Source organism: Copadichromis virginalis, linkage group LG3 (assembly GCF_057382275.1).
Source record: "Copadichromis virginalis isolate Kocher_CV1m ecotype Utaka linkage group LG3, C_Virginalis_male_GT1.1, whole genome shotgun sequence".
NCBI classification, from domain to species: domain Eukaryota; kingdom Metazoa; phylum Chordata; class Actinopteri; order Cichliformes; family Cichlidae; genus Copadichromis; species Copadichromis virginalis.
Window position 1 is genome coordinate 416,394 of NC_140620.1, and position 72,089 is coordinate 488,482.

A 72,089-nucleotide genomic window follows, 5' to 3' on the forward strand; every position below is an offset into this window, starting at 1 on the left:
CAGAGAAAGAGAGGCAGGGACAACAACGTCACATTAGAAAGGTATAGTAATCATCCACAACTATTTTCGGTTGCAGATGATAAAGGATTCAGAAAGTTTATTCATGCAGGTCCATATGACAGAGAATGTGCACCTTCTTTTTGTTTTCATATTATAATTTATATTTAATTGTGTTTTGTTTTGCAGTGTTTTGTGTTGTTTCACTTTAAATTTGTAAAAGGAAAAAGCTGAAAATTTAAATAGTTAAAAGTTGAAATGTGAATAGTTGATTTTTGTATTATATGATTTATTTATTACATTTTATGTGGAGTGAATAAATAAAAGTATATTTACAGTGGTCCCTAGAGACAAAGCACATACAAACTTCAAATCACGTACAAACTCCAAAACACGTAAAAACTCAGAAGCACATAAAAGCTCAAAACACTTACAAAAGACAACAGAAGTGCTCCAGGATGCTGGGCGCAGTGTTGATCTTTTGTTATCTTGTGGCTACACAAGCCAGCAAGTACCAACGACCGGATTTGGTGTGTGGTAATAACAGGTAAATGAACTTTTTTTTTAAATTATTTGAATATATTTGAGTGCCTGTGTATAAATACACAAACAATACACACATGCTTTCAATTGTGTAATTTAAGTGATCTAGTAGCTCTGCTTTGGAAGTTCAGTTCATGCTAGAAATGTGTTTTGGAGTTTGTATGTGTTTTGTCTCTAGGGGCCACCGCATATATTTATATATAAACATATACAAATAAAACCACTTTTTTTTTACGTTAGTAATTCCTTTTGTGCATAGTTTTATATTATTGTGAATAATAAATAAATTAAAGCAACAAAACAACCTGAAGAGCCGGTTCGGAGCCGAAAGAGCCGGCTCTTTTTAGTGAGCCGAGCCGAAAGAGCCGGATCTCTAAAAAGAGCCGGAAATCCCATCACTACTACAAACTTAGGTACCAGTGTGGTTAAGATGATTTCTCAACATTGATTTTGAATTAATAAAGAAATCTTATTGAAGTTCTAAGAGATGTGTCTAATGAACAGGTGACTGGTTTGGTTGGTTATGGAGAAAACAACAAAACTTATTTTTTATTGTTAAACATCTATTTAGAGTAAATTTGTTTTGTTTTAGATAAATAAATGTTGAAATATCTTTTGAATTAGTTAAATGTCAGAATAAAAAGAGGGAGCTGTCTAGTGTAATCACTTTCATCAAATGTAGGAGCACATATACACTAAGTTTATTGTTAATTAATAAGAAACTGCAGACGATTCCATTCTGAGCTGAGGAAGCTTCTGATTGGTTAGTAGAGTCCATGTGAGTAAACTGGTGGCACAGCTGTGGATGCATATAAGGCAAAACACAGAGCCTGTTTCTGTGACATGGGAACATCAGGAGAGAGGAGCAGAGAGGGAGGAGCAGAGAGGGAGGAGCAGAGAGAGAAGAGCAGAGAGAGAAGAGCAGAGAGAGAGGAGCAGAGAGAGAGGAGGGGAGCAGAGAGGGAGGAACAGAGAGGGAGAGAGAGGGAGGAGCAGAGAGAGAGAGGGGGGGAGGAGCAGAGAGAGAGGAGGGGAGCAGAGAGGGAGGAGCAGAGAGAGAGGAGGGGAGCAGAGAGGGAGGAGCAGAGAGAGAGGAGGGGAGCAGAGAGAGAGGAGCAGAGAGAGAGGAGGGGAGCAGAGAGGGAGGAACAGAGAGGGAGAGAGAGGGAGGAACAGAGAGGGAGAGAGAGGGAGGAGCAGAGAGAGAGGAGGGGAGCAGAGAGGGAGGAGCAGAGAGAGAGGAGGGGAGCAGAGAGGGAGGAGCAGAGAGGGAGAGAGAGGAACAGAGAGGGAGGAGCAGAGAGGGAGAGAGAGGAACAGAGAGGAGCAGAGAGGGAGGAGCAGAGAGGGAGAGGAGCAGAGAGAGAGGAGCAGAGAGGGGAGGGGAGCAGAGAGAGAGGAGCAGAGAGGGGGAGAGAGGAGCAGAGAGGAGCAGAGAGGGGAGGGGAGCAGAGAGAGAGGAGCAGAGAGGGAGAGGAGCAGAGAGGGAGAGGAGCAGAGAGAGAGGAGCTGAGAGGGAGAAGCAGAGAGGGAGAGAGAGGAGCAGAGGGGGAGGAGCAGAGGGGGAGAGAGAGGAGCAGAGGGGGGAGAGAGAGGAGCAGAGAGAGAGGAGCTGAGAGGGAGAAGCAGAGAGGGAGAGAGAGGAGCAGAGGGGGAGAGGAGCAGAGAGAGAGGAGCAGAGAGGGGAGGGGAGCAGAGAGAGAGGAGCAGAGAGGGGGAGAGAGGAGCAGAGAGGAGCAGAGAGAGAGGAGCAGAGAGGGAGAGGAGCAGAGAGAGAGGAGCTGAGAGGGAGAAGCAGAGAGGGAGAGAGAGGAGCAGAGGGGGAGGAGCAGAGGGGGAGAGAGAGGAGCAGAGGGGGAGAGAGAGGAGCAGAGGGGGAGAGAGGAGTAGAAAGGGGGAGAGAGGAGTAGAAAGGGGGAGAGAGGAACAGAGAGGGGGAGAGAGGAGCAGAAAGGGGGAGAGAGGAACAGAGAGGGGGAGAGAGGAGCAGAGAGGCGGAGAGAGGAACAGAGAGGCGGAGAGAGGAACAGAGAGGGGGAGAGAGATTGAGGACAGAACAGAGATGAACAAGAGCAGGTGAGACACACATGTTCGTCACATGGTTGTTTACCAAAACTCATCAGAACATGTATCCAGTACCTAGTGTTTCTTTTTAGGTTTGTTACTTTTCAAATTCTATATTTATTAAGTTCTGCAGGCTTATGAAGGCTAAATAATAATTATTATTAGAGCCGAAACCTGGAGAGGTTCAGGGAGAGGAACAATGGGTACGGCTAATTCTCGAGCTAGCGATTCATCCAAAAAACTCTGCTCAGCTCCAGAGTCAATCAGTGCGCTACACGGGTGAGTAAGGGAATGAAAATGAAAAATCAGCTTAGCCGGACAACTGAGATGGGGAACAGAGTTAGCCGTAGCACCCGCCAGTATCCCCACAGCTACTGGCGGGCGGAGTCTTTTACTCGCTTCGGACAGGTATCAGCCCAGTGTCCCCTTTTCCCACACACGAAGCACTCACCCGTGCGCTGTCTTCTCCTCCGATGGGAAGCACCGAATCGAGCCCGGCCCAACTGCATCGGCTGTTCCTCATCCTCGACAGGGTCTTCTTCTTCCTCTCGCCAGTGAGAAGGAAGCAACCCGGTAGGCGCATCGGCGCCCCCTGCCGGCCGTCGTCCTTCACCTGCCCGTCTCCCAAACTCTCTCATATGATTATCCAGTTGAATGCACATATTAATCAAAGCGCTAAGGGGCTCACGTTTGAGTTCTTCGTTTAGGCAGTTCAGGAAGGCTCCGCGGAGAGCGTTCTCCGCCCAGCCCGTCTCCTCGGCTAGGATCCAAAAGTCAATGGAGAAATCCGCGACACTCCTACGTCCCTGCTTTAGGGTAAACAAACGATTAGCAGCGCCATCTGCATCCGTGCCTTTATCAAACACACAGCGGAATTTAGTCAGAAAATCCGAGTAGGAGATATTCGGTTGAATATTTAAAACGGCTTGTGCCCATTGCAGCGCCCGGCCAGTCATCAATTCCACCATAAGCGTGATCTTCGCACAATCTGAGCCGTAAGCCTGTGTCTGTTGTCTGAAAATCAATGAACATTGCATCAGAAAGCCTCGGCTCTTTGTTATATCTCCATCAAACTTCTCCGGAACCGGTAATGTATGTTCTCGCCTAGGTGGAGGTGGTGGAGGCGAAGGAGGTAATGGGCAAGCTGCAGCCACACTTACTGATGGAGTGGGTTGTGGAACTGTAGCTGAGGTGCCAGGCGCGGTGAGTAACACACCTTGAATGTTTGCAAGCACCTGTCGCATCGCTGTTTGTTCCGTCATGATGTGTTTCATCATGCTCTCATGGCGGCCCAAAACTTCGCCCTGAACAGAGAGCTCTCGCTGAACTGGGTTTGAGTCCACCGAGTCCATGGCTGGCTGGAGTATTCTGTCACGGTGGTTAGAGAGTAGACTCAGGCGCGGAGCTCAGAAATAATGACAGTGCATTTATTTACAGTGCAGCAAGGTGACAACAGTTCAAATGTGCAACAATGGTGATAGTGCGTCCCTCCTTCCGTGTAAGCCCGTGCGTAGTAATGAGTGCCCGTCTCTCCTCCAGGTGCTTCCCTTGTGTCCGTGAATCCTCCGTCAATCCCTGGGTGAACACACACACACGACAGCAGAATGAGTATGACGATCAGACAGCACTACAATAACGTTTAGCGACTCAACGACACTACCAGGCTTAGTGCAATACTCAAGCGCTGTCTGTCGCTCAGCCACACCATTAAGTAGCCCTGCTGAAGATGGAAGTTGATTGGCAGCAGCTGGTGGATTGACTGTAGGTGTGGTGTGCTCCAGGCGACAGCACCTCCGGGTCGAAGGTAGCCCGTTGCTAGGCTACCCCCCAACACATCACAGCGGAGCCGGAGGGGAAGACAGAGCGACAGGAGAGACACACACACACGCACACAGATATACACACACCGGCAGGTCGACCGGTCAGGGCGCCGTCAGATCCTGACAGCGACCTTAGTGTGTTAATACATTTTATTTGAAAGGTGCTTTCACATAAAATGTATTATTATTATTATTATTATTACAATCAGCTACAGAGCGACATTTTGTAAGAACTTTTTTCAAGACATTGAATCTTGAAACAAGAGAAAACTAGAGAATTTTAACTTGTTCCATTGGCAGATTTTTTTCACTTATTTCAAGCTAAAATATTTATTAGAATTCAAATTTAGACAGAAACAAAGTGAATAATATTATTTTATTATCACGTTGATGCAGCACATGGTTCAGTTAGCTTTGTATAAACACGTGTTAGAAATGTTCTTCAATCAGCTCTTTTTACTCTCATTTCACAGTACTTTTTACTTTTACTTGAGTAAAGAAGTTGAAACAGTACTTGGAGTATTTTTAACAGTAGTACTTCTACTTCAGTACACACTGTGTGTACTTTTACCACCTGTGTCTGAGACCTCCTTCAGGGTCCACCTGAAGCTCTCAGTCTGCTGTGGAAAAAGGAAATCCAGGTGAGTTTCTCCTGATCACCTGAGGCCATCATTACTGTGTGAACCCACACACCACTCCTCACTCCTCCCACCCGCTGCACACAGTCACTGAGTACAGACCGGCTGATTCCTGTAAAGGGAGAGGCAGCAAAACCAGACAAACAGCTGCAGGAAGAGGCAGAGCAACACCTGAAAAGCAAGAAGTTCAACATCATTTTGCAGAAGGGAAAGTGTGAGAGAGCAGCAGCAGAGCTGCAGTCGAGTCCTGTTTGTCTCTAAAAGAAGATTCACTGGAGTCCATCAGGTTCCTCTCAGCAACAGTGGTGAGTGCAGCTGATCACACTTCCTGCTTCTACACAAATCTTCACTCTGTTCACTTCATCAGGACTCATCACAGTCACACTGGATCCATAGAAATCTGCTCATGTAACCACAGATCCTCTGTAGGAGCATCGAGCTGCTGCTTCAGTCTCACTGTGGCTCTGCTCAGGACTGTGGACTCAGGCTGTGCTCTGGACTTCAGACTGACTCCACACTTCCTGGTTATTCATCACTTCCTGTTCCTCTTAGATTGATTCTGGATCTGATTGATCATAAGGATTACAGACGTGAAAACACCTATTTATTAGTTTATTGATATAAAGCCTTTGATACTGTAAACCAGCAGATTTTGGTCAGTACTTCAAAAAGTCATTCACACATTTTACAAAGATTATCTGACTTAGTGTATCCTGTAAGAGTCACAGATGATCCTCAATCATTCAGAAAACAGTCGATGCTGCACTTTATAACTTTGTGTGGAAACATGAATCTCATTATTTAGACAGATGTGTTTGAATCATCCTGATAATCAGGCTTTAAACATGTCAGAGTTCCACACATCAGCTGTGATATTCAAGCTGACCTGGATCAAACATGTCATCAGACACAAACATAGATGATGCTGTTTAATCCCAAAGCTTATTTAAACAAACTGGAGGACAGAATTCCTCCTTAAATGGGATTTTGATCAAATCCACTGATCTCGTTTTCACACACAGGCTTTATCATGGTGGCTTCTTCTCTACTAACATCAATCTTTGATTTGGACAAACAAATTGTCACGTATAACTTTTAGTGAGATATCAGTTTGTAACATCTTGTTGTACATTTTCTGTCACATCGCCATTAATCACACAAAGTCTTCATGTTCCAACAGGTCGGAGTCATCATCATCATTTGTCACGGCTATGTATGCACCAACAGTGGACAATATTATGCCGTTAATCATGAGTTTTAGACATGGCAGTATACATGTTACAAAGACACAAAATAAAAGTAAAAATATCCCAACTCCAATGAGTGGTCTTTTTAGCACCTGTAGCCAGGAGCCAGTGTAAAGCCAAGAAAACCTGTTGCTTAGTTTGTGGCTGTGGTGCATTTTGTATAGCTTCTTTTCTTTTGTTTAGGAGTTTTCTTCCTTCGCCTGAGAGGGTGTGGCCTAAGTATGTTACTTCAGGTCTCCATAATTGGAGTTTATTCAGAGACACTTTGTGGCCTTGCTCAGCCAGGTGACGTAACACAGCCATAGTGTTCTGTTTACACCCTTCCTCTGTGTGGCCAGTCACTAAAATATCATCTACGTAAAGTAGAAACTGTCCTTCTGCTGGCAGGAGGCAGGACATCATTGATTTCTTTAAAGCTTCAGCATAGGGAGTGGGGCTGTTTTGAAATCCCTGAGGTAACCTAGTATAGGTGTATCTCTGTCCCTCAAATGTGAAGCCAAACAGATATTGTGAGTTAGGATGTAAAGGCACTGAGAAAAAGGCGTTTGATAAATCTATCACTGAGAACCATTGTTCTTTTGGAGTGACTTGATTCAGTATAGTGTGGGGATTTGCTACTACTTGTGGTATCATTTCCATAATTTCATTTATTGCTCGCAGATCATGTACCAAACGATACTTTCCAGTATTAGCTTTCTTGACTGGGAAGATTGGAGTATTACAGGTAGCAGAATTAGTTTTTATTAGAATTCCTGCTTTTTCCATATCTTTTATCACTGGCTTAATCCCTTCTATTGCTTCTTTAGATAAGGGGTATTGTGGTTTAATGGGCCTGTGGGATGAAACAGTCTGTACTATTACCGAGTCTGCGTTTTTTATTAATCCCACATCTGTTGGACCATCCGACCACAGTGTAGAAGGTAAACTTTTAAGTGCTGGCTCTTCTTCCAGTGAGAGAATTTCTCATTCTTGTGTGCTGTCGTGCAAATGAGTATTGGGTGTAGTTCTTATCACCCAGCCCAGTGCATACAGTGAGGCAAAAAAGTATTTAGTCAGCCACCGATTGTGCAAGTTCCCCCACTTAAAATGATGACAGAGGTCAGTAATTTGCACCAGAGGTACACTTAAACTGTGAGAGACAGAATGTGAAAAAAAATCCATGAATCCACATGGTAGGATTTGTAAAGAATTGATTGGTAAATCAGGGTGGAAAATAAGTATTTGGTCAATAACAAAAATACAACTCAATACTTTGTAACATAACCTTTGTTGGCAATAACAGAGGTCAAACGTTTACTATAGGTCTTTACCAGGTTTGCACACACAGTAGCTGGTATTTTGGCCCATTCCTCCATGCAGATCTTCTCGAGAGCAGTGATGTTTTGGGGCTGTCGCCGAGCAACACGGACTTTCAACTCCCGCCACAGATTTTCTATGGGGTTGAGGTCTGGAGACTGGCTAGGCCACTCCAGGACTTTCAAATGCTTCTTACGGAGCCACTCCTTTGTTGCCCGGGCGGTGTGTTTTGGATCATTGTCATGTTGGAAGACCCAGCCTCGTTTCATCTTCAAAGTTCTCACTGATGGAAGGAGGTTTTGGCTCAAAATCTCACGATACATGGCCCCATTCATTCTGTCCTTAACACGGATCAGTCGTCCTGTCCCCTTGGCAGAAAAACAGCCCCATAGCATGATGTTTCCACCCCCATGCTTCACAGTAGGTATGGTGTTCTTGGGATGCAACTCAGTATTCTTCTTCCTCCAAACACGACGAGTTGAGTTTATACCAAAAAGTTCTACTTTGGTTTCATCTGACCACATGACATTCTCCCAATCCTCTGCTGTATCATCCATGTGCTCTCTGGCAAACTTCAGACGGGCCTGGACATGCACTGGCTTCAGCAGCGGAACACGTCTGGCACTGCGGGATTTGATTCCCTGCCGTTGTAGTGTGTTACTGATGGTGACCTTTGTTACTTTGGTCCCAGCTCTCTGCAGGTCATTCACCAGGTCCCCCCGTGTGGTTCTGGGATCTTTGCTCACCGTTCTCATGATCATTTTGACCCCACGGGATGAGATCTTGCGTGGAACCCCACATCGCATTATATCTGGGACTCTCCACTATTTGACCTTAGAACTGAAGAAGCTTCTCGGATGAGAGGTGAAACGTCTTCAAGTAACTTAAAGAAGTCCAGACGCTTTTCTTTGCAAGCTCCTTTGACTACGATGACCTGGATGACTGAGAACCTTCACAGACATAAAATGGAAGTAGTTCAGTTGTGCTGTAAAATCAACTTACTTTCAGACACATACACACACATAGACATTTGCGCGCTTTTACAATTTGTTACGAAGTAATTATGGCTACCTCTAAAACCTAAGTTTAATTTGATTCCTTTCGTTGAATCCTAACCTATTTTATTTTGTTACTTTAAACCTTCGTGGCGGTTTTATATACCAAAATAGTGTTTTTCACCCTCGGACATCTCACTGGTGGTTCGGATCGTCAGACTGAAACTGCCGTGGACCAGGCTACTGGCCCAGACCCGAATTCACGTCCTGGGGCTCTCTCCTAGTCTAAGAGGGCTGTCGACAGACTTCAGTGCTGGCTTCCCACGGCGTCAGGAATCAGTGCTGGATCCTGGAACAGAGTCACAGATAACAGTTCTGATATTTTCTGATCCGGCTCGAAGGACCAAAATAATGTCAAGAGATGTATTCTAAAACACTTCTTCAGCAGATAATCAGAGAGGAGAAACACACAGATTTTCTTGCTAGCAAGGGCAGTCACGAGAGTGCTCGCACGAGAGTGAGGGCTCAGAGACTCGCAGCTCTGAGACTGCCCTGGTCTTTATTTTATACATCAGTGGGTGTTTGTTCCCAGCGAGTGAATATCACTTTCTCACTTTACTATAGTAAAGAGCACTCCTGTCACCAGTTTACATGCATGTGGAATGTTAAAAAAGTGGGGCCATTGTAATGGGAGACGTTAAACAGATAGTGAAACTCCTTCGGCTTATCAGGGATGTAAATCCTTAGGTGACGGCCAAGCAGAAAACAAGGTCATAATTCTCTCTGTGAGGGAGGAGGTATAGCCCCCCACTTCAAATCAAGCTCACTGGGTGTGTTGCAGGTTATCGTTAAATTTTCCACAACAGTGTGTTGCTGGGTCTCCACCAGTTACTCTGAGAACTGAAGAAGCTTCTCAGATGAAACGTCTTCAAGAACCTTAAAGAAGTCCAGATGCTTTTCTCTCCAAGCTCCTCAGACTACTGACGCTTGTTTCTCTCTTTGTAAAAATGAAATTTAAAGTGAATTTTGAATCAAATGTTTCTTTTCTTTCTCCCTCAGAGTGCAGACATGTCTGCTGCCAGCAATCTGCGATCTGAAGATCAGTTTCTGTGCTCCATCTGTCTGGATGTGTTCACTGATCCAGTCTCTACACCATGTGGACACAACTTCTGCAAAACCTGCATCAGTCAGCACTGGGACATGAATGTCATCTGTCAGTGTCCCATGTGTAACGAGACGTTCTACTCTCGACCTCAGCTGAGGGTCAACACCTTCATCTCTGAGATGGTTGCTCAGTTCAGACGTGAAGCTCAGCAGAAAGCCAGCAGCAGCAGCTCAGAGCAACAAGCTGCCAAACCAGGAGAAGTTCCCTGTGACGTCTGCACTGGAACCAGACTGAAGGCCCTGAAGTCCTGCCTGGTGTGTCAGACCTCTTACTGTCAGACTCACCTGGAGCCTCATCTGACAGTGAAACGTCTGAAAAGACATCAGCTGATTGATGCTGTGGAGAGCCTGGAAGGCAGGATGTGCACGAAGCACGATAACCTTCTGCAGCTGTTCTGTAAGACCGACCAGACATGTGTCTGCGTGCTCTGCTCTGTTTTAGACCACAAGAACCACGAGTTTGTTCCTCTGAGAGAAGAATATGAAGGAAAGAAGGCAGAGCTGGAGAAGACAGAGGCTGAGATTCAGCAGATGATCCAGAAGAGACGACTGAAGATTCAGGAGATCACAGAGTCGGTGAAGATGAGTAAAGATGCTGCAGACAGACAGATAGCAGAAGGTGTTCAGGTCCTCACGGCTCTGATGGAGTCTGTTGAGAGACGCCTGAAGGAGCTCATGAAGGAGATCGAAGACAAACAGGAAGCTACAGAGAAACAGGCTGAAGGTCTCATCAAAGATCTGGAACAGGAAATCTCTGAGCTGATGGAGAGAAGCTCTGAGGTGGAGCAGCTCTCACGCTCTGAAGACCACCTCCACCTCCTCCAAAGCTTCTCCTCCCTGAAAGCTGCTCCACCCAGCAAGGACTGGACAGAGGTCAGAGTTCATCCACCATCATATGAGGGGACTGTGGGGAGAGCTGTGGCTCAGCTGGAGGAGACAGTCTGGAAACCCATGAAGAAGAAGCTGTTTGAGGCTGAGCTGCAGAGGGTCCAGCAGGATGAGGTGGATGTGACTCTGGATCCTGATACAGCTCATCCTGACCTCATCCTGTCTGATGATGGAAAACAAGTTTATGATACTGATGTGGAGAAGAATCTTCCAGACAACCCAGAGAGATTTTCTCAATGTCCTGGTGTTTTAGGAGAGCAGAGTTTCTCTTCAGGCAGATTTTACTTTGAGGTTCAGGTTAAAGGAAAGACTGAGTGGGAATTAGGAGTGGCCACAGAGTCGATCAACAGGAAGGGACGAATCAGAGCGAGTCCTCAGGATGGTTTCTGGACTGTAGGGCTGGTAAATGGAAATGAGTACATAGCTGGTGCTTCCCCTCTAGTCCCCCTCTGTCTCCATCCTGGTCCTGAGAAGGTGGGGGTGTTTGTGGATTATGAGGAGGGTCTGGTCTCCTTTTATGATGTAGGTGCTGCAGCTCTGATCTACTCCTTTACTGGCTGCTCCTTCACTCACAAACTCCACCCATTCTTCTGTCCCTGTACCAATGATGGAGGTAAAAACTCTGCACCTCTGATCATCTGTCCTGTCAATCAAACTGATCAACGACCGATTTAATTGGATGAATGATTGATTTTTCTTGAAGGGAACAAATGAACATGTTGAGTGTAAATCCTCTACAGTCTCCATGTTTCTATAGAATCTGATCATCAGGACTCTGATTCACACTTTGATTCTCATGGAGTTTGATTTGAACAGAAGAAAAGTTGAATCAGGAAATGTTCCCACTGATGGAGACTCGAGCTGAAGAGCAAATATCAGAGAACAAATGTCCAAAAGCTTCATTTCCAATAAAGTTTGTTCAATGCTTTGAGTGAATCCAGACTCATGTGTGGCTGTTATACGGAGCATCAGAGTCCAGCTGAGTTATGTTGGATACAAACTGCTTATTTTGGCTCTGTGAGGAGTTTTGTTCACTGAAAACTGATGAGACGGATAATATTCAAAGAACTCTGTAGAGATTCATGCATCCATGTTCTCCACCTGCAGGTGTGGAGGAGAAAGGTGGAGCACAGACTGCTGCATCCTTCCAGTCACATCATTGGCTCCCTGTTAAATATCGCCTAGATTTTAAAATTCTTTTGTTCACTTTTAAACTTCTGAATAATTTAGCGCCCACCTATCTCTCTGAACTACTCCACTTATATAATCCCAACAGAGTACTTAGATCATCCAATCACAGGCTCCTAGCACAACCTAGGTCTCGAATGAAGTCGAGAGGAGACCAGGCCTTGGCAACCGTGGCACCCAGACTCTGGAATAACCTCCCTGTACATATTCGTACTGCCGAGTCTATCCAGTCTTTTAGATCACGTCTCTAGGGGTACCTAGACCCGGTTTGTAGAGTACGCTTGGGGAGTGTGATCGCGTATACAGCGTCTCTTTATATTTGTCTCCACGTCGGTTGAGTGTGAAGTGCACATGAGAGCATGAGGGTGGGAATGGATGTTTGTGTCTGTGTGTGCCTGTATGTTTGTATCTATATGTCAGGTTGGGTATCAGACGCCACCTCTCTGGGGACATCTCGGGCCTTCTAAGGTTTGGAGGCCTATCTCCACCCACCACCACTTCCCCTGCCGGTGGCGGACTCCCTCAGGTGTCGGTGCGTTGGTGGTTCTTTGTGTCTGGGGGTGGGCGTCCGGGTACACACCGGCTCACTCCTTGGCGGCCGCTTATTGGGGCTCGCTCGGGCCATTTCGGAGGTGGGGTGCCCCCGGCCTCTCGGCCTGGGGCTCGGTCACTCAGGCACAGCTGGCTGCCGGCGGAGCCCACGGGCGCATCACTGCAACTCCCCCTGGCTTCTGCTCCGCGGCTGCTGAATGAGCCCTCATCTGGGACTCTCCTTAGCTCTTACTGGGACAGTGGCGCAGCTGCCCCTCTGTTGGTCTTCCATGGTCTCTTGTGTTCTGGGGGCCTCTGGATGTCTGGAGTTTTGATCTCCTCCATACCCGCTTGATACCATAAAGGACAGGGCTGTGGCTCCCCACACTCCCTAGCAGATCATTACATGGAGAAACCTTTGGAATGCAAGCATGCTGATCCACACAGGTGTGCACACAGGTGTACGCATGGGTATTCACAGACGCGGACTACAGCTTTCTTGGCTGCTGCCTCAAAGCACACTGTGCACTGTCTATCTTGTGTGCTGAACAATATCGTTTATTATTTAGTAACTATTGATATCTATGACTAGCTAGTTTATTGTGATGGTGCTTTTTTTTTCTATTATTATGTTGCTCTTTGTTGTTTGCTGTCTCCTCTGTTTGTTTTTTTTTTTTTTCTCCATACAGGTGACCCAGGAGTTTTTTTTGTTGTTTGTTTTTTTTTTTCTCTCTTCCCCCCCTTCTCACCGTCTCTTCTCCCCTTTGGTTTTCTTTCTTTCTCTCCCCCTCTTTCTTTCATTCTTTCTCCCTGTCCTATTAAAAAAAAAAAAAAAAAAAAAAAAAAAGATGACAAAGGATGAACTGAAGCTCCGCCATCACGTGATGGTCACATGCTGCTGTTTCTGATGTCACTTAAAATAAATAAATAAATAAATAAATAAATCACGTCTTAAAACTTATCTTTTTACTTTGGCCTTTGATTCTAACTAGTTGGCTGTTTTAGCTTATTGTGTCATGGTCCATGTGCCTCCCCGGCCAGCCCAGTGTGGCCACAAGTGCTTGTTGTTTTTCTCTCGCTCTCTCTCTCCTACCTGTCTGCCTGGGCGGAGCTCTGATTGGGCTCCCACCCTTGGCCCACGCACCTGCAGCTGATCTCGAGCAAATTGCAGTTCTCTGGCTCTTCTTAAGGCTGGGGCTCTGAGGTATTCGTCGCTGGAATATTGAGTAACTCTTGTTTACCTGGATCAGCCCTTTTGTGACCCCCAGACCCCGTGAGTGAGCGTGAGCTGCTTGTGTGGAGACTGTTTGGACGAGGAGCAGAGCGAGTGCGAAGAAGTGTGTCTCCCCAGCCTGTTGATCCCCGGGACCCTGGTGTTTCCCCCCACCCCTTCATGTGTATATAGCGCACCAGTGTGATTAATAAAGTGCTGTTGAACCGTGCTACCTCAGTCTGCGCCTGAGTCCGTTGCACTCCCGTGACATATTGTGTTGTTACCTATTGTTTGTTGTCCTGTTTTATTGTTTGTTTTAATTGTCTCGTGTTTTTACTGACTGTGAAGCACTATGGTCAACACTGTTGTTTTAATATGTGCTATATAAATAAATTTTGATTTGATTTTGATTTGATTTGAAAGGGGATTGCTCCTGAACAAACTGCCCTGGCTCCTTAACCTCCAGGGGTCCAGAATCAGCTGAGGAAGGTGGCTCAGCTTCTGGGGAGGCCCCGGCGGGGGTCTCAGTCCCTTGAAAAACAGGGCTAGCATATCCAATCCTAGAGTTAGTATTAACCGTTCTTTTTAAAGCATCCCTAGATTCAGAGGGTGCATGAAGAGAGCCCCTTAAATCCCTGGGACTGGAAAAAATGGTCCCTGAAACCACAGTCTTTAATTTTGCCGCTTCAGAATTAACTGAGACAGTGATATCTGATACTGAGTCCATAGAAACTTTTGATTCAGTTTCTGGTGTAACACTTTGCGGTTCGGAGAAAGCAGAAAGAAAGTCTTTACCACTCACCACAGGTGGCTGCGTCGAAATCTCAGAGTCCAGCTGAGGAGAGGAGCGCTGGCGGCGCATACGCCGTTTCTTGCGGGAGGAGGAGGCGGAGAAGACGACAGAGGTGGCTAGTGATGATGGGGAAAAGAAAGCTGGCTCCTCATCTTCTGACCACATAGCCGTGAGAAAAAAGGCAGGCGAGTAGTGGCCAGAGCGGGACGCGGAGGCTGAAGAATTCCTTGGCACCGGCACGGAAACAGCTCTCCGCGGTAATGTCTGCTGCTGCGTAGCGGAGAGCTCCGTCTGCTACTGCAGCGACTGTCCGGAAGAGATCTCCATCGGCTGCGACTGCAGCGAGGCCTTCCGGTAATCGATGCACTCTGACTGCTCCCGAGCCCGACACGCCTCCTGGCCTCGGCTTAATTCTCCCATGAAGTCTCCATAGCAGGAAAGCTCACGAAGGTAAGGATTTCCTTCGACGATCGCCTTAATAGTGTTTAGTCCAACACAAATTGTCCGTGGGTCCGTGGCGTGGGTTATTCGGCTCATCAGACACTGTACGCGGAGAATATCCTCCTCACGGGCGGAGCCTGCGGGGCCTATAGTATGATCGGATCGTACTGTCACAGCTGACGGGGTGAGCCGTGTGGTGTAGGAGGAAAAGGACCCAAAATGCAGGCAGTTGACTGGTGATGAGAGTGATGTTTTATTTACAGAAGTGGAGCGACAGAACAGGCAGTGAGGAATGACGAATGACTGAAAAAAACCTAGACTGGGAAAACTAAATGACAAACCTAAGCATGAGACGGAGAGTGGCGACTGCAGAGAGCCGTAGTTACACCGAAAAACACAGACGATCCGACGATGAACAGAAGCCAACACACACTATAAATACACACTACTGTAGGTAATGAGGAGATGACATGCAGGGGTGGACACAGCTGACACTAATGGACATGATGAGAAGCAGACCTACAAAGTAAAAAAGGAAACACACAGACTGTTTTACACCAAAAACGCAGGGACCTGAACGGAGCACAGAGGGGAGACACAGGTAGGGATAATAAACACGACAACCAACCCAAAGAATTAATACAGAATCAGAATAAACACCAAACACAAGATGAAACCAAAAGGAAACACAAAACGCTGGGTCAACGACCCAGGATCATGACAGAAAGAATTTAGACAGTTTTTAACTCTCAGTGATGCTGCAGTGTTCGTTTGACTTTGGGACCTGAAGAGAACGGCATTTAGGACCCGAAGAAACGGCATTTAGGACCCAGATTACTCCCAGATTTACGAGCACCTTAGTCCGACAAATACGGCAATAATGACGGCCCGCTTGCATGTTCTTTTTTTTTTTTTTTTTTTTTCGCCCCACAGAGTCCGCTTGCATGTTCTACAAATAAATGTGCTTTGTTGTGTATCTGATGGACAAACACCAAACCAGTTCCACATCACTGAAGTTGCACCATTTTTACAAACCAATTCTTGTTCATCTGTTTCACTCAACAATTGGCCATGTGCTATGAAAACAAAGGCACTGCGCATGCGCATTTTACCCACATTCTATCGCGATATTTCATTTACTTATCGTTGCCTAACATTGTACCGGTATTACCGTGAACGGTATAATATGGCCCAGTGCTACTGCCACGATCACAGTGCAGTCCGGGTGCGTTGTTAGCTGTTTATTAATGGAGCAATGGAGTAGCTCCATGGCTGACTTAGCATACAGCGGGACATAAACTGCTATTATTGTGATCGCTGTTAGCTCTCATTATCAATCAATCAGTCAATCAAGGCTTTATTCACCACATGCAGGTTGCCCTGCAGTGAAATGGGACACCCCCCCCCCCCCCCCAACCTTACACACACAAACATTACAGACATTACATGGGGATACAAGTCGGAGATCGGTAGCGTTACAGAAAAACACTGAAATATACACTACAGTGGGAAAGTACAAGAGGAAAAAAAGAGACCTCTGCTCATGCTGGACTCCTGGGAGGACAACATGAGAACAGGAAACAAAAAAACTCCTCTGCACAAAAAAGCACATAAATGTCCACAGCGCAACATTGTGAAAGACATCACAAGCCACACGGTTGGGTGGGGGGTGAGGAGCAGGGCCGTGCAGAGAGGTTTAATGGGGCGGGTGCTTAAAGCTAAAAAGGGGCACATTGAGCCAGGCTGAATAACAACAACACACATTCATCAAGAATCTAATATGGGCAACAAGGCAAAGCAAACGGAGCCGATGTTTTACCTGATGGGTACAATGTTGCTGTTGAGGGGTTGCTGTGGATAGTGCTGGAGGGCAGGGCTGTGTTGATCTGAGACTGTAGACATTAAAAAGTCCACAGGAGAGATGGTAGCTGATTAAACAAGTGTCATGAGATAATAACTAAATGCAAAGATTGGTGACAGCGCTTAGGCTCTGCCTGTGAATCACTCTTTACTTCTCTTCTTCCTTCCATCCCATCATTTCATATATCACTCTCCACTTGCTGTCTATGTGAGAACAAGGCACAACTTGCTATTGCAATAAACTATAATCTAATTATCCACACCTAACAACTCTTGCACTTAATCTATAATAAAATGATGACAGAAAAATGTTATAGCACTGCCTTTAGTAGCCTCACACAGCTCCTGCTGTTTCCTCCTCATGTCCTTACCAGGCATGTCTGCACAATGTTATATCATGAGTAATAATTTAAAATAATCCATATACATAAAACACACACATGCACACACAGTGACACTTTAGACCTTCTTCAGAATACTGTATATACTATGGGCATCACGGTGCTGATCCAGAATCCTTACATTATTATTTATTACTAGAGCTACAATAATAAAGCAATGAGGAGGGGGAAGTAATAAATATGAAATAATGTATTTATGATGATTCCATTTGTTTCACTATCCACTCTGTGCAGGGCAAAGCTTATTACATGTTTAAACTGTAGAGATACAATCATTTTACTGCTGTAACATCCAACTTTTGTCTTATTTAAAATATAAATCTAATATAATCTGCTTCTTAATGTATGTTCTTTAAAATACAGCGTGTTTTTAATATATTATAATTATAATAATTATTATGTGGACATGCATATTAGATCGTTTTTAGTGAAATATAATCCCTCCAGAAATTCCCTCCAGTTGCAACAAGACAGCTTACCAACGTGTACGTAATAAGCTAATACTCCTGTGTGCTACACACTACAGTGTGCGCTGTACACCTACTTACTGGTTTTGTCGCATCAGTCTGTGTCTCTGAGTTAACTTGTGTTTCTCCTACAGCTCCGGACCGCTAAAAATGCGCGTGCTCTTTGTGAGCTCGTTCCCGGCTCGTAACCAGCGCGTTCTGCCGTCAAGGGCGATCATTGGTTAAATGTGATCATGTGACTGATGCAAGCGAGATCCTTTTATTTAGCAAAACTGTGATTAATAGTTAAATATTATTGTTGAGGGGCACAGACAGGACTCCGCACACACACACACATTAAAAAAAAAAAATTTTTCTTTTAAAAAAGTTGCCTCAACAAAAGGGCACTTTGGGAAACCATCAGGAAAGGGGCGGGTGCTCAAGCCCCTCTAGCCCCCCCCTCTGCACGTGCCTGGTGAGGAGTAATCCGAAGCGAACACAGTAGCCACCCTGCACAGCGCTACCATTCCAGCGCGGCACACAGACCCGCCGTGTTCCCCCACAGGAAACAAGCATCGAAGGCGTTTGGAAAGGGAGGGGGATGAGTGTGTGCATATCAGTGTATGTGTGTGTCTGTGTGTCCAGAGTTCAGCTGAGACAGTGTTCTTCGCCCTGCCAGGCTAAGTAAACAGTCTTCCAGCCAACCCAGGTGGCCTTGCATGGAATGGGAAGGAACAGACTCAACACAGTCGTTATCAGGGAGTTGTTGTTCGGCTCCAGCCTTGAGCCCACAGCTGGCGCCGGAGGGATAGCCGTATTATGATGGTGATTTTCTTTGTGATTTTCTTTTACTACAACTCATGAGAATTGTGAGCTGTTTTTTAGCAGTCCGACACTGGTCTCTTGATCTCCCTTTGGATAGCTGCCAGTCTCTCCATGATGTTGTTTACCTTCAATTCCGTGGTCTTGTCACTCTTTTGCTCACAGAGCAGATTCTGAGCCCTCACGACCGCAGCCAACTGATCCGTGATGTTTTCCAGCTTCCGCCCATAGGTGTTGAACAGAGCGGATTCTTCCCTGATGTGTCCCATCATCCGCTCAGAGGTATTATTCTGAGTATTCACTGCAGCCGCAAGTGCTTCCAAGCTCTTTACCATGCTGCCATCCATGAGCCCTTTCTGAGAAACTGCACCTTGTCCCATCGTTTCAATCCCAGCGGGCAGCCTTGAGGGGGTTTGAACAGCCGGATCCGCTGTCTTAATTCTCCGATAAGTCAGGGCCAAGCCAGCTCCAATCAGCAAGAACCCTGTTATCATGGTTCCGAATAGGTAGATATCTTCAGCGTCCTCGATCGACAGTCCCGCCAGGCACACGATCCTCTGCCACCCGTCCGTCGTGTATCCGGCAGGGAAAGTCCCTCCAGGGCACTCGGGCTCTCCCGAGCCCAGACCTCTCGTTGAGAAAAGGGTGTCAATAGCATTCAGAGACCAGTTGATCAAATCCATAATTCTCTTTAGGTTTTAGACACAGACTGTGAGAGAGTGTTCAAGGGAAGTGAAAAGAACACATGAGACGAGACAAGGACATAAGAAGCTAAGCAGGGAAGATAAGGGAGAGGAGAGGAGAAAAGTGCGACCGCCTTCGCTGAGAGCCAAAGTAGCAAGTAGTAGTGTGTTTCCGGTTTTATTGTGATCGCTGTTAGCTCTCTCGGCAAGTAGAAGGCTCTAGATTGAATTATCATGTACTCTATGTCCGGGGAGCAGTGGAGACTTTAACTGTGTTGTTGGTGCACCAGTTATTGTTTACAAACACTAGCAGACCTCCTCCGCGTTTCTCTTTGTTTCTCTCCGCTCTGAATGTAGCATGGCCCGCAAGCTCAATCACAGTGTCTGGGGTGAAAGAGCTCAGCCAAGTCTCTGTGAGTCCCAGTAATTGTCAGCGAAGGTGTGCAGGTTTTTCTGGTTTAAAACTGCAAGCAGTTCAGTTTTGCTATACTGCATATGTGCTCCTGCATGTCTGAGGAAAAGTGAAACAAAAATACACAAAATAAAAAGAAAGCCGCTAAGGTCACTGGCACCAAGTATTAAATCCAGTTCTTTGTATTCTTTACGGCAAAGAAAGACACGGCTCAAAGTGGTCTAACTCAAAAAATTATCTTTAATTTTACATTTTCCAGAAAATGGAGACTGAGCACACACAGAAACGCCAGCTCAAGTCTGGGGCATCAGGAGCCTGTCTCGCTATATATTTGCAGCACGTCACCCATAGTTTCGGTAAAAACAAACCCTTATATGGAACAAGTTCCTCTTTTTGTCTGGCTTCCTGTATTTATTAATATGCTTGTACAGCTCTACACTAAATTCCTGTTTCTCAGTCTGGCTGAGCACTTAGTTTGTGAGTCAAAAGTAGCCTTGCTTTACAAGCTTCATTATTAAAGTACATAAAACAATATAAACAGAAAATAAGCACTAAGAATATATATTTAAATCTCAACATTGCGCCGCCATCTTGAAACCACATCCAACACAGTGGAACAGCTTCTAAAAGTTTGACATCAAAGCAAATCTAATGTCTGTCAGATTCCTCAACAGGACCCTTTGTGGTAGTTTTTAAGTTTCATACACACTAAAGTGATACACAACTCTTTACATGTTTCTAAGAGTTTGATAACTAAGCTGTTACCAACATCCTGCACCATGTTCTTGTTCAACATGGGAAAAACACAAGACTAGTTTAAAATGCAGAGTGAAGCCTTTGCTGTTTATTAGATCAGCCACATGCATTATGATCCCTCAATACAATCAGATTCTGCTTGAACTGCATTCAAAAATATTGAGCCAATATTTTCAGCTTATATGGCTGAAACATTTTCACATGATGAGCTTCCAACAATGAGTGAAACAGTGAGAGCATGTGGAGAGTTTGGAAACATCCCATTGAGAAAGAGAAATCAAACATTTGGATTCATTTTCATGAGCTCAGACTTCTTGAAAATGCAGAGGAGCTGGTTGTGAACTGAGCTTCAGAGAAACACAGCATACTGATATTCACTGTGAAGCTTTGAGTGGAAAAAGACAGAAAAACAACATGAGGATCCTGTAATAATGGGAGCTTTAATGGGACAAAATGTGTTTGTGAGTGAAAGAGACAGACATGTACAGACTGAACTATCTGTTCAACAGTCAGAGTGTTTCTGTAACAGGAGACACTCTTTACACTCCACTCAGCACAGGGACACTGAGGCACCACGAGACCTGACCATAAACCCAGGATAAAGAGTTTGAGTGAATGTGGTGTTGAAGGTGTGGAGGTGGATCAGAGTGTCAGAGGAGACTCTGTAGAAGGACAGAGTGCCAGCAGGACAGTCCACATACACTGCTGCTCTGTTAGAGACAGAGGAGGAGGAGGAGGAGGAGATGGATGTTGATCTGTTATTGTGCCAGACATGACGAGGACCATCATCAGAGCAGCTCAGACTCCAGGACTGATCATTGTATCCAAACCCACAGTCACTGTCTCCTTTCCTTCTGATGCTTCTGTAACTCACTGATATATAAACGACTCCTCTCCACTCGACCTCCCAGTAACAGCGACCAGTCAGACCATTTCTACACAGCAGCTGGTAACAAACATCAAATCTGTCTGGATGATCAGGATATGACTGAACCTCCTCCACACGTGCCACCTTCCTGTTGTTGTCAGACAGTTGGAGCTCTGTGTTCACTGTGTTTGTGTCGATTGTGAGTTGACAGGAATCTGATGGAGAGAACAAACACAATCCAGCTGCAGTTATTGATCCATCATCTGTTCATTGATTGACACTTTGATGATGACTCCTGACATGATGAAGATGGTTGAATGTGTGCTGCTTTGTTTTCATGAATCCCATTAAAAACACACTTACACTTCCTCAGACCTGGTCTCAACCATCGGACTCCAGCAGGCTCCACCCTGAAAGGAGGAGGGGGGTCAGAGCAGCACAGTCAGCATGCACACATGGACATTACATGGCTCTCAGACACACACTGTTACACACTGATAAAGGAACAGTCTAACATTTTCACAAATACACTTTAATCCATACATGGATCAAACTGCTGATGATTTGGACTGATCTTGGATCCGTCAGTACACCACTGTGTAGCCCTCTCAATCCACTGCTGTTGAAGACCGTTTTAAATATTTAATATATGTAGTACCAATTCTATCCAATAGAGGGCAGTGATGTCGCTATAGTTGTCCTTCACTGCGTTTGCGTACATAAGATTTTCTGGAGGAGGACAGACATTTGAACTGTCTGTCCTCCTCCAGAAAATCTTATGTACGCAAACACACCTGCGGACCACTTATGCGCACCCCTGGTTATAGGTGTTAAAGGTTTTTCAGTTACAGACTTATTGGGACTTTCTCACCATGCATCCCATTCTCCAGCTGTTTTTAACTTTTGTGTTTTTTTGTGTGTTGTGTTTTTACAGTTGCTGGATACTTCGACCAGCGTTTGGAAGGCAAATCCAGTGCAGTGTTTTTTCCAGAGACATATCGCTCCACCCAGGAGGACAGCAAAAGAGGATTCTACTAAACTTTGCAGATAAGCACTGGGCTTATCCACAAACACACGCACAAGCACACGCACTACCCGGGTAGATTGACAAAGTTTTTCTCTGAATTTCTTTTATAATCATTATTATTATTTATTCCTTTAACACCATATTTTCCTTTTCTTTCCTTCTTTTCCTTTCCTCACCAAATCAGAGTAGTTGGTGGAGGAAGAACTGTGACAAGAGAGAGAAAATGGACCAATATAGAAACTGAACTGAGGAGGGATTGTATTGGGCTTTGGTCACGGAAGTGTTTTTAACGTTCTGCATATCATTAGAGTTACTGATAAGACTATAATGTGTTGTGCTGTAATAAATGCCATAGAGTGTTCTCTATACAGGTTTATCCCTGTGCTGGTCTCCTCTGTCTTATAGTGGACACAAACTATTTTTTGCAGTGGCACAAATCATTTGTGTGCCTTCTTATTTGATGCAGAACACCTGATTGTTCTGTAAATAGATTGAAATTGGTATATAAAAAACGCCTGAGGCCTCAGTTGCATTTTAGGTAAGAAGTATTTATCCTGTTTTCCTTCTCTCACCCCAACCGGTCGCAGCAGATGGCCGCCCCTCCCTCCAAGAGTCCTGACAGGGACTAGAAAGAGAGAGCAGATTTCTCCTGTTTTGGCTTCCCTTCATTGGCTTCCTGTTAAATCCAGAATTCCTCACATACAAGGTCTTAAATAATCAGGCCTCATCTTATCTTAATGACCTTGTAGTACCATATCACCCTATTAGAGCACTTCGCTCTCGCTCTGCAGGCCTACTTGTTGTTCCTAGAGTATTTAAAAGTAGAATGGGAGGCAGAGCCTTCAGTTTTCAGGCCCCTCTTCTGTGGAACCAGCTTCCAGTTTGGATTCGGGAGACAGACACTATCTCTACTTTTAAGATTAGGCTTCAAACTTTCCTTTTTGCTAAAGCATATAGTTAGGGCTGGACCAGGTGACCCTGAATCCTCCCTTAGTTATGCTGCAATAGACGTAGGCTGCCGGGGATTCCCATGATGCATTGAGTTTTTCCTTTCCAGTCACCTTTCTCACTCACTATGTGTTAACAGACCTCTCTGCATTGAATCATATCTGTTATTAACCTCTGTCTCTCTTCCACAGCATGTCTTTATCCTGTCTTCCTTCTCTCACCCCAACCAATCACAGCAGATGGCCCCGCCCCTCCCTGAGCCTGGTTCTGCCGGAGGTTTCTTCCTGTTAAAAGGGGGTTTTTCCTTCCCGCTCTCGCCAACGTGCTTGCTCATAGGGGGTCATATGATTGTTGGGTTTTTCTCTGTATCTATGAAGCGCCTTGAGGCGACTTTTGTTGTGATTTGGCGCTATATAAATAAAATTGAATTGAATTGAAAATTGAATTGAATATAACTTTGTTGTTTGCAAAACTTGTGCATAATTTTTAGAAATGTACAATTTCTATTTCCATTTCAAGTAATGAAAATGATTCATTAAACATGTTTGTGGTTTTTACAGTAAAAATATAACTATTTTTACTTAGATTTTAAGTTTTTTGTCTGAATTTAGATCAATTTTGCTAATTTAGTATGCCATTATTTTTAATTAAATTCATACCATGGGGCAACATGACAGATACTATTGCTCACTAAAAAGAGTTCTTTTTCCATCCATCCATCTTCATCCGCTTTGTCCGGGGCCGGGTCGCGGGGGCAGCAGCCTAAGCAAAGAGGCCCAGACCTCCCTCTCCCCAGCCACCTCCTCCAGCTTATCCGGGGGAACACCAAGGCGTTCCCAGGCCAGCCGAGAGATATAATCTCTCCAGCGTGTCCTGGGTCTGCCCCGGGGCCTCCTCCCGGTGGGACATGCCTGGAACACCGCGCCCAGGGGGCATCCTTGTCAGATGCCCGAACCACCTCAGCTGGCTCCTTTCGATGTGGAGCAGCAGCGGCTCTACTCTGAGCCCCTCCTGGATGGCCGAACCTCTTACCCTATCTCTAAGGGAGAGGCCAGCCACCCTTCGGAGGAAGCTCATTTCTGCCGCTTGTATCCGCGATCTCGTTCTTTCGGTCACTACCCACAGCTCGTGGCCATAGGTGAGGGTAGGGACGTAGATCGACCGGTAAATTGAGAGCTTCGCTTTTACACTCAGCTCCCTCTTCACCACGACGGACCGGTGCAGCGTCCGCATTACTGCAGCTGCAGCCCCAATCCGTCTGTCGATCTCCGGCTCCCTTCTCCCATCACTCGCGAACAAGACCCCAAGATACTTGAACTCCTCCACTTGTGGCAGAGTGGAAGAGTTCTTTTTAAAATAGAAATTTCTGCTCCCTGATTTTTCAGCTGTCTCTTTATGTATGTTCATGATCCAAGATATTCTGTATCACTTTTTAACAGTTTTTCTGTTTAATTCTATTTCTCTGGTGTTCTTCAATTTTAAGGTTCATTTTAATTATTTATTCATTTTGTGTTCTATGTGTGCCATGTATTGGCTTTGCAAAGCACTCCATGACATTTTTCTGCAAAAAGTGCTATAAATAAAGTAAAAAATTAATAAACAAATCTAGCCAATAATTATTTTTTTCTTGATTTCGAAATATAGGCCAAAGGATAGGTCTTCTTAGTGCTAAGGTAGGTTAGATATGAGCTACTTTGTGCACTGGTGAGGAGTCATGTTGGAAAAGGAAGGGGCTATCTTTAAACTGTTCCTTCAATGTTGGGAGCACAAAATTGTCCAAAATGTCTTTGCATGCTGAAGCACTGAGAGTTCCTTTCACTGGAACTAAGAGGCGGCGCCCAGCTCTCGAAGAACATAACCCCCCACCCACCAACCAAACTTAACACTGTGCACTACACCTCAGCATTCATTGGGACAACTCTGTGAGTTTAAGTGGACTACTACTTCATGGCTGAGGTCCTATTATTACCAGTCACCTCCGCTCTATTGCAATTCCAATGACAGCTGACTTTTTAATATTTCTTAGTGTGGAAATTGTACAGCTGAACTTGTATCCATACCACACTGGGATTCACTGAACTCCTGAGACCAACCACAAATGTTAGTAGAAGTAGTCTTCATGCCTAGATGCTTGATGTTATCTACCTGTGACCATGACAGTGATTATGACACCTGAATTTACTGATTTGGAGGGGTAATTAAATGCTTTTCACAATATTGTTTATGTTCTGGACCTGTGGCTATAAAGGGAGTGCAGAATTATTAGGCAAATGAGTATTTTGTCCACATCATCCTCTTCATGCATGTTGTCTTACTCCAAGCTGTATAGGCTCGAAAGCCTACTACCAATTAAGCATATTAGGTGATGTGCATCTCTGTAATGAGAAGGGGTGTGGTCTAATGACATCAACACCCTATATCAGGTGTGCATAATTATTAGGCAACGTCCTTTCCTTTGGCAAAATGGGTCAAAAGAAGGACTTGACAGGTTCAGAAAAGTCAAAAATAGTGAGATATCTTGCAGAGGGATGCAGCAGTCTCAAAATTGCAAAGCTTCTGAAGCGTGATCATCGAACAATCAAGCGTTTCATTCAAAATAGTCAACAGGGTCGCAAGAAGCGTGTGGAAAAACCAAGGCGCAAAATAAGTGCCCATGAACTGAGAAAAGTCAAGCGTGCAGCTGCCAAGATGCCACTTGCCACCAGTTTGGCCATATTTCAGAGCTGCAACATCACTGGAGTGCCCAAAAGCACAAGGTGTGCAATACTCAGAGACATGGCCAAGGTAAGAAAGGCTGAAAGACGACCACCACTGAACAAGACACACAAGCTGAAACGTCAAGACTGGGCCAAGAAATATCTCAAGACTGGTTTTCCTAAGGTTTTATGGACTGATGAAATGAGAGTGAGTCTTGATGGGCCAGATGGATGGGCCCGTGGCTGGATTGGTAAAGGGCAGAGAGCTCCAGTCCCACTCAGACGCCAGCAAGGTGGAGGTGGAGTACTGGTTTGGGCTGGTATCATCAAAGATGAGCTTGTGGGGCCTTTTCGGGTTGAGGGTGGAGTCAAGCTCAACTCCCAGTCCTACTGCCAGTTTCTGGAAGACACCTTCTTCAAGCAGTGGTACAGGAAGAAGTCTGCATCCTTCAAGAAAAACATGATTTTCATGCAGGACAATGCTCCATCACACGCGTCCAAGTACTCCACAGCGTGGCTGGCAAGAAAGGGTATAAAAGAAGAAAAACTAATGACATGGCCTCCTTGTTCACCTGATCTGAACCCCATTGAGAACCTGTGGTCCATCATCAAATGTGAGATTTACAAGGAGGGAAAACAGTACACCTCTCTGAACAGTGTCTGGGAGGCTGTGGTTGCTGCTGCACGCAATGTTGATGGTGAACAAATCAAAACCCTGACAGAATCCATGGATGGCAGGCTTTTGAGTGTCCTTGCAAAGAAAGGTGGCTATATTGGTCGCTGATTTGTTTTTGTTTTGTTTTTGAATGTCAGAAATGTATATTTGTGAATGTGGAGATGTTATATTGGTTTCACTGGTAAAAATAAATCATTGAAATGGGTATATATTTGTTTTTTGTTAAGTTGCCTAATAATTCTGCACAGTAATAGTCACCTGCACACACAGATACCCCCCTAAAATAGCTAAAACTAAAAACAAACTAAAAACTACTTCCAAAAACATTCAGCTTTGATATTAATGAGTTTTTTGGGTTCATTGAGAACATGGTTGTTGTTCAGTAATAACATTATTCCTCAAAAATACAACTCGCCTAATAATTCTGCACTCCCTGTATAGAGATTTATATGAATCAAAGTCAAAGTGAAAAAACATTTAAAATCAGTGTACATGTACGATGGTGGCAAAAGGCAATTTTGTGTACTTTTTTTGTGTACTCATCGATAAATAACTCATAAATATTCAATTTGAATTTAATTGTATTTATATAGTGCCAAATCACACCAACAGTATCTTCAAGGCCCTTTTTAGTGTAAGGTAAAGACTCCAAATAATCATATTACCTCCTATAAGCAAGCACTTTGGTCACAATGGAGAAGAAAGAAATAACCAACTTTTAACAGGAAGAAACCTCTGGCAGATCCAGAGAAAGGCAGCTATCTGCCACAACCAGTAATGGTGAGGGGAGGAAGACAGATCAAAAGGCAGACAGTGGAAGAGAGCCGGAGAATAATAAGACCTCATGATTAAATGCAGAAAGGTGTATAAACACAATGAGTGAAAGAGGTGAAAGAAGGAGAAACAGTTCAACAGATAGAAGTTTCCTGTGCGATTGTTTATGTCACTTCTACATTAAATAAACATCAATTAAAGAATTAAATTATTTAAAGGAAATGTTTCCAGCTCTTCCTCCTCTATCAGACATCCTCTCCATACCTGAGAGTGTCCAGTCTCCAGCCTGGATCCTTCAGTCCAGCCAAGAGCAGCTTCATTCCTGAGTCACCTGGATGATTGTAGCTCAGGTCCAGCTCTCTCAGATGGGAAGGGTTGGAGCTCAGAGCTGAGGCCAGAAAAGTACAGCCTTCCTCTGTGATCAGACAGCCTGACAGACTGCAGACACACAAAACAACAACAAAAAAAGATTTTGACCAGGTTTTCCCCAGAGACTCTTAATTATATAGGAAGCCAATGTTAGTTTCAAATTTGTTTCCATGCCAGCTGCTCTGGCCCCAGAAATACTGTAGAAACTGGAATGTCTACATTCATTTCTGAGGACAGATTGAGTAACCAGATTTTTTTTATTTATTATATTTTTTTCTGCTTGGCAGGTGTGTCACAGAACAGGGACAATTGAATTGTTTGGTGGTTTATCAGAAGTTTCTGTTTTAGGCTACACGTCCTACTTTTTCGGGAATATTTTCAGGACAGTAAAGTACCTTCAGTGTTGAGAGACACAGATGAACAAAAAAACATTTGACACTGAGCAGGAAAGCGGTGGTGACACAGTTCAAGAACCACAGACCATACTGCTAGTGACATACTAAGAATTTAATTTGCAGGTGATTCAAGAGAAAGTGTGCTCTGAAAAGCACATGTAGATTACAGTATAAAATAAGTCACTATGTAAAAGTTTGAAATCAACTGAGCTGAAAGGTTTAAGCTATACAAAAGACCACTGTGTGTTGTAACAGGAAGTGATACAATAACACAGTGAGAGCCAAAGTTTACAGCACGTAACTTATTAAAGCTTCCCCACCATAACAAAACATCTGTGGGAAAGCTGTAATTGTGTACTCTATTGATCGATCCATTTTCGTAACTGCTTTTCGAATCAAGATGACATGGTAACAGTAGTCTTTCCCAGGTATTATTTGGCAGGGGTGCACCTCAAAATCTCCCCGCTGTATCAAAGGACTTACACAGTAAGACATTAATTCATGCCACCATTTACACCTACAGCCAATTTCCAATCATCACATGACAAGAGTAGCTGGAGAGAATCCACACAGGAACAGGGAGAACATGCAAAATGGCTTTGTGGCACCAATGCACCTGAGGTAAATACATTTTGATTCTCAAGTGGGGACAAAAGAGATGAAAGAAGTAACCAATATATATGCTTGGATTCCTGCATAAACTGACACATAGCAATTAACCATAACCAATGGCCTATGTATCATAAACAGATAAACCGGACTAAATTCTGCAGCAGACAGTAGAGCACTTTTTCTGTTTCAACTTCACTGCCACAGGATCAGATATAGAAAATGTTTCCTTTATTATATTTAGTGCCTTCCTTTTTGCATTTTTTTTTACCTTTCAGAGCAATTTGTTTGTGTTACTGAATGTATCTGAATGAGTATATATTCAAAAACAGACCCCAAAATTTTTTATCCATTCTTAAAACTGATAGGTACTGTTGATTTTTTTCACTGCCTTAAGGTTTTGTCAACACACAGGTCATGTTTTTATTTTCCATATTAAAAACATCAGGTTTACATGTAATGGAATGTGCAATAGAAACAAAATTGCCACTGCCATTTTATTAATTCCTTTTCTTTATTTAGGTTTACAAAGTTACTTATGTATTATTTATTTAATTTTTTTTTTCAATTTAAGGAAGTCAAAACGGATGAATGAAGAGCTGTTTAAAATTCTCATCATTTATTCAATCAGAAATGATGAATTTTTACCAGGGTGTAAGTATTACCATACATAAATCAAACTTCAATATAAACATACTTTCTAAAAACCTACAGAATACAGAAAAGGAATCATACTGGAAAGTTTTGTTGATGGAAGTAAATAGTTTTGACTTATTGGACAAGATAAAAGTATAATTTGGAGAAACCATGCTATGTACTTCCTTTTAGCCTTTGCTGTTATCTCACAGTGTACCTTGACTTCTCTTTTAAACTAGCTCTTCCCATTAAATCAAAGGTCCATTATCTTCTGCTAGTCCTTTTCAGAGGTCGCGGGGGGCGCTGGAGCCTATCCCAGTTGCCATAGGGCGAGAGGCGGGGTACACCCTGGACAGCTCACCAGTCTCTCACAGAGCTAACACACATAGAGACAAACAACCATTCTGTCATTGTCTTGGGTCATTTGACCCAGCGTTCTGTATTTGTTATTATTATTACTAGTACCCTGGTTGTGGTTTTCTAGTTCTTTGGTTTTGGGTTCTGTTCTTCCTCGGTTTAGTGTTTAGTCATCCCTGCCCTTGTGTTCCCTCTGTTCTGTCAATGTTGTGTTTCTGAGTTCCGTCAGTGTATATTTCTGTTTTATTGTGAAGGTCCGTGTCTTATGTCAGTGTATTCAGTTTGTGTACTCCCTGTCTCGTCATGTCAATTAGGTTCAGCCGTGCTTCCCTCTTATTTGCCCTTCCGCGTCTCCCTCTGTGTGTATTTATAGTGTGTGTCCTCTTGTGCTCGTCACTGGTCCGTCTGTGTTTCCTCAGTACGTGTAAGGTTTCAGGTCTGTTTTGTTAGCTTCGCCAGTCTAGGTAATCCTTAGTTTCTGTTCATGCCCTCTCCGCCTGCGTTTATACTCTGCCTCCTGAATAAAGCTCACTCACATTTCAGCTGTGCCTGCATTTTGGGTCCTCTTGCACAACCTCCACACGTCTGCCACTGCAGCTATGACATAATATACATTTTGTAATTATCCTTATAATTACAAAATGTTTTATGTAAGATTTATGTTTTGTAATTTAAATCTGACATCACCAAAGTGTTTTGGAATTTGAATAATGTATTTTGTAACTGCAGTACACATAATACTAATTTTAAACAATTTTGTCCAGGTTCTTTGCTACCGGGGACTCCGTCAGGACCATCGCATTCAGTTTTCGAGTTGGTGTGTCCACGGTGTGCCAGATTATCCCCCAGGTAGCGACAGCCATCTGGGACTGTCTAGTGGATGATTTCATGGCTGTGCCTTCACCGGTCTTTTTACTCTCTTAAGTAACTTGTCTTCACTATGTTCCTATATACAGTGTGATGCAAAAGTTTGGGCAACCTTGTTAATAGTCATCATTTTCCTGTATGAATCGCTGTTACAATGAAAAATGTCACTTGCATATATCATATAGGAGACACACTCATTGATATACACTAAATATTTATTTCATTTCTCTTTTTTTTGTGTTGCCAATTTATGCACCTGCTTGATTTGGTTTACACAGTTATTGCACACTTTCTGTAAATCCAGTGAACTGCATTTCACTTCTCAAATATCACTGTGTGTCTCCTGTATGATGTATTTAACTGACAATTTTTATTGTGACAACCAACGATTTGTACAGGAAAATAATTACTTTTCACAATGTTGCCCAAACTTTTGCATCCCACTGTATTGGTATATTTTTTCATTAGTATAATATGAAATAAATTCTACTTGTGTCAAGTTGTGTGTCAACATTTGCTGTGTAGTAGAACACAGACATAAGTCATTACAAATGTTTATTGGAAAAAATATATAGATTCACTAACAAAAACATTAAACGTAAATAATAATAATATAATTTAACTATTTACAGAGAGACAGGAATAAAAAGGACCCAGCTTGGAGTGGAAGAGCCTCAGGGAGAAGGAGGAGAAAAATAACATTGTTTCTGCCCTGGAGAGCTGCTGCCTCATCAGAAAACTACTGATCATTAGGGTCCAATGTTTCCAAATTTAGCACAGCTGTGCTGTTTTCAAAAACTGATTTATAAATTTGAAATTTCACGAATTCTCCGTCTGAGGCGGCATGCTCTCCAGAGCAGGAACAAGGCTGAGGAGGAAATGCTCCTTTGGAGACTGGCGTGGCCTCTTTAGGGACTCCAGGATGGCCAGCTCCACCGCCGATGGACCGTCCTGGGACCCGTCCCTCGCCCGCCTTCGAGCTGTCCTCCTCTGTGGGCCTGTAAAACACAGCACAAAACAACACAAAGTAATGAGAAGGCTGCTACTAGATTTTTATTTTCAAAATTGAAAAGAAAAAAAAACAAAAAAAACAACAACAACAAAAAAAAAAAAAAAAAAACGGGATATAAACAGATTGGTTGTAGATATTTAGTAAAGGTGATCACAAGGGAATCCAAGCAAGTAGAAAGCTATCAGTGCTGCTGTACGTACCTGTGGGTGCAGCAGCAGGAGCTGAGGGACCAGGGACTGGGGAGCCAGGAGAAGCAACAGGGGATGCTCTGCTGCATAATCAGTTACTCTATCAAGACAATATTAAATGTTAACAAGTTGAAGACAATAGTCATAGAGAAATTATATCCAGTGGTCTCTCATTTATTGCAGCACATGAACAGTAGTCACAGTTCTCACAAGTTGATTCTCAAAGTGCAAACCTTTGTCGATTTTAAAACGTAAAAGTATTATGCCGCGCTTTTTCTCCGTCTGCGGCGCCACTTTTGTGCGCCTTTTTCCCCTCGCGGTGCAGGTGTGTATTTCCGAATGAGGGTCATAGTTATGAGTGTCTTTGTGCTGTTTTTTTTCTATTGGACGTGATGGTTATCAAAACCAAACATGATAAGTTTGGCAAGCACAGGAGACACGACACGGAGGAGATTTGTCAATTGGGTTGCAGAATGCAATGCGCATTGTTGAAAGCTGTACGGTGCAAAAAAAAAATAAATAAAAATCAGCGAAAAGGCGAGGCGGTGACGGATGAACAGCGGGACCACTGTGTGCTGTTTATTAATAAACACAATATATTCCTATATGACAACACGCATAAATTAACTGCCTACATTAATTCATTGTAAATATACCTTCTGACAAACTCCCCTGCTGCCTCTTCGGGCTGTCCCTGGTTTGGGGGGGGGGGGGGGGGGGGGGGGGGGGGAGTTCTCCACGGTCCGCACCATATTGCAAGTTGTCTCCTGCGGGGTGAGGAAGTGGTCCAGAAACCCCATGACCGCGAAGAACTTCCATCTCCTCCCCGAACCTGCTGCAGACCCACTCCTCTTCTCCTTCTCCATCCTCTTCTCCTTATTATACGTGTCCCTGAGGCTCTTCCACTTTCTCCTGCAGATGTCCTCTGAATAAACGCATTATCTTGTTAGCGGAAAGGTATTTGTACATCAGTGGGAAAATAGCGGGACAGTACGCGGGCTTGCTAGCTTTTGCGCGGCTTCATCGGGTCAGTCTGAAAATTAAAAAGAAGAATGAATGAACTTACCAGGTTGCCCGATCTCCTCACTTATGTGCCTCCAAGCTAGGTCCTTTTTATTCCTGTCTCGGTAGAAGTAGCAGCTAGCATCATATAGCTCTGGATGATTAGCCACGGCACTGATGAGCTTTTCCTCCAAACTGAATGAAGAATGAAGGGCTTTGGCTGGATCTGCCCCTTTGACCTAGGTCAGAGCCACGTCACCAGGCTCCTGATTGGTTGTCGCGGCGCGATTTGACGCTGGAGTTCAGATTTTTCCAACTCGAGCGGTAGACGCGAAACGCACGTATGCACAAAGTGCAACACAAAAACTGACGAGCGTGGTTTTTTTCGCGAGTCAAACGCGGCAGATGCGGTACACTGACGCGTGTGTCACGCGTTTTCGCGACACAAATCTGCTTCCGAATTTTCGCGGGACCCACAAACGCGTGTCATCGTACTTTTCCATTGACTTTACATGTAAACCTGACGCTCTTGCCGCCTCTATTGCGTTCGGTGTGAACACACCGTTACATTCACACCTGTGGGCAATGTAGAATGATCAGTTAACCTGACCCCACTAATTGCATGTCTTTGGACTGTTGGGAGGAAGCCAGAGTATCCGCAGAGAACCCTCGCAAAACAGGCAGAACATTCAAACTCCACACAGAAAGGACAAAGCAAGGTGGTGGAATTGAACTCAGGACCTACTAAGTGAAATCTCTCAACAGACCAGTCCTCAAATAGCAGCATATACATGCAGGATTGTGCTTGATGACTTTTTTTAATGGATATAAAAAGGAATAAATAAAAGTAGTAATTCAGAATAAAAGATCAATTTAGAATAGAATGTTTTTGTTTGATCAATAGTATAATCCAGATTATGAATATAAATGAATGAAAAAAAGCTTTCATGCTGACCTGATAGTTTCCAGGGGACATTTTGGACTCTTCAATCCAGCAGACAACAGCTTTACTCCTGAGTCTTGCAGGTCATTGTTACTCAGGTCCAGTTCTCTCAGTTTAAAAGATTTAGAGATGAAAACTGAGCACAGAGCATCACAGCTTCTTCTTGTGATGTTACAGGAAGACAGTCTGAAAATTAATTACATTTGTGATCAAATTGAATCAGTCATTTTCAACTTACCATAATAAAAAATATAATTCAATGTCTACTTCATAAATAAAAATACAACTTATAATTCAAACAAGGAAAAAAAGAAAATAAGGAATTTGGTTTGAAACAGCAGTTACACCTCTGTATCTGTGAAACAAGTTGGGAGCTAGTACTTCTAGTCATTATAGATCAATACCCAATTACACAGGCATTCATAATGTTTTATAAATGCTAAGAATTCCTGCTGCCAATAAACCATACATTGCATAAATATTGCAACAATAATAGTGTGCATAGATGCATACATACGAAGCTTTGTTGGAGGCTTTGACCACTGGCAGCAGCTTCACAAGAGCCTCCTCTGAAGCAGAGTATTTCTTCAGGTCAAACACATCCAGATCTTTTTCTGATGACAGTAAGATGAAGACCAGAGCTGACCACTGAGCAGGAGACAGTTTATCTGTGGAGAGACTTCCTGATCTCAGGGACTGTTGGATCTCCTCCACTAAAGAGCGATCATTCAGTTCATTCAGACAGTGGAACAGATTGATGCTTTTCTCTGCAGACAGATTCTCACTGAGCTTCTTCTTGATGTACTGGACTGTTTTCTTATTGGTCTGTGAGCTACTTCCTGTCTGTGTCAGCAGACCTCGTAGGAGAGTCTCACTGGTCTGGAGTGAAAGACCCAGGAGGAAGCGGAGGAACAAGTCCAAGTGCCCATTTGGACTCTGTAAGGCCTTGTCCACAGCACTCTGGTAGAAGTGTTTCTCTGCAGATTCTCCTGTTTCAGACTTCTGGGAGGTTTGTTGTTCTTCCAGCAGATTGAGTGCAGAGTTGATGAAGGTCAGATGGACATGAAGAGCAGCCAGAAACTCCTGAACACTCAGATGGATGAAGCAGAACACCTTGTCCTGGTACAGTCCTCTCTCCTCTTTAAAGATCTGTGTGAACACTCCTGAGTACACCGAGGCTGCTCTGATATCGATGCCACACTCTGTCAGGTCTGATTCATAGAAGATCAGGTTTCCTTTCTGCAGCTGATCAAAAGCCAGTTTTCCCAGAGACTCAATCATCTTCCTGCTCTCTGGACTCCAGTGTGGATCTGTCTCAGCTCCTCCATCATACTTGACCTTCTTCACTTTGGCCTGAACCACCAGGAAGTGGATGTACATCTCAGTCAGGGTCTTGGGCAGCTCTCCTCCCTCTCTGGTTTTCAGCACATCCTCCAGAACTGTAGCAGTGATCCAGCAGAAGACTGGGATGTGGCACATGATGTGGAGGCTTCGTGATATCTTGATGTGGGAGATGATCCTGCTGATCTGCTCCTTATCTCTGAATCTCTTTCTGAAGTACTCCACCTTCTGTGGGTCAGTGAACCCTCTGACCTCTGTCAACTTGCCAACAAAGTTAGGAGGGATCTGATTGGCTGCTGCAGGTCGTGTGGTTATCCAGAGGCGAGCAGAGGGAAGCAGTTTCCCCCTGATGAGGTTTATCAGCAGCACATCCACTGAGGTGGACTTTCTAGGGTCAGTTAGGATTGTAGTTTTGTGGAAGTCCAGAGGAAGTCGACACTCATCCAGACCATCAAAGATGAACACAACCTGGAAGTCTTCAAAGCTGCAGATTCCTGCTTCTTTGGTTTCAGTAAAGAAGCGATGAACAAGTCCCACCAAGCTGAACTTTTCCTCTTTCAGCACATTCAGCTCTCTGAAAGTGAATGGAAATATGAACTGGATGTCCTGGTTGGCTTTGTCTTCAGCCCAGTCCAGGGTGAACTTCTGTGTTAAAACTGTTTTCCCAATGCCAGCCACTCCTTTTGTCAGCACTGTTCTGATTGGTTCATCTCTTCCAGGTGAGGCTTTAAAGATGTCTTCTTGTCTGATTATTGCTTCTAGATTGTCTGGTTCCCTGGATGCTGTTTCAATCTGTCTGACCTCATGTTCATCATTGACCTCTGCAGTCCCTCCCTCTGTGATGTAGAGCTCTGTGTAGATCTGATTCAGGAGGGTTGGGTTTCCTGCTTTAGCGATCCCCTCAAATACACACTGGAACTTCTTCTTCAGTGCAGATTTGAATTCATGCTGATGCCACTGCAAGTTCCTAGTGCAAGTTCCTGAGTGACACACACACACACACACCTCAAGGATTTATCAGCACATAGAGCAGGGGTGTCAAACTCCAGGCCTTGAGGGCCGGTGTCTTGCAGGTTTTAGATCTCACCCTGGGTCAACACACCTGAATCAAATGATAAGTTCATTAGCTGGCATCTGGAGAACTTCGGGACATGTTGAGGCGGTCATTTTGCCATTTGAATCAGCTGTGTTGGATCAAGGACACATTTAAAACCTGCAGGACACCAGCCCTCGAGGCCTGGAGTTCAACACCTGTGACATGGAGTATTTTGAATGTATTTTCTTTTTATTTAGACTTTGTTTAAGTAAAATAAATGGGGAAAACTCTCACTTCTCAGCAAAAGTTCAGCGAACTTATTCTGCTTCATTCTCTTCAGGAAGTCCACTGTAATAGTCACAAATGCGTCTCTGCTGCTCTTACTCTGTTCTTCATCCACCCTCTGTAATACATCCTCACACTGAATCTTAAAACACTGTAGATCATCTGGATTTAGATCTGTCTGGATCTTCTTCAACTCGTTCTTCACAAAAGTGATGATTTTGTCCTCCAGTATCTGGAACAAGATATTTTTATGAATGACCCAAAAGGTATTCTCACACAAGAGAGAAAAGTAAAACATAGGATGAGGTATCTTTCTGGGAATCAGTTTAATTAAGTTAGTAAGAAAGCAAAATTTATTAATATAGCACTTTTCACAGATACAAATCACAAAGTGCTTCACAATAAAACCAGAAATATAAATAAAATAAAAATATAAAACAATGAGAAAAATTAATTAAAAGTTTGTTTGAATAGAAATATACTCAGCTGCTTTTTAAAAGAGTGAATGGAGTCAGTGTAGATGGAGACAGTGTAAAGAGAATTCCAGAGCCTTGGTGCCAGTGCCTGAAAAGCCTGATCTCCACGTGTTTTGAACCTAGTATGTGGGACCAACAGTGAGTTCTGACCTAAAGACCAAAGTGCTTGGGAAGAAGCATAAGGTTTCAACAGATCAGAGATATACTGGTGAGCTTCACCATGTAGAGCTCTATAAGTACAGACTAAAATTTTACAATGAACCCTAAAATTTACTGGCAACCAATGAAGAGAAACACAAACTGGAGTAATGTGTGACCTCTTGTTTGTGCCAGTTAAAATTCTTGCCCCAGCATTCTGTACAGATTGAAGGCGATCCAGAGCTGATTTGTTTAAGTAAAAAAAAAAAAAAAAAAAAAAAATCCAAGCGAGAAGAAATAAAAGCATGCATTATCATGTTCAAGCTCTGTCTTTGACACCAATAGTCTGAGTTTAGAAATGTTTCTTAGATGATAAAAAACATTTTCGAACCAGTTGCTTTGAGAGTTTCTCAAGAGACACTGAACTGTCAACTATGAGACCCATGTTTCTGAGACTCAACTGAACTGAAGGGCCTAAAAAACTGATAGGCTGCTTAATTACTGAAAACGTGATCGGGAACAATAATCAAAGTTTCTGTTTTATCTGTATTTAACTAGAGAAAGTTGTAATTTAATCATTGTTTAATTTCTGACAAACAATTACTTAAACAAGACAATTTATAAAACTCAGAAGCTTTGAAAGAACCGTATAACTGAATGTTATCAGCATAGAGAAATGCTGAGACCAATGCTGATAAGAAATATTATTGTAACGTCCGATAATTTGGCCTAGAGGGAGAATATAAAGCAAAAAGAGAATCAGACCGAAAATAGATCCTTGAGGTACCCCACAAGGCAGAACTAATGTTTCAGACAACTTGATTCATACAGACAGTAAAAAGATCTCTCAGATAGAACTGTGTACTCTCCAGAGTCTCCTGCAATCAAAATGTCACTAGACACTGTAAGTAAAGTGGTTTCAGTGGAGTGCAATTTGCAGAAACCAGAGCGGGAAAAGTCCACAACTTTTTGGAGAAAAACAATGTTAAGTTGTTTTGCTACCGTTTTTTCCAAGAGTTTAGACACAAACGGTCAATTTTGATATTGCTTGTCACTGTTTGGAAGAGATGGATCCAAATTTGGTGTCTGTAAAACTGGCTCAACGATAGCTTGTTTAAAAAAAAGCAAAAGAGGACCAGGTATCAGAGGTAAGCAAAGTGCAAGTGTGGTACTGAGAGGATGATGGAGAAATATTAGACCTGACAGAAATGACCTTATTTACAAAAATTGTTCAAAAATGAATTACAATCAGATTTAGTATAGATTGGTACATGAGGAGAAAGACAATATTCATAATTGTATCAAACAACACTTTAGGATTGTTCTTTTTTGAAGCTATAAGATTTGAAAAATATTCAGTTCTGTCATTTTTTAATCATGTCGTTAAATGAGAAAATTGATTCCTTGAGATGTACCCCATGAACCTCAAGCTTGGGAGCCTTCCATAAATGTATTAACTTGCGATAATATCTCCTAATATAATATTTTCATTAGCAGCTGGATAGTGTAGTGGTAAGACTACTCTGCATCTAAAGGTCAAAGGTCACTCTTGAGGACGCCAATGTTCACATTTTGGACAGAGAGGACAGATGGTTTGAAAGAGGAGTGAAAGAAGCATCTATGTCCACTGTGAGCGACCATCTTTGAACAGAGGCGGGGTTTACGACACCAACTGTCTGCCATCTATAATCCAGTTTTGAGATCCCTCCCCAGACGCCTTAACGCCCACTCACATCCTGGGCCATCTGACCTCAGGAAATCACATGATAGGGTGGGGCCAGGTTTCACAATGAGCTCACCCGAAACCCTGGCTGATTGTGACCCACACCCAGTTTCACACCTTGGCTCATGTGAGGTAGAGGATCATCAGGGGGTCCATTGTGCGTCTTTGGGGGGTTACTCCCACGGGGTTTAAACCTGGGACTCTCCACCATTTGACCCTAGAACTGAAGAAGCTTCTCGGATAAGAGGTGGAACGTCAAGCAACCTAAAGAAGTCCAGACGCTTTTCTTTCCAAGCTCCTTAGACTACGATGACCTGGATGACTGAGAACCTTCACAGACAAGACTATACACGTTTGGAGTGGGAGTTGCAAGTTCAATTCCCACCTGGTATCCAGTAAGGGTCCTGGCTAGACCCCCCATGCTAAAAAACCAAGCCCTGGGATGGCGCAGCTACATCTGCAGCTCGGACACAAGCATTTCACTACATGTTGTACTCTGTATAATTGTGTATGTGACAAATAAAGGTTGCTTTTTTTGTTTGTCCCTATCCAGGGACAGAAATTTGAAGAGTGGAGACAACACTCTTCAAAGTCAAAGTTATTTATATAGCACATTTAAAATAACAAATGTCGACCAAGGTGCTGTACAATTAAGATAATCAAAAAAAAAATAAAAACAAAAACATAGGGAGACATGATAAAAGTTAAGAAAAAGAATCATAAAATTTTAAGGTTTGAGTAAGAAGTAGGATAAATAAAAGTAATACAAACTCATTCTGATTGAAAAGCCATGAAGTAAAAGTGGGTTTTCAGACAGGTTTTAAAAGTGTCCAATGTTGGACAGGTCCTGATGTGAAGGGGCAGTTTGTTCTGAAATTTGGGAGGAGTCACAGCAAAGGTCTGATCTCCTCTGTGCTTTAATCTGTTCCTCGGAACAGCCAGGAGCAATTGATCCGCAGACCTCAGTGATCTTGCAGGAGTGTACCAATTTAAAAGATCAGGAAGGTATGAGGGTGCTAACCCGTGCAATGCCTTAAAAACAAATCATGAAATCTTAAAATTAGTTCTAAAATTAACTGGCAGCCAGTCTAATGATGCCAATATGGGAGATACAGTGGCTTGCAAAAGTATTCGGCCCCCTTGAACTTTCCCACATTTTGTCGCATTACAGCCACAAACATGAATCAATGTTATTGGACTTCCACATGAAAGACCAACACAAAGTGGTGCACACGTGAGAAGTGGAACGAAAATCATTTGTTACAAATAAATAACTGCAAAGTGGGGTGTGTGTAATTATTCAGCCACCTTTGGTCTGAGTGCAGCAGTTGTCCATAGACGTTGCCTGATGAGTGCTAATGACTAAATAGATGCACCTGTGTGTAATCTAATGTCAGTACAAACACAGCTGCTCTGTGACGGCCTCAGAGGTTGTCTAAGAGAATATTGCGAGCAACAACACCATGAAGTCCAAAGAACACAGCAGACAGGTCAGGGATAAAGTTATTGAGAAATTTAGGCTTAGGCTACAAAAAGATTTCCCAAGCCTTGAACATCCCACGGAGCACTGTTCAAGCCATCATTCAGAAATGGAAGGAGTATGGCACAACTGTAAACCTAGCAAGACAAGGCCGTCCACCTAAACTCACAGGCCGAACAAGGAGAGCGCTGATCAGAAATGCAGCCAAGAGGCCCATGGTGACTCTGGACGAGCTGCAGAGATCTACAGCTCAGGTGGGGGAATCTGTCCATAGGACAACTATTAGTCGAGCACTGCACAAAGTTGGCCTTTATGGAAGAGTGGCAAGAAGAAAGCCATTGTTAACAGAAAACCATAAGAAGTCCCGTTTGCAGTTTGGGGGACACAGCAAACATGTGGAAGAAGCTGCTCTGGTCAGATGAGACCAAAATGCAAAACGCTATGTGTGGCGGAAAACTAACACTGCACATCACTCTGAACACACCATCCCCACTGTCAAATATGGTGGTGGCAGCATCATGCTCTGGGGGGGGGGGGCTTCTCTTCAGCAGGGACAGGGAAGCTGGTCAGAGTTGATGGGAAGATGGATGGAGCCAAATACAGGGCGATCTTGGAAGAAAACCTCTTGGAGTCTGCAGAAGACTTGAGACTGGGGCGGAGGTTCAGCTTCCAGCAGGACAACGACCCTAAACATAAAGCCAGGGCAACAATGGAGTGGTTTAAAACAAAACATATCCATGTGTTAGAACGGCCCAGTCAAAGTCCAGATCTAAATCCAATCGAGAATCTGTGGCAAGATCTGAAAACTGCTGTTCACAAACGCTGTCCATCTAATCTGACTGAGCTGGAGCTGTTTTGCAAAGAAGAATGGGCAAAGATTCAGTCTGTAGATGTGCAAAGCTGGTAGAGACAGACCCTAAAAGACTGGCAGCTGGAACTGCAGCAAAAGCTGGTTCTACAAAGTATTGACTCAGGGGCTGAATAATTACGCACACCCCACTTTGCAGTTATTTATTTGTAAAGAAAGTTTGGAATCATGTCTGATTTTCGTTCCACTTCTCACGTGTACACCACTTTGTTGGTCTTTCACATGGAATTCCAATAAAACTGATTCATGTTTGTGGCTGTAATGTGCTAGATTGTGGGAAAGTTTAAGGGGGCCGAATACTTTTGCAAGCCGCTGTATACGTTTTCGCTTGCATGTGCCAGTTAGTAACCGTGATGCAGCGTTTTGGACCAGCTGCAGTCGGCTAAGTGACGACAGACTAACACCAGAGTAAAGACCATTACAGTAGTCGAGGCGAGATGAAATGAAAGCAACCCTAACCCCTAACCCTAACCCATGCCAGTGGCGGACTCCCTCAGACATCGGTGCGTTGGTGGTTCTTTGTGTCTGGGGATGGGCGTCCAGGTACACGCCGGCTCACTCCTTGGCGGCCGCTTATCGGGGCCTGGAGCCTGGGGCTCGCTCGGGCCACTTCGGAGGTGGGGTGCCCTCAGCCTCTCGGCCTGGGGCTCGGTCACTCGGGCACAGCTGGCTGCCGGCGGAGCACACGGGCGCGTCACTGCAACTCCCCCTGGCTTCTGCTCCGCGGCTGCTGGGTGAACCCTCATCTGGGACTCTCCTCAGCTCTTTCTGGGACAGTGGTGCGGCTGCCCCTCTGTTAGTCTTCCTTGGTCTCTTGTGTTCTGGGGGCCTCTGGATGTCTGGAGTTTTGATCTCCTCCATACCTGCTTCATGCCCTGGAGGACGGGGCTGTGGCCCCCCCACACCCTCTAGCAGATCATTACATGAAGGAACCTTTTAAAAAAACAAGCGCGTCCATGCTCACAGGTGTACACACGGGTGATCACACCCACAAACTACACCCTTTTTGGCTCCTACCTCAAAGCACACTGTTCTGTTGATCTTATGTGCTGCACAATAATGTTTAATATTTAGTATTTACTGTCATATTCCCATATATCATTGTGATGTTGTTTATTCTATTACTCTTGTTCTCTTCTGCTTGTTTTCTTTTTCCTTTCTCAACAGGTGATCCAGGTGATTGATATATGCATTTTTTCTTTTTTCCTGCCCATTCTGTTGGTTTTTGGTTTTTGCCCTTCTCCCCCGTCCCTCTTCTCAGCTGTTTCTCTTTCCCTCTTTCTTTCTCCCCTTCTTTCCTCCAGTCAAGTCTGTCCCGTATACAGCAAGTGAAAATAAAATAAACAATAAAAGGTGAATCAAATGGACCATTATGGCAAGGCTGGGATGGTCAATTTGGTAAAGTAAATCCGTTGGGCATCTTTCTTTGCCTTTAGACAATAATTCTGATGGCAAAAGAGCCAAACGGGACAGGCAAAAAAAAAAAAAAAAAAAGAAAAAAAAAAAAAGAAATGAAAGCATGGATAGCTCTCTCAAAGTCTCTAAAACAGAGAAATGGCTTCACTTTAGCAAGTAGCTGAAGATGAAAGAAACTGGTCTTGATTACAGCATTAATCTGTTTGTCAAACATTAGAGTCAAAAAGCACTCCTAGGTTCCTCGCATAAGGATTTTTAGAAATTTCTAAGGGGCCAAAGTCGCAGTAGTCACAGAGACCAAACACAATCACCTCTGAGTCTTTGAGTCAGCTGCATAACAATGGAATGAGATTCCATGTTTTTTTTTGTTTGTTTGTTTTTTTTTGTTTTTTTAAATTGAACCCATAGAGAGCATATAAATTGAAAAGAGAACTGGGCCAAGAATGGACCCCTGGGGGACCCCACAAAAAGTGAGGTTTTTGAGGATGATTTATCCCCCAAAAATAAATGTATTATTATTAATAATAAAGTAGTTGTTGTACATGTACAGACCATAAATATGGAGTCCAGCTGTGTTTGATGCTGCTGGGCAGACTGACCACTGGGAACCTCTGAGCTCTGCTGGTCCACTCTGTGGAGGAACCAAAAAGAGTCAGAATAATACAACAAAAACTTTAAAACTTAAAATGCAACCTTCTGGTCCTCTGCAAACATTAAAACACATAAAAAATTAAAAAAAAAAAACTCCCACTTGATAATGCCTGTGATGGAACCACATCTGACACAAAGACGTTCATTTCTCTTATTGTCAATAGAAAATTGTACTTAGTAGTCAGTATAATATTTTAATGATATAAGTTTGTATATGGTAGAATAGTGCATGTTGACCTTTTGATGACTTAGGCTGTTGTTCACTACAAGACTTGTTATAAATTTCTTCCCACAGTAATAGTGACAGCTGGACACTCTTATCTTCACTTCGCACCTTGTTTTATTGTTTGTGATAAACTATGTCTATTTTAGGCTAAGTGGCTTTTGTTTAGATGAACGTTTGGACTTCCAGACAAGCAGGTTTAGGGAAGTCTTTATGGGGTCACACTCTGACCCCCCCCACACACACACACGTATACACATCCACATTCCAATGTAATGAACAAACGCACGCATTGATGTACAATGGGGCAAAAAAGTATTTAGTCAGCCACCGATTGTGCAAGTTCCCCCACTTAAAATGATGACAGAGGTCAGTAATTTGCACCAGAGGTACACTTCAACTGTGAGAGACAGAATGTGAAAAAAAAAAAAATCCATGAATCCACATGGTAGGATTTGTAAAGAATTTATTCGTAAATTAGGGTGGAAAATAAGTATTTGGTCACCTCAAACAAGGAAAATCTCTGGCTCTCACAGACCTGTAACGTCTTCTGTAAGAAGCTTTTCTGTCCCCCACTCGTTACCTGTATGAATGGCACCTGTTTGAACTCATCATCTGTATAAAAGACACCTGTCCACAGCCTCAAACAGTCAGACTCCAAACTCCGCCATGGCCAAGACCAAAGAGCTTTCGAAGGACACCAGGAAAAGTATTGTAGACCTGCACCAGACTGGGAAGAGTGAATCTACAATAGGCAAGCAGCTTGGTGTGAAAAAATCAACTGTGGGAGCAATCATCAGAAAATGGAAGACATACAAGACCACTGATAATCTCCCTCGATCTGGGGCTCCACGCAAGATCTCATCCCGTGGGGTCAAAATGATCATGAGAACGGTGAGCAAAGATCCCAGAACCACACGGGGGGACCTGGTGAATGACCTGCAGAGAGCTGGGACCAAAGTAACAAAGGTCACCATCAGTAACACACTACAACGGCAGGGAATCAAATCCCGCAGTGCCAGACGTGTTCCGCTGCTGAAGCCAGTGCATGTCCAGGCCCGTCTGAAGTTTGCCAGAGAGCACATGGATGATACAGCAGAGGATTGGGAGAATGTCATGTGGTCAGATGAAACCAAAGTAGAACTTTTTGGTATAAACTCAACTCGTCGTGTTTGGAGGAAGAAGAATACTGAGTTGCATCCCAAGAACACCATACCTACTGTGAAGCATGGGGGTGGAAACATCATGCTATGGGGCTGTTTTTCTGCCAAGGGGACAGGACGACTGATCCGTGTTAAGGACAGAATGAATGGGGCCATGTATCGTGAGATTTTGAGCCAAAACCTCCTTCCATCAGTGAGAACTTTGAAGATGAAACGAGGCTGGGTCTTCCAACATGACAATGATCCAAAACACACCGCCCGGGCAACAAAGGAGTGGCTCCGTAAGAAGCATTTGAAAGTCCTGGAGTGGCCTAGCCAGTCTCCAGACCTCAACCCCATAGAAAATCTGTGGCGGGAGTTGAAAGTCCGTGTTGCTCGGCGACAGCCCCAAAACATCACTGCTCTCGAGAAGATCTGCATGGAGGAATGGGCCAAAATACCAGCTACTGTGTGTGCAAACCTGGTAAAGACCTATAGTAAACGTTTGACCTCTGTTATTGCCAACAAAGGTTATGTTACAAAGTATTGAGTTGTATTTTTGTTATTGACCAAATACTTATTTTCCACCCTGATTTACGAATAAATTCTTTACAAATCCTACCATGTGGATTCATGGATTTTTTTTTCACATTCTGTCTCTCACAGTTGAAGTGTACCTCTGGTGCAAATTACTGACCTCTGTCATCATTTTAGGTGGGGGAACTTGCACAATCGGTGGCTGACTAAATACTTTTTTGCCCCACTGTATATAAATAAAGACCAGGGCAGTGGCAGGGTGCGAGTCTCGGAGCCCTCACTCCCGTGCGAGTGCTCTGTGACTCCCCTTGCTGCAAGTAAAACTGTGTGTTTCTCCTCTCTGATTCTCAGCTGAAGAAGTGTTTTAGAATACATCTCTTGACACTTATCTTAACATTCTCTTCACTGTGTACATCCAAGCCCTGATAACAAAAGCTGAACAGTGATTTTTGGCTTTGTAAAAATACTTTTAACACAAAATGGCTATTAAAAAATATGAACAGCTAAAGATTCAGTATCCTCAGAGACTTTGCAATAAAACTATTAAATCTTTTGCAGATATTATAGAGAACATCAGCAGTCAAAGATAGCAAGAAGAGTACCACTGATTTCAGTCCCCAAAAGGTTGATTCTGTTCATCTGGACGTTTTCAGTGGGAGAAACGTTTCGTCACTCATCCAAGTGACTTCTTCAGTCTCAGCTGACTGCAGGTTTCCCCAGTCTTATAAACAGTACATTTGCATAATGACTGAAACCAGCCCACTGAACGAACAATGGGCTGGGAGGTCAGTGCCTTAATCTTAATTATGCAAATTCTCATGGCCATTGATCAACAACCACTGATCAATGGCCATGAGTCCCATTCACAGAGAGTTGGGGAATGGCTGCAATCACAGCATTGTAAGATGGTGACAGATGTACCCTTAGGCCCCTCCTTGATTCAGAGATGGTCTTTCCCTTTTCACGTAAATGGCCTCCTTGACTCCACCCTCAAACCAGCGTTCCTCCCTGTCCAGGATGTTACATCCTCATCATTGAAAGAGTGTCCACTGGCCTGTAGGTGTAAACAGACTGCAGAGTCCTGGCCTGACGAGGTGGCTCTTCTGTGTTGTGCCATCCTCTTAGCCAGAGGTCGTTTAGTTTCCCCGATGTATAAATCCTGGCAATCCTCCTGCACTTAACAGCGTACACTATGTTACTCTGTTTGTGTCGGGGGACCCGATCCTTGGGGTGGACCAGTTTTTGGCGCAGCGTGTTTTGGGGTTTAAAAGCCACTTGGCATTGATACTTTAAACAGTAAAAAAAACAGAACATAAATGTTAAACTAAAAATCTGCAACAACCTGAAAACCCCCGGGCTGGGCCATCTCCGGCACACCTGCTCTCCATCGGGGTGATTACCTGAAGAGCTACTTAACCTGGCGCTGACGCATGCTCCACGCCAGTCCGTTAATCACCTCTCTGTGGTAACTAGACTCCCGTGAAAGCGTTGCATTAAGATCTTTGTTGTGGCTCCTCCAACCTATGGCCGCGGCAGGCTAAACATGAGGACACAGATGACTCACAACAATAAACGCATAAAATACACTTCTGTACCATTTGCTCCTTTTATTCCACATGCAACTGTCACATATACAAATCAGCACATGGGATTAACTATTAAACAAATGCACAGATTGCACAAACAAATAACTGCAACTCACCAATAACTGCACTAACTACTATGCCAACTTACAACCTGGTCTATGGCATCAATTAGTGCACAAATATACAAAAACCATCAAGTTCCAGTTAAAATACATCAAAATCATTCAAGCTGCGGTCAACAGAAAGTTTTGCCTCATGCTCACCCTACCTTTCTGCTCATCAACATCAGGTGCCGTGAACAGGTGAGTGCAACCACATTTATCATCTACCACACCCATGAGACACGCCCCACACCCGTGCACCAATACAGTGAGTCCATTTAAACCAACCCACTTAGTCAGAAGAACAACTCATATGGCTCCTACATACCGGCCCCTAATTATTTTAGAGCAATAATTACATCATACTTACCATGTAGGAGACATATTGATAAACATGCTCAATCCTTTATCAAACATTCAAAGATACAATTTTAATGCAAAATAAACAAATATACATTAATACAAATAGACATTTGAAAAAAGTCGATCTTCATGACTCTTCTGTTTCCTGTAGAAGACACTTTAGTGATCGGCCTGTCCAAACAACCAGTCTTTGTTTTAACACGAACCCGACGTACAAGTCCTTTACTGTCAGAAATTGCTTCCACAATCCTTCCAGTCACCCAAGAGTTACGAGGCGCAGAAGCATCGACAACGATAACCACATCCCCAGGAATGAAGTTCCGTCCGATTCTCTGCCACTTCTGACACTCTTGAAGCTGGGGCAGGTACTCCTTAACCCAGCGCTTCCAAAACAGGTCAGACATGTACTGTACTGGCCTCCATCGACGTCGTCCATACACGTCCCCCTTCTGAAACACTCCTGGTGGTATCAATGGCTTGGTCTTAAGCAGCAACAGATGGTTAGGAGTCAAGGCCTCCAAATCATTAGGATCAGTAGAGGCTTTGGTTATTGGTCTACTGTTCACAATAGCCTCTGCCTCACAAAGAACTGTACAAAGGCCTTCTTCGTCCAAATTCTGCACTTTCAAAATGGAATTTAACACCTTCCTGACAGACCTTATGAGACGTTCCCAAACACCGCCATGATGGGAACCAGCAGGAGGATGAAAAATCCACTTTGTGCCCTTTTGCAGCAGCATCTCATGAAGCTGTGCCTGATTCCATCCTTCCACTGCCTCTCTCAACTCACGTTCACCACCCACAAAGTTCACAGAGCACACTTCTTCCAGTGTAACCTCCTGGTCCAGTATTATGTCATTTCCTCTGGGAATATTCTTGTCCATTTGCTGTCGGTTGCCACCAAACATGAACCCAAAGTCACCAAAGAAACTGGAGAAGACATCGCTGTGAAAGCTGTGGTGACCCTCTTTGAGCCCGTACTCTCCATACACGTCATACAGTTTCCTTTTCTCCTTATCTGAGAGGACCTCATAGGCTGCCCCCAAGTCTGCAAACTTGTCCAGGGCTTGCGGGTCGTCTTGCTTTCTGTCGGGGTGTAACTGCAAAGCCAGCTTTCTGTAGGCCTTCTTGATGTCCCTGATTAATGCACTCTTGTATTCATTTGCATCAACAGCATTAACTAAAACGGCCATTTTAATCTCTGGATTTAATCTCATTTAAAGAGATCGTTCCAAAATCAAGGTTCACTGGCCAATTAATTTCTGGTTCAGCAAGAAACTTTGGCCCTGACAACCAGGAATCATCCTTGACAAACATCTGTTTAAGGCTCATAGCTCGCTGTTCTACAGCCTTCCTATTATTTGGCATGTTTACCTGATTGCACCTAAAAGGTAAACCAATGGTGTAATGACCATCAACCAACTTAGCAGAGTCCATCACTGACTTCATAAACTGCTGGTCTTCACTAGACAAAGCCAACTGCTCATCCTGAATACATTCTGGAAAATCAGCCTTTATTTGACATTCCCACAGCTCATCCAATCTTGCCACGGAAATCCTATTGACACTCACATCAAAAACGTCAGTCTTACGATCCTCTGAGAGGACCACTCACCATCCAACCCAGCATAGTTTTTACTGCATTGACCTCCATCTTGACTTCTAACAACCTCCCATGGCTCTAAAGCCTTGGGCACATTGGTCCCGATCAACAGGTCTATCCCGGAATTTATCTCCAGTATGTTAATATGGTGCAAATGTGGCCATCTGTCGAGATCTTCCTGTCGGGGAATATTATGTTGATGGACAGGCATGCTTTTCTGAGTAAATAAGTCAGGCAAGTCACAGTAGTGATCTAAATCCAAACCAGCTACTTCCAAATCTGAAGCAACATAACTACTGACCATTTTCTCCTGACCCATTGTCCGCAAAAGAATGCCAGTTTTCCTTCCTGAAAGATTTAGCCTATTCATGAGCGCTTCAGTACAAAATGAAGCTGAACTCCCAGGATCTAGAAAAGCATAGGTTATCAGTGACTGATTACCTTTCTTGGCCTTCACTCTAACTGGTATTACGGATAGAGCACTATTTTGCTCACCGGCCCCAGTAACACCACTGCTTTGCACCGCACATGAAGGACCTTCATCTGGTGGTTCTCCCCCTCCTATAGTTTGCACTGCAACACTTCCCCTCTGCTTAGAGTAGATATGTAAGAGCGTGGGGTGTTTCTGATTACAGACTTTACACAAGAGACGTTTCCTACAGTCCCTGCTTCTGTGCCCAATGCGCAGACAACCATAACACACGCCATTCTCTTTCAAAAAAGATAATCTTTCAAAGTGCAACTTTCTTTCAAATGAAGGACACAAATCCAACATATGCCCTGCTCCACAAAACAAGCAAACCTTGGTCACAACTGAACCATTCTCTCGCCTCAATGCTGGCTCAATCTTCCCTTCCACCTTGGCCACTGTAGTAGCAAAACTACTCCGCTTAGCCTTAGGGTAAAACTGAGACTTACTATTCCTCGCATCTTTTCTGGTGGCTGTCGGAGGATCCTGTATATCTCCAAACAATGGATCACTTGCAATCTTAACTTGCCTTTCGACAAACTCAACATCGCAAAAAACCACTTTACGTTGAAACCTCTCCTGCAGATCGCAGACAACATTCCTCCACTTATCCCTGAGCTTATAAGGCAACTTTTTTATAACTGCTTGCATATTAGCAGAGACATCCAACTCATGCAAGAACTCAACGTCTCCCATTGCATTACAACATTGCCTTAATAAAAACCCATATTCCTGCAAAGCCTTCACATCATCAGATTTTATAGGTGGCCATTTACTGACCCTTTCAATGTAGGCAGCAGCAATTTTCAGTGAATTGCCAAAGTTCTCTTGGAGCAAAGATTTAGCTTTAGCATATCCATATTCAGCAGGCATATACTGACAGCTTCTGACCATTTCTCTTGGATGGCCTCTAGTATATTGCTCGAGAAAATATAAACAATCCTTAGCACTGTGAGCTTGACTCTCCACCATGTGCTCAAAAGCTCTCATAAATGTTTGATATTGCAAAGGATCGCCATCAAATAACTGAATGTCACGCCTTGGTAACAAAAACAGAGACTGCTGCTCAGCTAATAAAGTTGTAATTTCATTTTGTTTCTTCAAAACTGTGACTAGATGATCATGACCCTCACCACCTTGCACTGTATGTGTAAGAGGTTTTGATTGTGCGTGAGACTGCGAAATCATCTGAGTAGTTGAAACTGCACCTGGAAATACTTGATGTAACTTCGTCTCTGACTGTTCCAACGAAACGACCTTAGGCTGAGAAATATTTTTAACCTCGGGCCTCACATCCAATACATGTGCTTGATGATCACTTGCATCAACACCCTGATATGGTCGCTCTGGTAACACAGGTTAGAACGTCGGAGCATTAGGATTTAAAATGCCTAAACTCTCCTGTTCTCGTTCTAAATATGAATTCATTCCATCAGATTTACCATTAACAGCACTTGAGACTCGGGACATTTCAGAAGCTTTTAAAACATTCACCTTTGCTGCTGAGGCTGCTATTTCAGTTTCTAAGTCAAGCAGCTCCTTTCTTTTCTTAAGCTGTATTTCTTGTTCTTCCAAAGCATGCTTTTCTTTCAACAACCTCTGTCGAACAAGAAGGGCAGCCATGTCAGCTTCTGCCATTATGCGTGCTGACAAGGCAGATGAAACCATTGAGCTACTGAGTGATGATTTGCTTTTCCTACTTTTGTTTCCAACATTAGAGACGCTATCACTTGGATTAACATCATCTATCGCAGCACCTTTACCAACATTCCCGGCGTGCCTAGAAGCACCAGAACCATTTCCAGCAGGTAATACATCAGAGGAATCAACACCAGGTGGATTTAAATGTGGCAAATCAAGCTCAGACACCTGATTTTTACTCTGAGGGTTTCCCTTTGCATCATGAAGCCATTTCTTTATTTCTTCCATAAACTCAGTATTATGTGCTCGCACACTTATGAACCAAGCAGTTTGTTTCTCTTGCTCTTCTTGAGGAAGCAAAGGAAGCAAGGTTTCATGCAGATGAGTCGCCTCATTAAGCAACACAGACAAATTCTCTAACTGAGCCTGAACAGTGGAAACATTATCCTCAGATTGCTTTAACTCTTTAATAATCTTTATGACATTTTTAATTTTATTAATCTTAGTGTGACGTTCTGTTTGAAGCCTTTCAATCTGATTCTCCAAAGCCTTAGCAGTCGGTTTCGGCTGTCTTTTCTTTCCATCCACATCACCACATTGTGTTAATTGGTGTGTCTCCATTTTTTTTCAAAACATTACAAAATCCAAACACTGAACTGCACCTATGCCACACAGCTTCATTCCAACACATCAACTTGATGACATTCCCCTCATAAAACCTTGGACACACAATTAACAGGAGCAATATCCCCCACTATCTGCCTATTAAACCTAACTAACTCAACCTAGTCTTCCGTACATACTAGCGGTGGGTATTTATGTACCTCCATACCGTCAGCTGTGAGGAAGACAAACTGTCTTAAACACAAACTGCGGTGGTACTCCCAAGCCAATGGCTTCAGCCGCCTGATGCACAATAACTAGAAAGCAAATCAGTACAACGCCTTGTGCAGCTGTACTGCTGAAACCTAACAGGGGAACAAAACTCCTGAAAGAAATCTGTTCTGTGTAGCCAAAGGCTTCATCTAAAAGCGGGTGGACAAAGGCAACAGCAAACTATAAAACTCTCACCAATAAAACTCATCTATATATAAATAATCCAATAAAACCTCCAAACTTTTCTGTTGACAATTTATTACGGCTCTTCCAAACTGTGGCCGCGGCAGGCTAAACATGAGGACACAGATGACGCGCAACAATAAACGCATAAAACACACTTCTGTACCATTTGCTCCTTTTATTCCACATGCAACTGTCACATATACAAATCAGCACACGGGATTAACTATTAAACAAATGCACAGATTGCACAAACAAATAACTGCAACTCACCAATAACTGCACTAACTACTATGTCAAATTACAACTTAGTCTATGGTATCAATTAGTGCACAAATATACAAAAACCATCAAGTTCCAGTTAAAATACATCAAAATCATTCAAGCTGCGTTCAACAGAAAGTTTTGCCTCATGCTCACCCTACCTTTCTGCTCATCAACATCAGGTGCCGTGAACAGGTGAGTGCAACCACATTTATCATCTACCACACCCATGAGACACGCCCCACACCCGTGCACCAATACAGTGAGTCCATTTAAACCAACCCACTTAGTCAGAAACAACTCATATGGCTCCTACAATCTTATTTGAGCTGCGTTAAATCTGCCTACTTGTGTCTAGGTTTCGATTCGGCGTCCAGTGTCTGCCACCTGCTCAATTGGATCACCCAGTGCATCATCTGGCCCCTTCACTAACTCCACGGATTCCCTTCTCACGGACTTCCACACTTCCCTCCCGAGCTCCCACGGTCCCGCTCTAATCTTAAGCCAACTATTCTAACTCAGTCTTGATGTGTTTTCCCCGCTTCCCGGCTCCCTAGTAATCTTCTCCACTTTCTGTTGCAGCCTCCCCGGGTTTTTTAGTTCCTCGTTTTGCTCCTTTGGTTTTCCCGGGTCGCCTTTTGTTATTATAATAAAGTGTCCTTTTCTGCTAGCGCTCGAGTCTGCGTCTGGATCCTTTTTGTGCACGCACGCCGCGGCGCATGACAAATATACAGTATCTCAAAATTGAATTCAAAGATAAAGTTAATAACCAAAGAGATACGAGAAAATAGCTCAGGTAGATTAAATAATTGGTTGTTGCGTTTATATTTTACAGATTAATATCTGAAGTTGGTAGTCCAACTTGTCCATTTCACAGATATCTAAAAAGATATCTCTGAAGATCTGAATATTATATACATCTCATACTATATATCATCTCAAAACTTTTATCCAGAGTTTAGCTTTTTCAGGGTGCAATCTTGTCCGTTTACTGAGAAATCTTACTGTCGGCATTCTTACTGTCCGTATCTGTGATGGGGTGAAGGTATTACTACCTTGGATATTTTATTCCTAAAATATATTTACAGTTTATAATCTCATCTATGAAAATAAAAGTCAAAGAAATGTTTATCGTCTAGAACTAAAAAGCAATGAGGAATCACTGAAGGAAAACACTTCGGACTGCACAGTCAAGGGGACAACTAGATGAAGTGCAGGGGGAGAACTACAAGAAGTAATGAGGAAAACAGCAACATTGTTGAAACTACTTGTGAAAAATCAGAAAAGTTGACTAAATACCAAACACACGTGACAACAGGTTACCAAAATAAACAAACTGATGGAGACTTAAAACGAGATGACAGACCACTGAGCAAAAGACAACTGATGGAAAAGTATTCCTAACAAAATCATTATAATAAAATTAATGATGTGATAACTCTTTCCATGGGGATACACTGAGGAGAAGAAAACTTTGATAAAATTTAAAGTAGTCAGTGTACAGCTTGTAAAGTTGACGTCTCCTCAAAATAACACAACAGACAGCCATTAATGTCTAAACTGTTGGCAACAAACCTCTAAGTGAAAATGTCCAAACTGTCAATATTTTGTGTGAATTCCACCATTATTTTGCAACACTGCCTTAACTCACTTGGGTGTGGAGTTCAGGTGAGCTTCACAGTCATACATTGTATCAAAGTGTCATATTGTCAGGGTATCCCCTAGAGATGGCACGATACCACTTTTTTATGTCCGATACCAATATCATAAATTTGGATATCTGCCGATACCGATATGAATCCGATATAGTGTGTTTTTAATCAACAAAACTGTTTTTTAAAATATCTTGCTGCATTTTGTATAAGTTCATACTCAAGTTTAAAACAACAACAACACTAAAGCTATTCTGTTATACCTGTATGCAAAAAAGATATTTCATAGTTCAGCAATACTGATCAATCTAATAAACTTAAACCTACACCATCCTCCCTATTCTGGTATTTTAAAGAGTACTTAGCATAAATATTAAGCAACCTAACTAATAGGGTTCCAACTCCCAGCAACAACAAAAATAAATAAATAAAAAATAGGGAACCACCCCTCACGCTCCACCTCATGATGCTTAATCGACGTAATCAACCTTAATTTGATGCAGTGTGAAAAAAAATGCACAGAAATCAATTATTTTTCAAGAAATATTAAATAGATTCAACATCTTTCTTCAACAAAATTGCAGACTGCACAGATGGTACCTTCCCAAAGTAAAAAGTACTATAGCTTACTAGGGTATATATATTAGACTTAATAGTTACTATATACAGTAATTGACTTCTATTCATTTTACATCAAATTAAAACTTTGGGTGTCAGATAATTATTTATTAAAAGCTCGACATTTTAAATGAGAATAAGAAAGAAAAGTCTGTCTTTGTGCCCCCTTTTCCCTGTTAATGCCCTATCGGCCCCCCTGGCTAAACTTTGCTAGATCCGCCCCTGCACAGTTACCAGCCGTCAGCTACGTAGAAAAAGATCCTGGTGTAGAAAGTAATATTAAATAAATTCTAACAACAGCTTATCAAGCTTAAACGTGCTGCTGTTGTTCAGCCGCTGGTTTCCTCTTTCTGGTGCAAAGTGGGCCAAAAGCAAACAAGAGACACGGACTCACGACAGAAAAGCCGATCAGCTGATCAGTTTCACGATTGAAGTAGCAGCCGGAGAGCAAGAGGCAGTCGCTCGTTAAGCTTAACGCAGGAATGCTTTACAAACATTCAGAGATGGACTTACACACTTGCTTTACTTCTCTCGGGGATAACTTTGTCGGAGATGAAATGCCGGGTTGCTAGCGAAGCTCCAAATGCTATCCAGACCACCGACAGGTCCCGCATGCCACAGCTGCTCTATCACGTGATGCATACTGCTCCGAGTGCTAACGTTCTGAGGTGAGTTACGGTGTGTTGCAAGTTTTGTGAGGTGCTTTCGTGATATTTAATGGATCGGATTACATTTTTTATTTTTCTCCGATATCCGATCCAGTAATTTAGGTCAGTATCGGACCGATACCGATACGTAATATCGGATCGGTCCATCTCTAGTATCCCCATAGAAAGATATAACAAAATATTTACAAAAATGTGAGGGCTGTACTCACTTTTGTGAGATATGGTAAATGTATATCAGCTGACCTTACATTCACACACAGGCTAGAACTGAGATGTTCACCCTACAACAGTGTGGAAGTTCCCACCTACACTGTGTTTGAAGCAAAGCACAAAGGAGACGCCTGCTGGAGCAGCTGGAGTCCTACAGACACTCAGCCTCTTCACTTCAGAAACAACTCCTACAACACAAATTCTTTACACTCTGACTGCTGTGTTTGTGGAAACACTCCAACACACACCGCTGCACATATGAACATAGAAATGTGTGTGAAACAGAGCTGAGCTGACATTAAACATGATGGAGGGTTTATTCACAAACACTGAGTCACAACAACATTTACACACACATTACCTCTCTGCAGGACGACACATGCCTGATTTAAAGTCAATGAGTTTCTTTGACTGGTGTTTAAATAAAAAGCAAAAATTTGTTTATATTCTAACATGTTTTTTTTCTCTGATTTTATGTAGTGTTAATACTTGTGATGTGTTTTCTCACCAAATAAATCTCCTCAGCAGCATTTCAGAGATTTGGTATTCACCACTTTGCAGGAGACCAAATAATCTTTCATTCAATTCCTTTCTGCTGTAGTTCATATTAGAATAAAATGGTTTTTACATGTTTCACTTCCTGTTTGCTAAAGTGGATTTTCAGTTCTTTGGAAATCAAAGATTTGTTTTAAAGAGGCAATTTAAATGGGATTGAGGGAATGAAGTGTTTGCACTGCAGTTTATATCCAACAACATCAAGCAGTTAAATCAAAGAGTTCATGTTACTAACAGCTCACCTCTCTGCAGCAGACACAGGCCAGACTTTAAAATTAAGAGGGGGCTCTTTAGACCGGTCACTCTGTAAGGACCCAGAGCTGGGTGGAGGTCCAGGCTGGTTCCTGTGAATAATGATGGAGCAGTGATGTGAGTGCTGAGCTGTGACATGGAGAAGAGTCATGGACAGTTAGAGATGGTCATCTCACCTCTGAGCTTTGGTCTGGCTCTCATGTTCCCCACACAGAGTGCTTTTAGAGGGAGGGGCTCCCTCCTCTCTGTCCTCACACTGATCCATGCTGCTCAGCTCACACACACTTTCTACCTGCAGAGGAAACACAAATCATTCATGTGCACTGACCCCTGGACTAGGTCATTGAATGTCTGTTGTGAGTCGCAAGTAAGTTGCCTGCAATGATACTTAAGGTCCAGCAGGTGTCAGTATGGAATGTGCTGAAACGCTTCACGAGGCCTCATCTACCCATCACTACTTAATTGTGTGCTGCGCATCATGTAGTACACATGGGGTAATGAGAAGCGATTAACACCTTATGACCAGCTCCTGACCAGCAATCGGTCACAAGAAAATCGAATCTGTTTGAAATCCTGGTCGCCGCTCGTGAGGGTATCGCACTGTTGAAGCAGTGCCAAGAGACAATTTAACAAAACCTCACACATTGCGCATGCGCAAACTCTGAAATGGAAATGAAAAAAACGGAGCAGCGGCAGTGCAACGTGTGATCTAGACACACTGATGGAGGCCCAACTTGTAGAACTTTGGCAAGCTCATCCGAGCTTTTTCCAATGTGGCCTCACAAATTATCACAACTGCAACAACCGTGAACAGAGTTGGATGGGCATTGCTGCTCAATGTTTTTCATTGGCAATTTAGCAAAGTTGATGGTGGTGTTTGTGCTGGAACTAAGCTGCACACAGCTGATGTTAGCCAGGAAAGCATTACACACTGACTTTAATACAAACACACACAGTTTGTTGTGTGAAGAACTCAAACACGAGCTGAACAAACAGTAAAGTTCCTAAAGACAAACTGTTAAAGGAGGAAACAAAGCAAACTTACAGTTTCTTCACACACCAACAACAAGCTCCACTCCACGAAGCTCAGGAAAGAAGGAAACACCCAGAGAGGCGTTTGAGGACACTCAGGAGCATGAAAATCTGTGTGCTGCGTTCAGGTGCACCTCGGAATATCCGAAATCTCTGGCAGGTTGTGATTTATTCCTGCTGGTTTTCCTGTTTGAAACACAACCATGTGTCATCACTTTGTTGTTCTTCCTGCAGCGTTTGAATGTTTCAGCACTAAACTGATGTTTCTTCAAAGATCATTTCAACTTGTTGAAGTCATGAATGGAAGTGCAGACTGAGTGTGAGAGCCAAAGTGAATGTTTATGATTTATTTATTATGGTGGCACAGGTTTAGATTTTTCTGCACCTCAGGTGATTGCATGGGGGTGTGGTCACATGTTATTTACCTTATGCTGGCGTTCTCAACAGAGAAGTTGGGTGAGCGGGTTTTTACACGTCATTTGACGTCACCTTTCAGTCAATTTCTCAAATGATAAAAGTTCATAGAGGGGCTATTTGCTTTGAATGAAGTGAAAAGTTTGTTGTTTTTGTTTTGAAATAAATACACAAACACAAGTGGGGCTCAGTTTGGCTTATTGCAGACGAGTCACAGCTCAAACCAACTCAGCCAGCAGCAGCTTTATTTGTGGATTGAAGTCGCAACACTGAGAGTGGATCACATGATGTTTAAGGTGTGTCATGTGACATGTTCAGTATCGTCACACATGTTTAGACTGTCCCTGATATCATAGCTGCTCAAACACTGATGATTATATTTGAAGAATTATTCCTGATGGCAGCAAAGTTTGAATGGAGCTCTCTGTCTGTGCTGATTTGTCGCCCTCTGGAGGTCAAAACACAAACTGCATGATGTCACTGTAACCACCACAGTGACAGGAAGTGTTTTTAAATGATGAAACATGTCAGTGATGCTGATAGTGTGTTCATCACAGACGCTCAGGAATCAAAGTGAAAGCAGAGAAACTGGAATGAATCAGGTGTTGTAGAATATGGAGAAACAGGGTGGAGAGAGGATGCTGCTCCTTCTTTGAGATCAAACATGTCGTGTTGTTCACGTGCTGTCAGCGTGACGCACAGAAACCATGGAAACAAAGTGTGAGTGAAATCAGTCCAAAGTAACAGAGTGAAGAGCAGCAGATGAAGCACTTAGGACACAAAAAGGAAGGAAAGAAGGAGACAAGGTCCATCTGTGTCCTTTCAAACAAACAAGCTTCAACGTCCAGGACTGAAACACGAGTCCACATATTTATACACATATTTATTTAATGAGAATAAAACAAGAATATTTATAATACATCAGCAATAATCAGGCCTGGGATCCTCCTGGTTACAAACAGGGTCCAGGACTGGGACACTCAGGTGGATCCTGCAGGGTCTGGTTCAGGAAAAGGTTTTAGTAGAAAGGTATGATTTCATTTATTTGAAGAGATCAGAGCATCATTCTGATTATTAAGCTTAAGTCAAACATACTAATGCGCACGGCGCCGTGACACTTAATGATCTGTTACTGTACATTTGTCACGTGTGTGTATTTGTTGTTGTATTGTTGCTGCCATGATGCATCACATGGGACCATCACACTACCACCACCATATGTGACTGTTGCTATGAGGCTCCTTTTCATTGATGCTGTGTTAGTTTCAGATGTAACAGGACTCAAAGCTTTTGTCTCATCAGTCCACAGAGTCTTTCCCAAACGGGATCATCAACATGTTGTTGGACGATGTGAGACCATCCTTTGTGTTCTTCTTGCTCTGCAGTGGTTTTCTCCTTGGATTCTCTTTCTTATTGTTCAGTGATGACCTTAACTGAGGCCTGCAGCTCTTTCATGTTGTTCTGGGCTCTTTGTGAGCTCCTGGATGTCGATGTGCTCTTGGAGTCATTTTGGTGCCCCTGGCTCCTGGGAAGGTTCCCACTGTTCCTCACTTTCAGCATTTGTATCTAATGGCTCTCACCGTGGTTCAACAGAGTCCCAAAGCCTTAGAAATGGCTTTGAACCCTGTGCAGACTGACAGCTGGGACTCTGTCAGCTGATTGTGTAGATGGTGGCCTTATGTGTTGCTGTTTGACATCTTTCAGCCTGTTCACTTTCTCACACGGGTTCTGTAGAAGTTGAAGAGTCTGTTGATCCAACAGGTCTTCTTCAGGCTGAGTGTGTTTGTCAGACTGAACTCAGCTTTAGAAACAAATGTGCTTCATTACAGCTCATCCATGATTGAAGCAGAGGGGCAGTTACTTTTGCACACAGCTCAGGTAGGTTGGGCTCACCTTTGTGCCTTAATCAGTGACATCATCATTTATTTACTTGTGTTATCTTTGTCCAACAGGAACATTTGTGTGATAAAAACAGTCAGAAATGACTGAGTGAAAAGACTTTTTCACACCACTGTGTGTGATCGTCGCCCCTGGGAGAGTTCACTTATCTGCAATGAGAGGTGTGATCAACACGAGTGCACGAGTGTCACATGACTCACAGCTGTGCATGCAGTGGCAAAAGGCTGAGTGTGTGCCATCAGTCTGTACTCAGTCCTCACTCTGAGCCTCACATCTTCCTGCTGCTTCATGAGAGCAGAGCTGAACTTCCTGGCTGTGGGAGAGACGAGGAGGATCCTGGTGCAAGAAGCACAAATGATGCAGTTTGTTTCCTGTTCACACTCAAAGTGACTAAAACCAGATTTATGAAAGTGTCATTTCTCTGAGTCACTGATGGAAACATCAGCTTGTATGAACTGTTCAGTCTGATCCTCTGAAGTGTGTCAGTGTGCTGTTGGAGTAAAGCTTAGTTAGACTTGGACCTGGTTGGTAGTAGTCATAGATCTTGACCACGGCTGGCTTCAGGTTGTCCACTGGGAGCTCCTGGATGATCTCTAAGCTGTGGCTGATGGGTGTGTCCTTTGATAACTGGACGAGACAGAAACAATCGCAGACACAGTTTGTCCCAAAGATCATCATCTGGTGTCCCCACTGTGGACTTCTCTGACCTCCTCTAAGGACACCAGAACAGGATCTTCCTTTGGTTCAACACGACTCACCAGGAGGCCACGTTTGAGCTGTGAGGAGATGACATCATCACAGTGATCACATGACGTGTTGGTAGCGTCTGTCTAATTACTCACACTCTGGGAACATCCAGGACCTCCATGTTTGTAGTTTTCTCCTTCCCACTGTAGCTGTGTTTGAACAGTGTGTGCACACATGCTCTTCATCACCCACAGTGACTCCACGCTGGTACAGAGCTCTCCTCTAACCTGTCACATACTTACAGGGATGTATTTCCACAGTCAGTCTGGCAGATCCACCTGTGGGCTCCACCTCTGTGTGGACTTTCACACTGAGAGTGGGGACATCAGCAGGTGTTGGGATGTTGTAGGTGGCACAAATCTGGGAAACAAACAGAACCAATCACAGCTCAGTGCAGCCTGCTGTCACTTTTGTACACCGTGACACTTTTATATTTATATCTCTATATTTATCTATTTATCTTAATATTTATCAGAGTACTTGATTGAGTTACTTACTTACTTACTTACTTACTTACTTACTTGAGTTATTGAGTACTTGGAGGATTTTGTCAAAAGCCTAGCTGCAGCGTTTTGCACAACCTGCAGACGATCCAGAGAACCTTTGCTTAGACACACCAGGTGACACCAGGAGATGCCGGACTAGAGCAGATACTGAAGGACCCGTCCCATCCTGGCAACAAACTGTTCCAACTTCTGCAATCTGGTAGAAGGTTCCGCATCTTCCGGGCAAGGACGGAGAGACTCAAGAGGAGCTTCTATCCCCAAGCCATCCGTGCCCTAAACACACACACCCGCCCTCTCACATCATCTATAACTGACTGAGACAGGACTCTCTTCCAGACACTCTAAACCCAGGCACAATGTACATTTCAAATGTACATTTGAAGTGTACATTGTGTACCCCCCCCCCCCCCCCCCCCATTTTTGCACATGTCGAGGAGCGTGTCAGGCTACATTTCACTGTGTGTTATACTTGTATAACTATGCATGTGACAAATAAAGAACCTTGAACATAAACAGCAAATTACAATAATCCAAGCGTGACGAAATAAATGCATGTATAGCAATCTCCAGTTCAGAGCGAGATAAAATCGGGCTTAGCTTAACCACATTTCTTAAATGATAAAAACAAGACCGAACCAGAGATTTCACATGCCCATCCAATGTGAGACTCGAGTCAAAGGTGACACCTAAATTCCTGATAGAGGATTTAACACAGAGTGAGAGAGGACCGAGGGCTTTCACTATCTGCGATAGAAACCTATCAGGGGCGCATACGAGGACTTCGGGTTTCCCCTCGCTGAGTTGGAGGAAATTTGCAGCCATCCAACGTTTGATCGAATCTAAGCAATCCTTCAGATGCTGAAGCTTAGATAAATCCTGGGGCTTAAAAGAAACGTACAACTGTGTTTGGGGAGTGCGACTGTCTGTGCAGTGTCTATTTGTGTCTGTCTACACGTTGGGTGAGTGCCGAGTATTTGGTGGTGCATACGGGGTGGGAATGCACGTCTGTGTCCGCGTGTGCCTGTTCGTCTGTGTCTATATGTCAGGTTGGGTCTCAGACTCAACCTCTCTGGATACATCTCAGGCCCTCTAAAGTACGGAGGCCTATCTCCCCTCACCACACTCCCTGCCGGTGGCTGATGCCCTCAGACGTTGGTGTGTTGGTGGTCCTTGTCGTCTGGGGCTGGGCGCTCATGTATGTACCGGCTCACTTCTGGTGGCCGATTGGCGGGGCCTGGGGGCTGTGGCCCGGCTGGGCCCCTTCCGGGGGGTGGGATGCCCTCAGGCCTCTGGCCTCTGGGCCTGAAGCTCGGTCCTCTCTGGCACAGCTGGCTGCTGGCAGAGCCCGCGGGCACGCCACTGCAACCCCCTCTGGCCTCTGCTCCGTAGCTGCTGGGTGACCTCTCGTTTGGAGCTCTACTCAGCTCTTCCTAGTAGGGTGGCACGGTTCCCCCCCTTTTGGTGGTCCTCCTCGGGTCCTTGTACTCTGGGGCCTCTGGATATCTGGGGCCTGGATCTCCTCCATACCTGCTTCATACCCTGGTGGACGGGGCTATGGCCCCCCCACACTCCCTAGCAGATCATTACATGGAGAAACCTTTGGAATACAAGCATGCTGATCCACACAGGTATGCACACAGGTGTACACATGGGTGTTCACAGACGCGGACTAAAGCTTTCTTGGCTGCTGCCTCAAAGCACACTGTGCGCTGTCTATCTTGCGTGCTGCACAATATTGTTTAATATTTAGTATCTACTGCTAGCTAGTTTATTGTGATGGTCCTGTTTTTTTATTATGTTGCTCTTTGTTGTTTGCTTTCTCTTCTGTTTTTTTTCTCCATACAGGTGACCCAGGAGTTTTGTTTCTTTTTCTTTCTTTCTTCCCCTCCTTCTCACCGTCTCTTCTCCCCTTTGGTTTTCTTTCTTTCTCTCCCTCTCTTTCTTTCATTCTTTCTCCCTGTCCTATCCCACAGTCATGTCTGTCCCGTTTGTAGCAACTGAAAATAAAATAAATTCATAATTATAATAAAGGTCAATCAAATGGACCAATATGGCAAGGCCATGATGATCCACTCGGTAAAATAAATCCGCTTGGCATCTTTCTTGGCCTTAAGACAACAATTCTGATGCTAAAGATCCAAACGGGACACAAAAAGAAATAAAATAAAATAAAAAAGAAACGTACAAGTGAATATCATCAGCATAACAGTGATAAGAAATGTCCTCAAAAGAGCCCATTATATGCTGGAGGCGGAGAAGATAAATTAAAAACAATAAAGGCCCCAAAACTGACCCTTGAGGGACACCATAAGTAAGGGAGGTAGAGGATGACCTAAAATCGGAGACCGCCACAGAAAAGGATCGGTGATGGAGATAAGAGGAGAACCACTCTAAGGCAGTTCCAGATACACCCACCCAATTTTTCAGCCTTTCAATGAGGATGTGATGGTCAACTGTGTCGAAAGCTGATGTGAGGTCCAACATGAGTAGAACAGAGCATTTACCTGCATCATTATTCATCAAGATATTGCTTGAGACCCTAAGAAGGGCTGTCTCCGTGGAGTGAAATCGACGAAAACCGGACTGAAACCATGTTTATGTAGAGCTGCCATAAGTTGCTGAGCCACAACCTTTTCTAGAAGCTTAGTAATTAACGGTAACTTAGAGATAGGTCTGTAGCTGCTCCAAAGAGAGGGGTCAAGCTGAGGTTGTTTTAAAAGTGGGAGAATAGCAGCGTTTTTAAAATAAACCGGAACTATACCAGATGCCAGTGAAGAGTTGATTAAAGTGAGCACACATGGGCCAATAGACTGGAAGACATTTTTGAATAATGATGCAGGTATAATGTCAAGTAAACAGGAGGATGCTTTCACTGAATTCACTAATTTTACCAGCTCAGGTAGTGAAACAGGAGAGAAAGTATCCAAGATAACGGGCCGGGATGGGGTAGAGATCGAGATAACAGGTGCTGAGTGTGTAAAATTCATTCTCACGTTATGAATTTTTGCGGGTCGTCCAGCCCTGGCCGTGAGGTGTCCCTTATTTATTTTTCAGGGAGTTGGCAACCGTAGATGAACATCATTCAGAGAACAGCTTCCAGCTTCTTTTGTTCTGCTACAGTTTGGATGGATTTGCATTGCAAAGAGACTGAAGTGGATAGGGTCAGGAGGTCAAAGGTCAGAGCTCCTGTGGGTCTGAGGGCGGCCTCACGCTGGAGAAGGATGAAGGAGTCTGACCTGAGCCAGTGTTGGACATGAACACATCAGCACTGCTGTCAGTGAGCCTAACGACAGCCGTTAGCATCATTTCAGTGTTTCAGTCATAAAAACACTTCCTGTCTCTGTGGTGGTTACAGTGACATCATGCAGTTTGTGCTTTGACCTCCAGAGGGCCTCTCTGTTGCTGTGTGCAGCAGCCTGTGTCACTCATGCAGTCATGCACTGCGGTCTCATAAGGAAACTCAGCTTTTTGATATAAAGTTTTTCTTGTTCATATATACATACATACATACATACATTGGGTGAATGTGCAGTAGTAGCAGCCAGCAGGTGAATTCTGTACCTTGTCTGGACTGTTGTAGGAAGGACTCTGTCCTTAGTCTATGGTGTTTAACACTTTTGCACCACAAGGAAAAGGCCGGACGGTGAACGCGCTTGTCCACAAAGCTGAGGTCAGCAGTACAGCCACCTCCGGGTGGTCCGGGCAAATCCAGGTTTTGATTGCATGATTTTTTTCTATGAAGTGTGTAGAAACTGAGGAATGCAGTAAAGAGAAGTGTGTGTGTAAGAAGTGCTGTGGGTGTGTGTATAACCGAGAGTGATGGAAAGAGATGTGTTAAAATGTGGACAGAAGAATAAGAGAGGGAAAGTGTTAATGAGCAGTGATGAAAATGATATTAAATAAATGTTTTAGTGTGTTAGCACAGGTGGCTGCGGAACTGGATCAGCGTCCTCCACAAGCACAGCGGCCGGAGCAAAATGATAGATCAACATAATTGGAACCACACCAGCCTGTGTTTTGGCTGAATATTACACAGCTTCACTCCATGTACACCTCACGATGAAGAACAAGCTTCGAGGGCAATCAATCTCTCCCTGAAGACAAAATGCAGTTCGAGAGCAACTGCGTCGACTTCAAGACTCAACAATGTGAACACACAGCAACACTGCCCTAAACCTTACAGGGTTCAGCAGCATGTACACATGCCATAGTGGATGGAAGCATGCGCTCCCAATCACAAGCTGGGAGGTTCACCAGCGACATCAATGTGTGTGAATGGACTTGAGAAGACTGTCTGAGTTTCACATTTGCTATACTGGGAACTGAAATGGCAGAGACTGAAAAGAGTGAAAGACAAAAGGCAAAGCTGAAGAAGAACGGCCCACTGGGCCTCTGACACGCCACCACCGTGAACTGCTGCCGATGCAGGAGAGAGACAGAAGCTGTGAGAAGTGGGGAGAAGAGAGCATGGAGGTCTGTTGCTGTTAATGTGAGAACACATGAACATTGGGCTGGAAAACTGTGGCCGGCTGTCTTGTGGAGGTTGAGTCTGTAGGATCGCAACAAAGGTAAAACTAGAACACACAAACACACATAAACAGAGAAATGTGAAGGAAAGGCAGCTCTAAGGACAAAGCCCTGCTGAACCTGCAGCTCCACTGCACACACAGCCATTGAACCTGCCTACTAACACACACACACACACACACACACACATGCAATGAAGATCAGCTTGTTATCTGTCGTCAGTGTTAAAATTGAGCAAATTTCACAGACACTTGTTATCAAACGCTGAGTGTATCCACTGCTGACAGTTAACTCTCTGGGTTACAGGACAACAGTTTAACTTTTGTGGGAAAAAATTCTGGTTTGACCAACCAGTGATCAGACAATAAGTTTAGTTGTTAATATAGTAAATTGTCAAATACTTTCTGCTTGATTGGTGCAGCACAAGTAATTTACTGTATGAAGTAAATTCTCTTTTGTCATAATATTTTGAACACGCATCTCTGTTGTCCTGTCAACTTGGTGGGTTAATAGCTGATATGCAAATTAGCTGATTGTTACTAGATCAGGGAAGGATGGGGCACAGGCCACCCCCACAAGCAGACTGGCCACCCCAGGTGCCACCCCGAAGCTAAAACAATAAAATTCAATCAAATATCAAGTGTCCGATTATGTTTTCACAGTGAAGCTCAGATATCCGAGTGCAAGTGAATGCAGCATCGGCTTCTGCACTATGAGCATCACGTTAGCAAAGGTAGGAGAGCCAAGCAGAAAGATGGCACCGCAGGAAACAGTTTTTCGGAGAAAGATTAACAGGTTAAGATAGCTGGACAGGCCATCGGACATACCGGGTGTGCTGATGACTTATTTTTTTTTATTTTTTTTGTAACGGCATGAACAATGAGAGGTGGTGGATTGGCCAGATGCAGGCAGATGTGTAAAAATAAGTCAGTTGTTGTTTGGTGGTGGCTATGGCGGAGCTTCCACAGAGGCCAGCAGGTGGATGAGGGAAGGGGAGGCAGGAGGAGAGCCCCGAGGCAGCCGCCAGTCCGAGTGTCAGGTGAACTGAACTTCAGGTAAGAAGTTATGAGCTGCAGTCTATCTGGGTCAGATATAAACCAAGTTTAGGTGGAGTTTATTTTCATGTTGCTGACTTTTTACTGTCAGTTGCAATAACTCATACTGCGTTCTAGCCAGCTTGATGGAGTTTTTATACAGCTGTTCGGTTGCTATGATGTTACTGATAGTGAACTTTATTTTATTCATAAGGTTAGTTAGTAGAGTTGCCAACGGCTCCTTAAAAAAATGGAATGGTCCCTCAATCAGAGAAAATATTACGCGTTTCGTATTGAGCTGAGAAGAGACGCAGTTTGTCCCGGACTTTAGCTAGAATGGAAAAAGACACAAAGCTGGATTTATTCTGTCGTTACGCTGCACAGCTGCCTCTTCTTCTCTCATTCTCTCCCCCTCCTGTTGCTACTTCAATCATGAAACTGATCAATGATCAGCTGATCGGCTTTTCTCTCTTGTTTATTTATCGTCCACTTTGCACCAGAAAGAGGAAACCAGCAGATGTCGCGCTAAACAACAGCAGCACGTTTGATCAGCTGTTGTTAGAATTTATTTAATATTAATTTCTAGTATCAGCTGATGTTTGCTGGAGCCACAGCTGTAAAGCTGCTGGTCATGATGTCGGTTTGGATATGTGGTGAGAGGGAAACATGAAGATGAAACCAGGAGATGTCCTTACTGAACCATCAGAGCTGAACAGGTGATGGAGAAACAGGTTTACCTTTTAGGTGACATGGATGAGTTGAAGTTATGAACTGTTTCTGAGAGACAAATAACACCAGGATCCTTTTTTATGTAGCTGACAGCTGGTAACTGTGGGTCTAGCAAAGTGTTGCCAGGGGGCCAGGTAGGGCATTAACAGGGAGAGGGGGGCACAAAGAAATACTTTTCTTTCTTATTCTCATTTAAAATGTCTCACTTTTATTAAATAATTATCTGAATCTTACAACCAAAGTTTTTATCTGATGTAAAATGTATAGAAATCATACATATACCAACAAGACTGTACATCAGTGTCACAACAGGGTTTGTTTTCATTCAAAGGCTTTATGGCTTTACTACCTGGTGGGTCGGTCTGTAGTGAAAATGCCCGATTTTCTGTCCCAGTCCAGCCCTGCAGGTTAATACTGGCAGTGTCACCATGCCAGCTGACTGTATTTTATCATCAGCCAGTGTTGTTCTTTATCAATATTACTAAAGTTTACCATAAGGCAGCATAGAAAGTATTTACTTGCTTTCAGGTTTTATTCAAATGTTAGTCTTTTCAGTTGTTTCTCCACTTTTTTCCTGTTTCAAAATCAAACACCAGTTTGTGAGAAGATTATCTTCTTTTTTTAACAGGCAGAGAAAGTTTTACATTGGCTAATTTGTCAATTGTTTGTTACAAATGTTCGTATTTTAATATTCAAAAATGTTTTTGCCCAAAACATATGTGCACTACATGTCAGTAAAAATACTATGCAAATATTGCTGTCCTTGAATGCTGAGTAAACACTGACTGATTGTATCTCTTGTACTTTATCAACGCAGTATCTAAAAACTTTGCACCGTAGTGGTTAAAATCTCATTCTAATAAGAGTTAAAAGCGCATTTGGTTATTAGGTTTACAGGATTATTGAATTATGGTGAACGGTTGGTAGATTTGTTTTTAACATTATCTGCCAATTACATCTACCACCCTTCTCCAAATCTGTGCCCCTACCTGGCCCCCCCAACAAACATTTCTAGACACGCCACTGGCAGCAGCCAGAGTATTGCTGGAAGAAATCATCCCAAGGGTGGAATCTCCAGACTGGGATTGAGACTGGGTGCTGATCAGAAGTCTTCAGAGACCCAGCAAGAACTAGGAAACACTCGTGCCAAGCTCCAACTCAGCGACAGCAGAGCAGACTCTGTGTCAGGGATCAGCGAATGAATGCAGATAACACCTGCTTAAACAACCAATCAGTTTCCCTGGAAAGCTTAGTATGTTTTTAGGTTAAGGAGGTCGTTGGTGTGACGTTAATAATCATTTTATAAATGATATGCATTCACATAACTCTCCGAACATCACAAACTCTGAGCCTGAGTAGAAGTGATTGGAGTAATTATAGCATGCACGTTTTACAGCAACTTGTGCGCGTTTTGTAGGGTAGGTAGACTGATTATCTAGCATGTCAGTTCCTGATGCGTAAGTGCATTAGGCCCTCATTGTCTGAGTAAACATAGTAACAATAGTTGTGAGTTATTTTGACATGTGTACTCAGCTCTGACATGTTGTTTGACACTGTAAAGTAGGATTTTGGGTTCATCACATTTCAACGATTGATTTTGATAGGTCTCAAACATGCTGGAAGCACCTAAAAAATGCGGTTGTTCTTCTAGAGTTAAATGTGGTTGTTTTGGTTTCCCCAATCACTGCTGTGGGCACAGTAAAGATGATTGTAAATGCCTTTGAGAGGGTTTACACTGTGTAAATGGGTCTACAGTAGTAACGAGTACAGCACAATGTACTGACTGATAGAGAGGAAAGATCGATCTCTCTGTTGTAAATGTAGCTCAGAAGTGTTTGATATATGTTGGCTGTGTGGAAATTCATGGCTACTTCTGGGTTTTACCCCAGACTTTGGGAAGCACTAACTTTGAAGTTAGTTTAGGTTTGTGGTATTCACTTAGGTTATAGTCACTGTCCTTGATGGCAAACATCTGGACAGGGCAAAGCAAATGGCACAAAGGAGTGTGTGATGTTTGGTCGGGCATGTGTGCCTCAATCCCTAATAACACTGGGGATGGGGGTCTTTTACAGAAACCGTTAATAAATTGGGAAACATGGGTTGATTTAATGATAAAGTGGAAAATATATCACACACTGAAAGACTTCCTTATCTGAACAACAGGTTCTTATGAAAGAGCAGCTTGATGTAACTAAGGGTAAAGTTTTCTTTGCAGATGAACAACAGAGGCTGTTTCATTTTGTATATGGTCTCATATTGTGTTTTCTTTTATGGTATCTGCCATCCTTCAAACAAAGGGTGGAGACTCAGATGGAGCGAAGATGACCATAAAGTGTGAATTTGTTTTTTTCCTTCTGACTATAGGGAGGATGCACATTATGGAATTTCTTTGAGTACGTAATTGTGCTGATGTTCAGTAGTTAGAAAAGAAATCTCCATGTTTTTATGTGATTCTTAATTGTGGTATCACAAAGGGTGGAGTGTGGTGGCGGATTTCTTTTCTCATGTATTAATCACATATTTAATCACATCTCATTAGTTATAGTAATATCACTTTCTCACTTTACCATAGTGAGAGCACTCCTGTCACTAGTTTACATGCACGTGGAAAGTTACCACAGTGAGGCCGTTGTAATGGGAGACGTTAAACAGATAGTGGGACTCCTGCTTATCAGGGATGTAACTCTTTAGGTGACGGCCAAGCAGAAAACAAGGTCATAATTCTCTCTGTGAGGGAGGAGGTACAGCCCCCTGTGAGAGGGGGGGCTATACCAACATGTGAGAGTCTGTGGATGTTCTTTGTCTGTGTGTCTGTATAGAAGATGTGAGGGCGGTGGCCACAGAGATGGTCCTGGTGTTTCACTGGGATGCTCTCTCCACATTGCAGTGTGTTTATTAAACCCACAAATCAAGCTCACTGACTGTGTTGCAGGTTATTGTTAAATTTTCCATAACAACATCAACTAAAGAAGGATTTTAATTAATTTTTGAATATGATGGAATATTTCAGTTAACCCTTAATGGCTTTGAGGATAAGTGTCCTTTAATTTATGAGGAACATTATCTGTCTCGCTCATGTCTGCGGTGGGCTCGCTTAACAAGGGTCGAACCTTAGGACCCTTACTGGATACAGACGCCCCAGAATGAAGAGAATATCTATGGTTTTGTAGTTTTTCTCAGGAAATCCTCCTTCAGTCTTCCTCAGTTTCTTTAAGTCACCAACTGGACCTGCTTGCTGAGATTTGGTCAAACCTGCAAAAACTGAAGTTTATGTGAGACGTCGTGGCCCTTTTTACACATGAGCTCTGGTTTCCATTTTATCAACATATTTGCTAATAAATAACTTTTACTGTCAGCTGACCAGGAGGGCAAAGTGGTAGCAATCATGTACAACAATGTGTATAACCTCACACATTTTTCCCAAACTGAAACCAGATCAATGAAGTAGATGAGATGTCAGTGAATAAAGCACAGGGGCAAGTTAAAGTAAAGTCTAATTTATTTATTGGTTTAGGGCTCAGAAAACAAAGAATCACATGTTGAAATTAATGCACAGGAAACATCAAATTAGTATTTTGTCATGGCTGTGTGCAGGCTGGCAGGGAAAAGGACCCAAAATGCAGGACTCAAAGGCAGACGTAAACTCGAAAACACTCAGCTTTGTTGCTGATAGCAACAGAACAGGAACTTTACTAAATTGAGACAAAAACAAACTAAGCAGGCAGGCAGAACACACAGTAACGTGAGAGTACGATGCAACAGGGAGCACAGGAAAACACAGGGCTTAAATACACAGGGAGTAATCAGGGAATGGAAACAGGAGGGGAACACAGCTGGAAGAAACCACACCCGACGAGACAGGCGAAACGTGACCTGAACCCACAGAACCAGCAAAAGATTATTAAATCCTTGAAAGCTTCCTTCCTCAAAGGTTAGTGATGATTTTCTAAAAAACACTTGGTGGAGCGTTTCAGTCTGATTTCATCAATAATCCAACTCAGTACATCCCATCCACGCAAGCATGTGTTACCTGCTCAGCTGATCTTTAATGATTCGATGTTAAAACTTTATTTTTAAACAACTAAAGCTTTTAACTCCAGAGAATTTTGCTCATTCGGGTTACTTCAGGGTTAACCCTGAGTTTTCTGTCCTACGGAGCTGGTTCACAATCTCAAACAGCTGCAGCTGAGAGAACATAAACTCAAACTGTCAGGAGCAGGTTATGTCTTTTAAAGCATGCTTTCAGTGACATATTGATTATCTGCTGGGTGAAATGTGTTCATGTGATCAGAAAATGATTCTGCTCTGCTGATGAGTCTGTTCCACTGCCACAAACATGAAACACACACCTCGATACCTGTTCAACCAACCACACCTGTGAAATAAACAGCCATACTTTTTACAACAGGATTGTATTTTACTGGTATTTCTTTTATACTCCTTTTTCATCACTATTCCTAATGTCTGTTGTGTTGTAAGGACCGTTTTCTGTGGAAGATGGGGAAACCCTGGGTTAACTCAAGTTTATATCTGTTTATCCTGATAAGTAAAAATAATACTAATGAAGGGTGATCAGGCCTTTCCTCAAGATCTGCCCCAAAAACAATCAGAGCTCATATTTGCATAATTACTTTATTTTTTATTCAATTACTTTATTGTGTACTTCAACTTTCAGCGTTGCAACGCTGAAGTTTGTCATGCTGGATTTAATGGTGACATTAAAATCTGTGTGAGTCAGATCATAGCCATCAGCTTTTCCTCTGACAAACCGTCTCTCAGGACTGTAATACATCTTATGATAAAGAGCACTATCACTGTTTGTTTCCCCGTCAAAGACTCCGACGGCGCACCAGTTAGAGTACAGGCCGTAGTCAAAAGGAACCGAGAACATGACGGCTATTTTCTTATCAGCTCTGTCTGCAGCTGTATCGTAGAGATCGTAGGTGAAGACTCCAACAGATCCTCGCGCTGTGCCGCCAGTCTTAGAGAACAGAGCGCTGCCACATTCAGAAGGCCCAAGTTTTGTTGGCAAAGGGATTTGGCAGAGTCCGCTAACAAGATGCAGACTAGTGAGGAAAAAGAAAAACATGAATTAATATTCTTATTCCAACAGGACCCGAACTCTCATAATGAGTCAGGTGGATGAGTTTGTTTAGAGAAAGAAACATGGACAGGGCTATTGCTGCTGAGATGACAACATCATGTCAGTGTTCAGAAGAAATTTACTGCTCGTCTGATTCCTTCTGTTACTTTTATCAGTGAGGTGTCAGGTGATGTGC

At 43.4% G+C, this 72,089-nt stretch overlaps 3 protein-coding genes and 1 long non-coding RNA gene across 5 annotated transcripts; 1 reads left to right on the forward strand and 3 right to left on the reverse strand.

Moving 5' to 3' along the window:
• The first annotated feature begins 9,664 nt into the window (after positions 1-9,664).
• Positions 9,665-11,588, forward strand: LOC146712162 (E3 ubiquitin-protein ligase TRIM21-like). The gene has a single exon (XM_085451948.1). The coding sequence runs from the start codon at positions 9,669-9,671 to the stop codon at positions 11,325-11,327; it is 1,659 nt and encodes a 552-aa protein (XP_085308074.1). The 5' UTR covers positions 9,665-9,668; the 3' UTR covers positions 11,328-11,588.
• Positions 11,589-18,406: 6,818 nt separating this feature from the next.
• LOC146712163 (uncharacterized) lies at positions 18,407-19,030 on the reverse strand. The gene has a single exon (XM_085451886.1). The coding sequence runs from the start codon at positions 19,028-19,030 to the stop codon at positions 18,407-18,409; it is 624 nt and encodes a 207-aa protein (XP_085308012.1).
• Positions 19,031-19,664: 634 nt separating this feature from the next.
• Positions 19,665-57,024, reverse strand: LOC146712164 (protein NLRC3-like). The gene is made up of 10 exons (XM_085451933.1): positions 56,968-57,024; positions 56,099-56,214; positions 55,913-56,014; positions 42,881-42,959; positions 36,237-36,459; positions 34,083-35,886; positions 33,578-33,751; positions 27,452-27,625; positions 21,430-21,476; positions 19,665-21,281 (listed from the first exon to the last, which is right to left on the reverse strand). Exons 2-10 carry the CDS (start codon positions 56,185-56,187, stop codon positions 20,749-20,751), a joined length of 3,225 nt encoding a protein of 1,074 aa, XP_085308059.1. The 5' UTR covers positions 56,188-56,214; positions 56,968-57,024; the 3' UTR covers positions 19,665-20,748.
• LOC146712165 (uncharacterized) lies at positions 31,007-33,564 on the reverse strand. Of its 2 annotated transcripts, XR_014919012.1 has the most exons (4): positions 32,687-33,564; positions 32,277-32,545; positions 31,633-31,720; positions 31,007-31,418 (listed from the first exon to the last, which is right to left on the reverse strand). It is a non-coding gene; the product is annotated as an uncharacterized LOC146712165 (long non-coding RNA). The 2 variants fall into 2 exon arrangements; XR_014919011.1 differs by having other exon boundaries at positions 32,277-33,564.
• Positions 57,025-72,089: the final 15,065 nt, after the last annotated feature.

Coding starts and splice junctions, on each gene's coding strand:
- LOC146712162 (XM_085451948.1), top strand. CDS start 9,669: ATGTCTGCTGCCAGCAATCTGCGATCTGAAGATCAGTTTCTGTGCTCC.
- LOC146712163 (XM_085451886.1), bottom strand. CDS start 19,030: ATGGATTTGATCAACTGGTCTCTGAATGCTATTGACACCCTTTTCTCA.
- LOC146712164 (XM_085451933.1), bottom strand. CDS start 56,187: ATGGATCAGTGTGAGGACAGAGAGGAGGGAGCCCCTCCCTCTAAAAGC. Junction 35,887..36,236: donor CGCTGAACTTTTGCTGAGAA/GTGAGAGTTTTC, acceptor TGTGTCACTCAG/GAACTTGCACTAGGAACTTG. Junction 21,477..27,451: donor TGGAGACTGGACACTCTCAG/GTATGGAGAGGA, acceptor TCCTCCTTTCAG/GGTGGAGCCTGCTGGAGTCC.